At 34.0% G+C, this 72,089-nt stretch overlaps 5 protein-coding genes across 11 annotated transcripts; 2 read left to right on the top strand and 3 right to left on the bottom strand.

Annotated features, from left to right (window-relative positions):
- Nucleotides 1-4,610: 4,610 nt before the first annotated feature.
- LOC125654089 (proprotein convertase subtilisin/kexin type 5-like) lies at nucleotides 4,611-11,185 on the bottom strand. The gene is made up of 3 exons (XM_048883858.2): nucleotides 11,081-11,185; nucleotides 7,277-10,528; nucleotides 4,611-5,638 (listed from the first exon to the last, which is right to left on the bottom strand). The coding sequence occupies exons 1-3, from the start codon at nucleotides 11,150-11,152 to the stop codon at nucleotides 5,561-5,563; spliced, it is 3,402 nt and encodes a 1,133-aa protein (XP_048739815.2). The 5' UTR covers nucleotides 11,153-11,185; the 3' UTR covers nucleotides 4,611-5,560.
- Nucleotides 11,186-11,352: 167 nt separating this feature from the next.
- LOC125654095 (uncharacterized) lies at nucleotides 11,353-18,947 on the top strand. Of its 5 annotated transcripts, XM_048883877.2 has the most exons (9): nucleotides 11,409-11,539; nucleotides 11,826-11,899; nucleotides 12,690-12,731; nucleotides 12,870-13,000; nucleotides 15,525-15,797; nucleotides 16,714-16,806; nucleotides 16,978-17,013; nucleotides 17,580-17,633; nucleotides 17,876-18,947. In XM_048883877.2, the coding sequence occupies exons 2-9, from the start codon at nucleotides 11,893-11,895 to the stop codon at nucleotides 18,026-18,028; spliced, it is 789 nt and encodes a 262-aa protein (XP_048739834.1). In that variant the 5' UTR covers nucleotides 11,409-11,539; nucleotides 11,826-11,892; the 3' UTR covers nucleotides 18,029-18,947. The 5 variants fall into 5 exon arrangements, 3 of the variants coding, with proteins under 3 accessions (XP_048739831.2, XP_048739832.2, XP_048739834.1); XR_007362188.2 differs by lacking the exons at nucleotides 11,826-11,899; nucleotides 17,876-18,947 and adding an exon at nucleotides 17,380-17,470 and having other exon boundaries at nucleotides 11,353-11,782; XM_048883874.2 differs by lacking the exon at nucleotides 11,826-11,899 and having other exon boundaries at nucleotides 11,353-11,782.
- A 4,569-nt stretch (nucleotides 18,948-23,516) lies between these two features.
- On the bottom strand, nucleotides 23,517-30,344 carry LOC125654638 (uncharacterized). Its single transcript, XM_056142763.1, has 5 exons — nucleotides 30,214-30,344; nucleotides 26,838-26,926; nucleotides 26,321-26,420; nucleotides 25,881-25,975; nucleotides 23,517-23,784 (listed from the first exon to the last, which is right to left on the bottom strand). Exons 1-5 carry the CDS (start codon nucleotides 30,314-30,316, stop codon nucleotides 23,596-23,598), a joined length of 576 nt encoding a protein of 191 aa, XP_055998738.1. The 5' UTR covers nucleotides 30,317-30,344; the 3' UTR covers nucleotides 23,517-23,595.
- Nucleotides 30,345-49,187: 18,843 nt separating this feature from the next.
- Nucleotides 49,188-52,615, bottom strand: LOC125654103 (uncharacterized). The gene is made up of 5 exons (XM_048883892.2): nucleotides 52,304-52,615; nucleotides 52,085-52,164; nucleotides 50,686-50,791; nucleotides 50,427-50,530; nucleotides 49,188-49,478 (listed from the first exon to the last, which is right to left on the bottom strand). The coding sequence occupies exons 1-5, from the start codon at nucleotides 52,407-52,409 to the stop codon at nucleotides 49,296-49,298; spliced, it is 579 nt and encodes a 192-aa protein (XP_048739849.2). The 5' UTR covers nucleotides 52,410-52,615; the 3' UTR covers nucleotides 49,188-49,295.
- A 5,909-nt stretch (nucleotides 52,616-58,524) lies between these two features.
- LOC125654096 (uncharacterized) lies at nucleotides 58,525-71,420 on the top strand. Of its 3 annotated transcripts, XM_048883878.2 has the most exons (10): nucleotides 58,532-58,852; nucleotides 60,608-60,700; nucleotides 61,442-61,557; nucleotides 61,659-61,695; nucleotides 67,035-67,150; nucleotides 68,384-68,682; nucleotides 69,319-69,348; nucleotides 69,922-70,028; nucleotides 70,210-70,273; nucleotides 70,646-71,420. In XM_048883878.2, exons 3-10 carry the CDS (start codon nucleotides 61,539-61,541, stop codon nucleotides 71,168-71,170), a joined length of 1,197 nt encoding a protein of 398 aa, XP_048739835.2. In that variant the 5' UTR covers nucleotides 58,532-58,852; nucleotides 60,608-60,700; nucleotides 61,442-61,538; the 3' UTR covers nucleotides 71,171-71,420. The 3 variants fall into 3 exon arrangements, with proteins under 3 accessions (XP_055998737.1, XP_048739835.2, XP_048739836.2); XM_048883879.2 differs by lacking the exon at nucleotides 60,608-60,700; XM_056142762.1 differs by lacking the exons at nucleotides 60,608-60,700; nucleotides 61,442-61,557 and having other exon boundaries at nucleotides 58,525-58,852.
- The last annotated feature ends 669 nt before the right edge of the window (nucleotides 71,421-72,089 follow it).

Raw genomic sequence — 72,089 nt, 5'->3', positions numbered from 1 at the left:
TGTATATTGTCAAGTCATGTATTAAAAAATGATAGTTTAATAGATTTCATACATGGTACTGACATAACATTTCTTGCACATGCATAGTAAGCAAAGCTAATATTGAACTGCAGATAGGGGAGGGGGGGGGGGTAATTCCTCATGAATCAATGATAAATTACAATCTCTATGTATCTTATTTAGTTTATTTAACTTGAACAATTTTTAAGATCAATGATTCAATTTCAATGTCACACTTAATTCGATTGGCAAGGTGAAAAAATGTACATGATAGTTTGAAATAACTGAAATATTCAAATATGCATTTTCTAGATATGGTAGTTATCTTGATGAATTCTTAAGATATACATTTGTAATTTGTGATACATGTACAATACACAAATAGAAATCATGCACATTTGAAGAAAAAAATAATTTAAAAAAAAAACAAAAACTATGCATTGATTTAATTATCTGCTAGTTACAAATTAAGAGTGTTTATGATTGAAGAACATGCATGATGTATAACAAAATGAGATTTACTTGAAAGGAATGTGAACATCAAATTTGCTGTTTTATGATATTTAGTTACCATAGCAACAATGTAATATGAATTATCTATCAGTATCAATATTTTATCAACTATAACATTGACTTCAGTTGAATCTGTCTATAAAAGCAGTTTTTTTTTGGTCTAAAAATTTATTTATTTTGCATGGATTTCGAATTTGGAAAGAAATAGCAATTTTCGTTTCCATGGCAACCAACATGAATTCTCATATTACATTTGTTAAAATTTAAAATCTAACATCAGTAGCAATCGGTTTTTAAGATTATATACTTTGAATACATAGAAAATTGTATTTTGAATTACATTGAAAAATGTATCTCTACTGTCATATCATGACGAAATGCATCATTTTGTTTCCATGGAAACACAGCTTAGATGGTAGATTCCCAAACATGTCTCAATGTTATATGATAGTACTATATCTAATGTATCATGTACAAGCATTTATAGATTTCAAACTGAATGCGGAAATTTTTATCCATCATTCAAATTTGCCTCTAAATTAACTTTTTCAGAATGTATCAAACAACCATCTTTTCCAGACAGAATGAAAATATAACAGAATTATTCAAACCTTTAACTAAATATCAAACTAAATAATAAAAATGCTATATAGTATCATTTGATAATGATTAAATAAGAACTCAAACAGGTTAATCCAGTATAGTTGAATGAAAAATGTCATTTTTCATGCGAAAATTGACTCTTTTGTGACCTGAATGGCATGCACGTGTTACCATGGCAACAGAGTTGCATAGCAACCAAATTATGATGGTTTTACATTACTTATGCCAGATTAAGTCGATGTGCCAAATTTGAAAAAAATCGGTGACAGTGCGTGCCGGACCCCTTATATAAATGTTTAAGTGGTTACAGAGAATGACTCTTAATTTGTCACACTTTGCACAAAATGTTCTCTAATCTGCAACTCCATGATGATACGTCTTCAGTAGGTTTCTGTCGTGCTGAATAAAATTCCGCAAGAATAGCCTCTGCTCTGTCGACAAGTCCATAAACACTGTCTAATCTAGTGAGAATATCAGTTAGCGTTGCTTCAACACCTAAATTCATCACAATCCTGCTCATTTCTCCTTTAAGGGACTGTCGAATAGCTTAAAGTATCATATCAACATGGGATGCTTACTCCTAGGCACCTGATCCCACCTCTGGTGTGTCCAGGGGTCCGTGTTTACCCAACTATCTATTTTGTATTCCTTATAGGAGTTATGAGATTGATCACTGTTTGTTATCTTCACCTTGCATCTGTAGAGTATTCATCCTGTAGTAGACAACGAACTTCATAATGCCAGAGCTGAAATGAAGTCGCACCGCTTCCTGAAAACAATGACAATTTAGAAATATGCATAGGCAAAACAGAACAATGATAATCTGACATTCACTCTATAAAACTTTGCGGTGAATCTACATTTGGTTTCACATCCATTTCTTTAAAAGCATTGACAATGTTTTCAATCTCTTTTGCTGAGAACTCCATAGTACAATGGTATGCAATTACACTGCAAGTACCTATCGAGACATACAAAGTACACAAAATGATATTAGATATCAGAGAGAAATGCATTTGTCAATTATTCCATGTTCGATCAATCTCAAACAACAATGTTCATGACTGTACATGATAGCAATACAAGCATGCATACAGTATATAAGAAATAAAATACTTGCATAGTCAATGTAAACAAACACTACTCATGTAGACAGTTCATGTTTCCAGTATGTAGAGATGCACTTCCGGTTCGCAAATCGTGCAACAATATATTACAACTTCAAATGATAAATTCATCAAATATGTGTGCATTAAAAAAAATAATTGCTGGAAAAGAACAAAGCTGAAAAAACAAGATGTGATTGTGAAACACATATGTTCGTTATCTTCACCTTGAATATGCCCCCGATAATGGCCAATTCCGAAGATGGCCAAAGTCACAAAGACAAATATGGTACCAGTAGAAATATCTTGTCACACAAAATGCTCATGTGCAATATGAAAGCTCTAATATTTACCATTGAGAAGGTATGACAAATGTCATTTTTTTTAAAGTAGGTCAAATGCCAAGGTCAAAAGGTTTAGTACCAACGGAAAGTACTTGTCAGAAGTAATACTCATATGAAATATAGCTCTATCACTTACTGTTCAAAAGTTACTCGCAAAAATGTTTTTAAAAAGTAGGTCAAACTCCAAGGTCAAGGTCACAGGGTAAAAATTGTCACAAGGAATACTCATGTGAAATATCAAAGCTCTATCACTTACTGTTCAAAAGTTATTAGCAAGGTTAAAGTTTCAGACAGAATGACAAAATTACAGATTTACAGTTTGACAGACAGGACAAAAACAATATACCCCCTATTTTCGAATTCGGGGGCAAAGAAACAAATACTGAAACCAAATTTCAATCTCATTCAGTAATTGTTGCCGCCTCAAAACAATCTTGTTTTAGCGATAAGGCCTTTAAATAACAACACAAAACACGTGAAGTTGACATAAGTCTAAACGTCAACAAAATTTGCTAGTTTAATGGGCAAAAATTTATTTACGCAAAGTCAGACGAATGAGTATCATTCCAGTAAGTAAAAATTAACTTTACTGCGTATATAAAACTACTCTCTTTGGTATTGGCGCTGAAGAGCTGCAAAATTAAGCCCTATGCTTGGCGCTTACAGCATTTGAGAAGGGTGGGATCTCTATTATACCACACCTGCTGTGACACGGAGCCTCGATTTTTGTGGTGTTATCAAAAGGACCGCCCCATTTAGTCGCCTTTTACGATAAATAAGGGGTATCGAGGCCGTATTCTAACCCGGATTCCCACGGGACCCACGTAAGGTAATTCCTGAACTATTGCCAACACATCGGAATAAAAACACCAGTAAGAAGTTTACAATCTATTAATGATATATGAAGAGACATTATTCGTCGAAATGCGCATCAAGTGCATCAAAATTGGTACGGTATAAGTTTTACATTATGACCCCTGGGTCGAGGCCTCAGCTGGTGGACTGTTAGTCTCCGGGGGTCTCTACAGTAGCTAAGTACTTCGTTACTAGCTTGAAAATACGGATGTACACATGTATATTTAATTGCTGTTATAAAATTTAGAAATTCATTTCAAAATTAAGGATTATCTCCCTCATGCATAGCTCTTATCCTTAGACGAATTTGACTCCACTTTTTTGGCACGCTGGTTTTGGCTATATTTAGCTCTAAAACTTCATTGTTATTTCGTATTTCAAACATTTCGGTAAAGCATCACTGAAGAGATATTATTTGTCGAAATGTGCATCTGGTGCATCAAAATTGGTACCGTATAAGTTTTACAATAGGAATGATTTATCTTGTAACTGATAACAAATAACAAATTATTCAGAAAAAACAGCAAAGTGTAAAGCAGTGTCAAACTTATATAAATCAACGAAACTTAAATGTGCCAAGTTTTGAGTATGCATTAACTGACTAAATTAACAAAGAGGAGAAGAAACATAAGGGACTGTGGCAGAGTCAAACAAACATATACCAATATTTTGTAAATCGATATGTGACAGCTATATTTGCACAATTGACATCTGCTTGTGAGAAGAATCTTTTTTTAAAGATCAATTTTTGCTCGCATTTGGAAAGTAGTGGGAATATAGCCGATGAGGCAGATTCCGGTGAGTAAACCCTTATAAACACCATTTGAAATGAATGTCATGAATCCCATCAAAAGTGGAACAAGGGTGGTCCCCTAGATACACCAGAAACGCGATCAGGCACGTTTAGAAGAGTTGTAAGCATCCCCTGTTGAGTGGTCATACCCCCCGTATGCCCTTTATCTTGAATATATGTGATTCACCAATTCGAGTAATTGGTTCAAAAATTCTATTTTCTAGATCAATAATACGATTTCACTTTACTGAAATTCCTATATGTTTAGATATGATAAGATATTAATGATAACAAAAGTCCCCATTATTCATTTTGCGATTTCAATAGGATGTTTGAAGATTCTGTATTTTTTGAAATGTATTTTCAAATGATGTACTGATTAAAAGAAACATTTCGTTTAATGATATATTTATTAACACCAATGCAATGGAATTATTACAACAATATTGATAATAGACAAAAGCAAAATATATAAAGATTTACAATACAAGTAAATATATGTATACAGCTCCACGAACAAATCAAATGCACGTTTTCTTATATGCTGATAACAGTGGGGTTTACACGAGTAGGTACAACTACCAAAAGTATAAGAAACATGGGACTGTGAAGGATTTAACAGGTAAAGGGAAATAATAGAAATACAAAAACGACAACCAGAGAATGGCTTTCGAAGGAAGAAGATTTACACTAAAGGAATTCAAAAGGACATATTACACACACACACACACACACACACACTCTCTCTCTCTCTCTCTCTCTCTCTCTCTCTCTCTCTCTCTCTCAAAACTGTAGAAATATTTCGACCGTTTTACCGGTCTTCTTCAGTCGTGTTTATCTCTCATAGCAACGTAACGCAAGACTACGTACACAAAAGTACTTTTGTGTAAGAAGTCTTGTGTTACGTTGCTATGGCATATAAACACGACTGAACACCGGTAAGATGGTCGAAATATTTCTACAAAGTGCTTAGAGTTTTTTAAAATATATTTTACTTCGAAAAAGAGAATCTTACAAAATATTCTTCCTCGGAGTATTACTATCAAAAATGTTGCGCGAATAATCAATTTCTGAATGATTGAAGTCAACATGAATATTGGAAAGAAATGCATAGAGTACTATTAATATCACTTTCTTGAAACTGATTGATCTATGATCTACTTCTTGCAAATGATATAAACTACCTACACGCGTATTTACAAGCCAATTTATTTTGTAATTGGCTTGATACTGAGAATCCTTAACGGTATATACACAGAGAGTAACTTAAAGTATCAATCAGCAAACGGATAGAAAGAAATAGAGACAAATTTAGAGATGTGATGAGGAAATTGAAATGTAGATGTTTAAATGAGGGCGATATCTTCATCGAATTTATCGTTGTTTTCATCTGCTAGCGTTTGATATTTATCTTTATTCTCTACCTGAAATAAAGTATATAAAAGATTATATAAAGGAACTGAAATAATCATTCAAAAGTAGCAACATTTTATTCATATAAATATGTAAAAATATCATATTACTCCTAATTAATATGGATATGCTCGTGCAAGCAATTGCATATTTTAAACTCTCTCTACTTTCGAACTAAGCTGTGTTGAGATTAGACCAAATCAGTCTCCTGAGTATCCTTTACCTCAGATTAATAGAAATAGTTATGAGATTGATCACTGTTCGTTATCTTCACCTTGCATTCTAAATGGGATCCCGCTTTATGCCAGTTTGTGCAGAGTGTAAGTGGAAAAAAAATATCTACATCTAAAACTTATACGGTACCAATTTTGATGCACCAGATGCACATTTCGACAGATAATGTCTCTTCAGTGATGCTCTACCGAAATGTTTGAAATACGAAATAACAATAAACTTGCTAGAGCTTTTGTAGGCAAAACAGAGTGCTAAAAAAGTGGAGTCAAATTCGTCTAAAGATAAGAGCTATGCATGAAGGAGATAATCCTTAGTTTTGAAATGAATTTCTAAATTTTATCACAGCAATTAAATATACATCCGTATTTTCAAGGTAGTAACGAAGTACTTAGCTACTGGGCTGTAGAGACCCCCGGGGACTAACAGTCCACCAGCAGAAGCCTGGACCCAAGAGTCGTAATGTAAAACTTATATGATACCAATTTTGATGCACCAGATACGCATTTCGACAAATAATGTCTCTTCAGTGATGCTCAACCGAAATGTTTGAAATCCGAAATAACAATAAACTTGCTAGAGCTATTATAAGGAAAAACAGATTGTCAAAAAGTGGAGTCAAATTCATCCTTTGAATGAAAGGAGAAGACAAAAAACAGTGATCAATCTTATAACTCCTATAAGGAATGCAAATTAGTGTTAGGCAAACACGTGTACGGACCCCTGGATATACCAGAGGTGGGATCAGTTGTCTAGGAGGAGTAAGCATCCCTTGTCGACCGGTCACACCCGCCCTGAGCCTATATCTTAATCAGGGAAACGGAGACATCCGTAGTCAACATCAGTGTGCGAAAAACTGCCAAACAATCGGTATAAAACACGGCAGACAGCATTTGAGCCAATGATAAATTGTATTGGCAAACTAGATTGTTATAATGACCATATAATTTGCGATACATTGATTTTAAAGGAGACTGTTGAAACCCCTACACCGTCAGCTTTGTCAGTTGCCTTCCTCGATTTAGAATTGATCATACACATAACAATCTCTTGCGTATCGAATCTGTTGAGATATATATACACCATACGTTGGTGATAATGGAATATTGCTACATAAATATGGAAAGTTGAAGAAGGAGAGAATGAACTCATCCCATTTATTACAAAGTCGAGTTGTTTGTTTGCCGTTAGTGTCTATCGTCAATAAAATATCTCAGTAAATCGATTTTACAATAAATGACTATGTCTCATAAACAACATTAATTTAATTACCACCATTCGTAAGTGGTAAAGAATTTAAGATACTTATCTGTGGAAATAATCATTAACTCAAGCTTCATATTTGTAAATAACAACAAAAGCAAAAATACATTCAATTATCATCCACAGGGAAATTAGAAATAATAAGTGTGTCTTACCTGTCGATTATGATAACAGTGACATATAATTCTCATCCCAAAGGCTATGCTGATAATCACTGCCACAGTTAAGATGATGAGGGCAATATAAACGGGTACCAATGGATGACAGTACTTTTTATCCTCAGACCGAAGAATAAAATTGTGCAAATGACATTTGCTTAGACACCACATACCGTCTCTAAAGCCAGAACATTTGTCCTGCAAGATACAACTTTTGTTCTCCGCTGCTAACTCAAACGCGGAACATTTTTTCGTGCATCGTTTTTCGCTTAGAAATGTGAAAGCGTAAAATGGTGAATCATTTGGGCATTCATCTTTACATTCCTTTCCATGTGGAACATAATTTTGTGGACATTTCTTTATGCAAAATAAATTTCCATCATGGTAAAGAGGGCATGCTGCTACACATGATTTTCCATTCATAAAAGCAGCCTCCGGAGGACATTTATTGACACACTTTCCTCGGAAACTGTATTTCCGACTGGGACATTGGTCATAACAGCGGAATCCATCTGTTAAGATTGTACAGGACTGTACGCATTTTTTTTCTTCAATATATGGAGCACGTTTGGGACACTTTTCGATACATTTCCGTTGATATTCATACTTTCCACCTGGACAAGAATCGTAACATGTTGTTTTGATTACAATTGTGTCATTTGGACACTTACATAGGCATTCACCGTTATGATAAAACATTGCTTCTTTTGGACATTCCAGGATGCACTTTTTCTTATATCCTATTAATCCAGCAGGGCATTGATCATAACAATTCATGTTTATTGTATAATTGTGACAGGTCTGAACACATTCTCCTTGATATTTGTACGGGACTCCAAGTGGACAACTCAAAACGCACCTATCTTCAAATCGATAATTTCCTGAAGGGCATTTATCATAGCAATTCATTCCTAGCTTTAAGGACCAACATGTACTGACACACGATTTATTGTACATATAAGGGGCGTCCTGTGGACAGGTTTGAACACACTTACTTTTATATACATAATATCCATCTGGACATCGTTCTAAACACGTAAAACCATGTTGGTAATGATTTTGTTTGCAACGTTTCAAGCATTCTAGCGTTACACCACCTAATTTCTGTGTGAATGGGGCATTTCGGGGACATTTCTGTACGCAAGTGTTGTTTGATAGAACATTACTTCCATATGGGCAAGAAGACACACACCTGTCATTGTAAATATATAAACCCTCTGAGCAATGTGTAACACAATACGTTATGTAATTCCGATCTGTTGTGAAAGGTGCACTGGTTGGGCAATCCCGCACACATGTATTTTTGTAAACCTTTAAATCTGGGCAACTATATACGCAGTGAAAGTTTTGATGTAACTCGGGGCATACATCTACACATTTAGATCCATCATCATATTTTCCAATGTCCTGACAGGACATACATCTATTATTCATTGGAAATCTTTTGTTTTGGGGGCAACTGGATACGCAGTGGTTTCCAAAAATAAACTTATCTTTCGGACAGCCGTGGACACATACTGAAACTATATGTCCTTTATGTACCTGTTCATCTACCATGGGTAGACTTACGGGGCAAGATCTGGAACAAGTTCCATTGAAAACAAATTGCACTTCTTGGGGACAAACATAATAGCATCGATCGTCGTAATGAAGAAACTCGCATGCTTCCACACACGTGTTGCCATCTTCGTACAATCCTTTTTCTTTGCAGTTGACACATTCCTTATTAAGCAGAAATCTATGCGGTTCTGGACATTTATTCACACAATGCATTTGAAAATGTTGTTTGTCACATTCACTGACACAAGTTTTCCTGGTACCGTTTGAAACGATGAAGGGATGATGGAAAGGACACTCGCTAAAACACGTTTCATTATATACCATGATTTTTGATGAATTTGGACAGTCAGCAAAGCATTCATTATTATCCAACACAAAATTAAATGGACATTCCTCAGCACACATCACTAGCGCAGATATTGGTTTTTGAATGTCATATGATGTTGTGAAATCTATATGATATCTGTCTGTTGCTGGTACATGGACAGGGTAAGGGTCCGACAAAGGACATTGTGATTGACATATATTACGGAATAATACTTCACCCAGGGAACAAGAATCAATGCACATGTTGCTTACCAAAGAGACGTATTTTGGACAACTTTCTGTGCATCTGAAAAATAACTTATCGAGTGGACCTATATTTCTTAAAACATATCTAGATGAATTCGGACATTTAGTAAGACATGATTCTGCATGTAGGAATGGTCGACTTCTTGGGCAACTATTCACGCAAGTTTGATTCCTTCGAGCTGTTCCTTCAGGACATTTTTGTAAACAAAACGCCATGCTGTTGTTATAAAATGTAAAACCATCGCATGTTTTTGTACATATGCTTTCAGATCCATAGACGAAATGTCCAGATGGACATGCTGCTACACATTTTGAATCCGAAACAAGAAGCCCGTTAGAACAATTGTAAACACATGTTTGGTTCTCCAATAATACATTGTTGGGACAAGATGCAACACAACCATGTTTGTGTTCATAGAGTCCAGAGGGGCATCGTTTAAAGCAAACTCTCCCAGCAAGGAAACGATCATGAGAACAACTTTTTACACATCTGTTATCTTGAATCTTTTTAAAATGTGGGCATTCTGAAAGGCAACGTTCGCCATCGATATAGGGTTGGTTTTCTGGACATTTATCAACACAATATCTGCCAGACAAAAAGTGATCGATCGAACAGTTCTTGCGACAAACTCCGTTTTCAATCACGTCCTGCTCCCGACACTGCCGTACACAGTTGTTATGAAGAATGAACGGTTTATCATTGAAACACTCAATTACGCAACTATTATTGTAGGCAACAGTAAAGGCTGGACATTTTCTAAAACATTGCATATAATAGCATTTGTATTTGGGGAGTGGACAGTTGTTGACGTCACAGAAGCCATCATTCAGACCTTCTTCTTTGCAGTATTTTGTATTCCCGGTCTGACTCGATTTTCCTGGACAGTTTGATACACACTGTCTTCTGGATATGAACGGTTTCTCCTGAGAACATGTTCTAACACAATTGTGATTGGAATGGAAAGTTAAATGTGTTACCGGTTGATACCAATATTGAGGCAAATATTTGTATCCCAAATTCCATGTCAATTCATATAATGTTTCTGCTGGACAGAAAACACACACTCCATTGAAAATTCCTTTTGGAAACTTACATTTAAATGTACTAGACGAGACCTTTAAAAGAAATAACAATACGTTACCTTAAATATAGGATATTGATACCTTTAAATTTGCAAAGGTCATGTTTATGTATGAATATGTTAGAATAGAGAGTAAAATTTTGTATCATTTGGTTTATTGTTTGTACATCCGCTAACCTGGATACCCTGTATTTTGAGTTCTATATCTTTAAGATGTAATAGTACATTCGAATCTACATGTAAGAGTGGGCTAAATAACCAGATATTCATATATGTACATGTATGCATACCCGTGAACTTCTTGTTAATTCAAAAGCGCTAATTTTAGATTTAAAAATTATTTGGAATCTGATATTTAAATTTAGAATGGTACATGCAATTATAAAGACAAGTATTTTTAGATATGAAATGCGTAAAAAAACAAACTACAAAAACGATTGTTATCTCTAAGCAATGAAATGATCGCAGTATGTCATCTTTTCTAAATCCTATTATTTATGATAAAGACCATGCAATATGAAAAAAAATAATTAGTGAATGCATGTTTAACATACAAATTAATCGACTTTAAGTTTAGGTTACATACCTCACAATTTCCAGTATAGAAGAAAGCAAATATTCCAAACATTAAGGTGTGGATAACTTTCAGGACTAACATATTCAAATCTCCGTTTTAGTTTTATAAAATTCCCAGTCACAATAGGAAGGTATACGGAATTAGAACTTGGAAATTCCAGATACCCAACACTTCTATTTATAATTCCACGTAATATATTGGATTTATTCCATAAGGTAATGTGTGTACCTTAAACATTGTTTAGAAGAGGGGTCCTAGGTAAACCTGAACCAGTATTTACCATGGATATAACACCAATTCCACTTCCATACGGAAAAAACTATCAGATATTTTTATCGTTTTGTCATGAGGATGAGGAAGTTGCACTCTCGTTGTTAAATGAGTTAGAAGAAAAATATCAACTGAAATGTCTATGTCACGTGAGAGACTTCACTCCTGGGGTTACAGTGATGGACAATATTCTAAATGGTATCGAAAAAAGCATGAAAATTGTCTATCTTGTATCCGAAAGTTTTAAACAAAATCAGTGGTGCAGTTCTGAAATTTTATATGGAATCACGGCTTCACATAAACAGTGCGAGAATAGCATGATTCCAGTTTTACTTGAGAAAACAGAAATGCCGAGAGAATTACAAACCATTAACTATGTTGATGCAACAATTGATGGAACAGATATCGCCAGTAAAATACACGAAGCCTGTGTTTTTGGAGGTAGAGTATACTATCATACCTTAACTTTCACTTTTGGTTCTAGATCAATGCACGGAGTACCTCCGGCGCGTGGCCCGTACCTGCGCAATTAGAAACATCTCATCCCACTAATGCAAGGTAAAGATAACGAACAGTGATCAATCTCATAACTCCTACAAGCAATACAAAATAGATTGTTCGGCAAACACGGGCCCCTGGACACACCAGAGGTGGGATCAGGTGCCTAGGAGGAGTAAGCATCCCCTGTTGACCGGTCACACCCGCCGTGAGCCCTATATCCTGATCAGGTAAATGTAGTTATCCGCAGGTAAACTCAGTGTGCCAAGAACGGCTTAACAATTGGTATGAAACACGTCAGACTAATATGTGATGTAATATATGATTGGATACGCAAGAGTGTGTTCTGTATATGTCAGTATTTTAAATGGAGGAAGGCTACTAACCCATAAGTTGATGTTATGTACAGTGGTTTCAACATTCTCGTTTAAATTCAGAATTTTGCAAATTTTATAGACGTCATAACGATCGGATTTACCAATACAACCTGTCATTTAGTCAAATACTCTCTGATATGTTTCATACTAATTGAGACCGTACTGTGCACACTGATTGTGACTACGGATTGCTCTGTTTGTCCGATCAAGACATAGATCTTACGATGGGTGTGACTAGATGACAGGGTATGCTTAATCCTTCTATTATATACTTGATCCAACCTCTGGGATGATCAGGTATTCGTGTTAGCCCTACTCTGAATTTTGTAGACTGTATAGGATTCACGATATTGATAACTGTTTGGTATCTTTATCTTATCATCCTTGACTAGCAGTCTAAACTTAAAAGTTGTTTTAAAATATTCAAAAATAGTTTACAGATCAAAATTTAACGAAGTTTCTCTCTTTTTCAGCGTCTGACACATGCATTTTACCAAACGTAATCTCCTTTCAAGGTTAGACTTTAATTATATCTCTTATTTTCCCAGTCGTGTTGGTGTCTTTGTAATGTAGAGTATACCGTTGTTATCTGTATATAGTTACATGTATTATCTTACATACACAAATGATGTTTCTCTCCGTATTTTCTATAGGATTACGTAACGGATCCGTATTACGTGTTATACGGAGGATTAAAGTGTGGGACTATGGTATTCCAAAAATCACTTTTTCAGAAGACACAGATAAGCGTTCGAATATATCAGATCAACTTAGATCCCAAAAGGTTGTTATATACATGCATGATATGATTGCATTTATTTCTGATGTAATGCAGTTACATATTTGATTAATTAATGCTATGTAGGATGTCGCAAATTCCTAAATATACACGAATAATTTATTATCGCGTAATTTTGCGAGAATATTCACTCGCGAATTAAAATTACTAGTTTTCATATTCATATACCTAAATTATATGTAAACACTTGCTCAACTGTTATTCTCATGATTCGACGTTCACGAGTCATTTCGCCATAGCTTTGCTCCTCACGAAAATGTTAACAGCTGTGAAGGAGAAACTTCAAACTTACTGTGCGACTACATATGCCAGAAGTGGTGTTAATCAAATGTGCATTCTAAAAAGTTCTAAAGAACTTTTAGTAAACTTGAAATCACAGAATTTTTCCCAAATCAATAGCATTATAGCTTATATGTGTAAGAATTATTCGTTGTGTATTCTATGGTTTTTCTTTTAATTATCAATTGTAAATTTTAGTATGTTGTACAGCGCTTTAGAGTATTTTTAGATAAGGCGCTATATAAGTGTACTTTTATTATTATATTATTATTATTATTAAAACCTTTGACTTTTCAACACTATACACGACCATTCCTCACGATAAATTAAAGACTAGACTTTTTGACATCATAGACAGTTGCTCCTTCAACAAAAACGGAAAACGGAAATATTCATATCTAGTGATCAGTCATTCAAAAACTTACTTTGTTAAACACCACTCTGATTCCACGCACAAGTACTCTGAAGTTGAAATAAAAAATATGCTAGAGTTCCTCATTGACAATATCTTCGTGGTCTTTGGTGATCAGGTCTTCCAACAGTCTGTTGGAATTCCCATGGGCACGAATTGTGCTCCTTTGTTAGCTGACCTGTTTTTATATTCATATGAAACAGAATTTATTCAAAAACTTCTACGTGAGAAGAAAAAATCTCTCGCTGTGACCTTCAATTCGACTTTTAGATATATCGATGACGTTTTGTCTATTAACAATGATAGCTTTCATTCATATGTCGATTTGATATATCCCTGTGAGCTCGAAATAAAGGACACCACAGAGTCGTCCACTTCTGCTTCATACTTAAATATTTTATTGAAAGTAGAAATTAACGGCAAACTGACAACTCAACTGTATGACAAACGGGATGATTTCAGCTTCTCCATCGTCAACTTCCCATATTTATGTAACAATATTCCATCATCACCTGCATATGGTGTTTATATATCTCAATTGATTCGATATGCAAGAGCTTGTTCTAGGTATAGTCAGTTTTTAAATCGAGTTGATGGTACAGGGATTCAACAGTCTCGATTGAAGTCAGCATTTCGCAAATTCTATGGTCGTTATAACGATCTAGTTCGTCAATACAACCTCACATTGGGTCAAATGCTGTCTGACGTGTTTCATACAGATTGTTAAGCCGTTCTTGGCACACTGATTTTGACTGCGGATAAATCCGTTTCCTGATCAGGATATAGGGCTCACGGCGGGTGTGACCGGTCAACAGGGGATGCTTACTCCTCCTAGGCACCTGATCCCACCTCTGATGTGTCCAGGGGTCTGTGTTTGCCCAACTATCTATTTTGTATTGCTTGTAGGAGTTATGAAATTGATCACTGTTCGTTATCTTCACCTTGCATTAAGTTCTCGTGTAAGATAAGGTATCTCCAGTACCATCCTTAATGGATTCTCGTGTTGGCATCAACATTCTGGATTGATTATTAAAGTGTCATTGCACATAATTTCAGCTATTAGTAACGTTTATCACTGCTGTGAATAGCACAGTATTTCTTATATTCAACAGCACGAAGACAATAGCTGATGATTTCGTTGGTGACTGAATGTATTCCAGTATTCTTATCAACTAAATATACTTCAACTAAATAAAATTAATGTGATGTCCGGGCAAAAGTATTGTTCATTGATTTCTCTGATCACTTTTTCTTTTCATCATATTCTTACTCCTCCTAGGCACCTGATCCCACCTCTGGTGTGTCCAGGGGTCCGTGTTTTCCCAACTATCTATTTTGTATTGCTTGTAGGAGTTATGAGATTGATCATTGTTCGTTATCTTCACCTTGCATCTATTTGTCTGAAAATTTAGTAAGCTAATAGTAGCGAAAACTCTGTCTATTTTAGCTCTGGATAAATTGGTTCAACTAGAATTAGTTTCCCCTAACCAATCTAGACCTTTCGAACATAAAGTTACATAAGAAATCAACATTACTAAAACAAAATTTGACTTCTTGTTGAAATGAATTTATTATTTGATAAGTCAATGTCTATAAATATGAATTCATCTGAAATTTAACAATGGCTTGAGATATACATCACTGGTAGACATGGGATGCTTACACCTGATCCCACCGCTGGTATATTGAGGGGTCCGTGTTTTCCCAACTCTATACTTTATCTTGCTTATAGGAGTTATAAGATTGATCACTGTTCGTTATGTTCACCTTTCATGTATTTTCTTAACAAAACTATTTGATAAAATTTTCGTTTTACAGATTGACACATTGTGCTGTAAAATCTTAGATGAAGTGAATTCCAGCAAATTCAAGAGATGGTATTTTCTCCACGATCCTATATTCTTTCGCCTTCTGTGGTGTTTTGCCGTTCTGGGAGCGTCATCTATGTCTTTGATTCCATTGCTGTTATATCTTGTCATTGAGGGTGATATCACAGAGGGAAGTTTGGGGGGATTGTGTACGGTGCTTATTGTTGTTCCCATTATCACAGTAACTATCATTATTGGATGTTACGCTAAGTATAACAAAAAGGTAAGTTTAATACTTAGATATTTTATTGAAAATAGATATCAACGGCAGACTAACAACTCAACAGTATGACAAACGTAATGATTTCAGCTTCTCCATCTTCAGTTTCCTAAATCTATGTAGCAATGTTCCATTATCACCTGTATATGGTGTTTATATCTCTCAACTGCTCGATACACAAAAGCTTGTTCTGCGTATGATCAGTTTTTAGATTTAAGCAGGCTACTGACAAACACGTTGACGTTATAGAGGTTTCGACAGTATCGTTTAAAGTCAGTATTATGTAAATTCTATGGTCGTTATATCGATCCAGCCAACACAACCTATCATTGGATCAAATGCTGTCTGACGTATTTTATAACGATTGTTAGACCCTTCTTGGCACACTGATTTTGACTACGGATTACTCTGTTAACCTGAACAAGATATAGGGCTCACAACGGTTGTGGCCGGTCGACAGGGGATAATCATTCCTCCTAAGAACCTGATCCCACCTGCCGCATATCCAGGAGTCCGTGTTTTTTCAAATCGTTTTTGTATTCCTTATAGGAGTTATGAGATTGATCACTGTTCATTATTTTCACCTGTTTATAGAGGTTATGATTTGTCTGATAGGTGAGTAGGGAATGTTACTCTTCCTAGACTCCTGAACCCATCTTTGATGTGAGTCTGAGTTTGTCGTACGGTCAATTTTGCTTTTTCATATTGGATTTATGAGATTAATCACTGTTCGTTTATCATCCAATTGCGCTGAATTTTGACTTCGCGAAAATAAGTACACAAAATTCATAAATGTTCTGTAAGCGTTTATGCTAGTGTTTATTTAGTTGATCAAATCGAGCTAGGTTACTTTTTGCAATTATGTAATTTTGTATTCAATCAGTTTTCCTTCTACCTTCTTTGATTTGACATATTGCAGGGAGAGAAAGAAATAGACGATATTGTTTGGCAATATTTGATTCAATACTTCCAAACACTGAACGTCCTGCCAGTTATGAATATTGCAGGAGAAGTATGAACAATACATTTTGTTGTCAAATGAAGTTTAGATACATAATAGAATAAAACCGCATTGTGGGGAAATTAGTATTTCAATATTGCGATAGTTCATTGATCAACTATTGAAAATATTCTGAAATAGAAAAAGATCCCACATGTGCTAATATGTCTTTGTCTACGACAGATCGGTCTACGAAATTATGATACAGATCCATGCAAGGTAAGACTAATTTTGGTCGACACTGTATTGACTAACATTAGGAGTGAAATCCATTTCTGTTTTGTTGGGTACATGATAAACTGAAATGCTCTGAAGGGAATAAAATCTTAAATAACAAGAAGTTGCCAACTTTGCTGTCAGGCTTTGTTTCCACAGGTCCCAGGTAAAGTCTTAAGTGGGTATCAATATATATAGTGCATTTCTCTATTCTTTATATTGAATATGCCTTCACTTAAAACGGTTATGTTTATCTAGTTCATATCAATCTCTGATTTTGTTTTATATAATAGCTTAAATATAGTGTGTATCTTGCTCTATCCTTTAACATTTAAGTATATTTTATTTCCATTATTGATCATCTTGTAGACTGTGACATCGTGATGACAATCCCATTATTTTCAAACAGTACTTTGATTTGCCTGGATGGTCGAGCGCTCTAGCTCGCTGGTCACACGCTGTTAGGTTTTGGTTTTACTGGTCGTGAGTTTAACCTCGGGTGGGGGACGAAAGTTGTTGTCCTTTTATAGTTTCCTTCTGCTTTATATATCTATATACTATTTTTTCAGAAATTTTGTATATTCGCCCTGAAGCGGCATTATGATGATGAGGAAACGATTAAGGTAATGTTAAAAGAGAATGCTGTTTTCAGGTTTTCGATGAAACATGTTGGAAACCTAATTTCAATGTTTTGACCACATTTACGAAATGTGATTAACGTACTTAACATTTCCTCGTTAATTCTTGTGTTGGGTCACGGAAGTTAATGAAGGCATTCTATCGGATATTGTAATATAATTATCCATTCCCATTTTTGCCAACTGACGGTAGTTGTTAAAGTGTTCTTTTTTTTTTTACTTTTTAGAAAAAAGCACATGACCTCATCATCAACTTTATAAATAGGAATCGGACAGCACTGGCTTCTTGGATAACCCTGGAAGAGTTTAAGTACAATCGACATAATACATATCTTCATAGAAAGTGCATTTGTCAATATCTAGAGCCATCCATTGTATAAGGATCCACTGATTGCAAACAGTAGTTCATACTTCTGAAAGAAAACAGGATTACACAGAAGACACATGTACACTGATTTTGCCTTCTTGTTGTTGTTATATTGTATGATGAATTAATTATTCCCCAATCATGATATAGTGTAGTGTATGAGATTGATCTGCAGTTGGGTTGATAAAAATACACTATATGAAAGTTGTGACCTAGTCTTTGAATGGTATCTGGATTTTTTCTGAAATCTTATGTGTCTCTTTATGGTGATATATTATTGCAGCATTCTCAATAAACGAATTTTGTTTTTGGCAACTTAAATCGTCTTATCAACGTCTACAAAACGAATAAAATATAATGTTACAGTTAGAATGATAAATTTTGCAAATCACTTCAAATGCTCATAATGTAAAACTTATACGGTACCAATTTTGATGCACCAGATGTGCATTTCGACAAATAATGTCTCTTCAGTGATGCTCAACCGAAATGCGTGTATTTACGTATTAATGTAGAAAAGTACCAAACACAGTACTTTGAAAATAATATATGATGAGACATATATGGCTGTGTATATCACTATGTATGTTTTGGACTTTGTTATTCGAACTTTTCAGTTTCAGTTTCACTTATCACTCCGTGTAGTATACTATGTTGGTTTTTTTATATATATTACGGCATATACAGTGTATTCCGATCACGTTACCATTTGTAGTACAGAAGTAGACAGTAGATTTTAATTTAATTTATTCCCCAGTGTGCTTTTCATAACATGTACTTTATATTGACATATTCTGGACAAAGGTTACCTCCCTACAATGATATAATAGACAAGTGTTGTAGCGTATTTTACAACAATGATTAAACGAATACATGTATATAGCCATGGTTTGAAATGTGTTTGATACAGGATAAAATTGTCTATACTTGTGTGCGATTTTATTTTCATTTTATTATCATATTTTTTTTATTAATATTATTTCATTTACTTCTTATTTTCTTATCCTTAGAATATCATTTGCTTAGGGTCATATTGATGGAAACTTGACTCACTTGAGCAGATCGATGCATGGCATTTAGAATTCTATAAAATGTAGATCTTTTATGTTATTTCTTATATCATCCAACCCCCCCCCCCCCCACACACACACACACACACTTGTAACTGAGTTACATGAAGTCAATAAAATTATTCTTTCAATTGTTTTAACACTCTAGGGATTCTTCTTTACGTTACACTGGAGATCGAGCTCAACATCTCCACTACTTTTGTTGACAACATCCATGAGTTACTGCAGATTATTGGGATAATCATGTTTAAAACCATGAGGAAATAATGAATGAATATTTCTTTCCATGGAAGGATTAATTTTAGATTTATCTCCATAGAGAAAGGAGTTCTAAAATGTCAGACTTAAATCGCAATGGTAAGTGTCAAGTCTACGATAGGTTTCGTGAAACGCTCCTATACGTGCGCGTCAAAGTGATCACAAACGTAATCGTACGTTTACGATCTACGATCGGTTAATGAATCGGCCGCAAGGTCTTCCAACATGCATACTGTTTGAATTTCCATGGACACGATTTGTGCTCCTTTATTAAAAAACATCTATTATTATTCTTACAAGGCAACATTTATTCAAAAACTTCTACACGAGAAGAAAAAATCTCTAGTTGTGGCCTTCAACTACATATGTAGATACTAGTATATTGACGACGTTCTATCTATCAAATTAATTGATATTATGTTGAATCCATATACACCAGTGAACTCGGAACAAAAGTTTATCATATCGTTCATATTTGCCCAACTATCTATTTTGCATTGCTTCCAGTAGTTATGAGACTGATCACTGTTCGTACATTCTAAATATTTTTCGAGTATGCTTTGGAGTTTGCTTAGAGTTGTACTCAAACCAAAAATGGCCGAGTTTGAGCATGAGTACGGTGAAAGTTTTAAAATATCCAGGCCAGATCTCAAAGCATTAGCAAAAAAGCAGATTTCAAACCAGTTGCATTAGAATAATGTATGCCTTTAGGTGTGACGTCATGTACGGCAAATACCCCGATTGAGGAACGTCAAGATTGATTGATTGTATCTTGTTTAACGTCCCTCTCGAGAATTGAAACGTTAAGATGTATTGCGTACCCATGCATTGCGTCAATTGCTGTCTGAGTTTTTCACAGCTGGTAGGCTGAATTTGATCGCAAATAAACTTGTTTACCTGATCAAGATATAAAGCTCACCTGATCCCACCTTTGTTACATCCAGGTGTTTGCCCAACTCTTAATTTTGTATCCCTTATGGGAGTTATGTGATTGACCACTGTTCGATTATCTTTGAGGTTTCCATACACATTTTTCATAACAGATTAATCTACTCCACTTCGCTAAATGATTGTATTTTTTCAAAATGTCTTATGAATTAATATTCTCTGTTTTCAACAATTACCACCACCCCATCATCCCTACGGAAACACTAAACATGATGAAGTCCCTTACATTCTGTAATTTGAAGTCAATTCAAATGACTGAGTAGATTGGTCTTTCCCGCATTAAAACCAACGGAATATGTATAATTAGAATATTTCCATACAATTTTCCCTCAGCATTAGCGACGAATACACACGCCTATCCAATTAGTGTTTCCGATTTTCAACTAACCATCTGTAAATCATTTTAGTAAGTTGTGGTAGAACGTTTGGAAACTTTAGAAAAAGAAACATAAAAATAAATCACCTAATGAAATGTATGAGATTGGTTGTCTATTTATCATCTAAATTATGCTACATACATACATGTATGTAGAAATATTCATAATCCATTATCACCTACATTTGGTGTTCATGTCCCAAATCATTCTATATGTAAGATCATGTTCTACGTATGATCAGTTTATAAATCGAGGTAGGTTACTGACATATAAGTCAATGATACATTGGATCTCAACAATCTCGTTTAATGTCTGCATCCCTGAGATTATATGGTCCTTAGAAAGGCGAAGATAACGAACAGTCCAATTCACAATATGTCCAATGGTCTCTGACGGGTTCATACCAATTTTATAGGCAGATCTTTATCTAGTAACATTGAATGCATATTACATCGTTTATCTGATTAAGATATAGCACGGATGAGACCGGCCAACAGAGGATGCTTACTCCTCCTAGGCACTCGCGCCAACAGCCATAGTGTGTTCTGGGGTTTGTGATTGCCCTAATCATCTATTGAAATTATTACTCTTCGTTATTTTCATTTTGAAAAGTTGATTATCAATTTAATAACTTCCATAAAGTATACAAAATCAAGAGTAGGACCGACACGGATCCCAGAATATTCCAGAGACAGAATCATGTATTAATGATTAGGAGATGTCGATCAGCTTAGAGACGACAAACAAATGCTCTCGTCATAAAATGAGTCTTGAATTTTTTAAACATTTTGTATTGCTGATTCCAATACAGTATATAGCCAGGACTGGACATAGTTTAGCCTCATGTATAGCACAATGCAAATGCCAGATACGTAAATAACATTTGAACATTAATTTGTGTACAGATGATCGAAATGTGGAAACAAATTGTTTTTTGTCATAAAAAATCCATTACAATTATACATATTATGATATAAAGCAAACTGAATATACACATTTTTGCAAACCAAATTAAAATAAAGTCACAAAGAACGACACAGTCTTAATCGTGCACTGGTAGAGAACTGGTGGCTACTGAACTTATAATTGTAGACTTAACAGCTTTATGGCATTAATGGCTTTCGCGGAATAACATGTACACTTTTAAAGTGCGTTCTTTGAACTTCATCGCGGTGAACTCAAAATAACTTCACGTAGTATACAATATATAAATGTCCAAAGTGCATACGTCAAAATCTAGAATAATTCGGTCGCTTGATCGACAATTTTGATGATCTTCGCAAAATAAAAGAGAGATAACCTACTGTTAAATTCTATGTATGTATAAACATCTTTCTTGTAAGTATTATTAAAGTATGTGGGGAAATGAATGAAACAAAGAATAAATGTTTAAATACATAGAATGGGGAGTGACATTACATTCAATGGAAGATCGACGAAAAAGCTAATCTGAGTTCAGAGATGAACAACTTAATCATTATCATGCATATATGGCAAGAATTTGATAAAAATTGAAACTTTGATATTTCTCTTTATAACACATCTAATTGAACAGATAATATTATGATTTATATAGTGATACATCTGATTGAACATTTAACTCTAAAATTTGTGTAATGATATTCTCTTGATCTAAAACAGATAAAAGAATCATTCGGTTTGAAAAGTATATGTATATATGAAACATCCTCTGTATTATTGCAAAGATATGATGGAACTGATATTTTGTTTAACTATTTGAATTACGTCAATGGGAGCATATCAAACGTAGAACTAACATATAATCTAAATTGTATTGTAAGAAATTGCTACTGGCGAACAAGAATGGTTCTTTGTTCTAGAAACCCGAAGTCGGTGTTAAACGATCAAGCTGATTATCCGAAACAATGAATCATGTTACATTATTCCCTGTAAGTTTTTCTTCATGAATTGAGTTTTAAAAAATCGTTTGGTTAATGAATCATGGGGCTTCTAGCATGAAGGAGTCAAAAGGTACACGTTTTTTGTGTACATATATGTGACATTGAAGTGTGTTTACTTCTTCACACCTTGCACTAAGTTGTGATGAAAACCACAACTTCTCTCAGGGCGTTTTGAAAATCTAAATATATCTCTATATTTGAAACCTTTAATCAAAGTTACACAGGTGATCTATCAAAAGGTCGATAATCTGGAAGTGAATAATACTGAATCCATAGAAAGTGCAACTTAGTACATAGAGATATAAAAGTACATGCATTTTCATTAATGAAAGAAGTTACGATACTGCAAGGGACTTCATTTACTCCTGATTTTTACACTAGACATTTTGATAAATATTACTAACGTTACAAAATACATGTAAACAAAGGACGATTTTGAGTAATGATGATATATTTAAGCAATATGAAATGCAATATTTGCAAGTTGAGTAAAAAAAATATGCATTATTGAAAAATAATACATTTCTATAAACTCTAGCTGAAACAGGTTCATGAAATCAAGAAACAAATTCAAAATTAAGTCAAATGTCATTCGTATAAACGGTGTTTGATAACGTTAGATTCATAAATAATTTTGGTGATGAAAGGAAAAAGAAGAGCACGCACCGAACACACCTGTTTCTTCTGACTGGCGATCGACTTGATTAATACAACATTTTAACGCAAAATGCATATTCTGACTAAAGCGTAAAATGTTTCATGAATCTTGTGCCTGTGTCCTTGGCAAGGACCAACATTTAAATAATTGAACTATATACCATTTAGAGTTGAAATGTCCTTGACTTTCTGGTATTTTCACAGAATAAATATATGGGATGTATATTCATTCTATGAAATACTAATTATAATAAAGGAAGAGGGCATGGTGAGATGTGTGTATGATATATTTCCATTGTCATTAATAAAATGTTTAAGAATAACATGTAAGCAGTAAATAACGCATTTTCACACGTTCTGGACACAGTTCGTTCTGTGGTATGCACGAGGAAAAAGTTCCCATGAACAAAGGTTATTTGTTTTCTTGCAGTAGCCATTCCTGAATTGGCAGTCCCGGCCATGCGTGGTTATAATACATTTATCCAATGAATCTTCATACCTCAATGTATTGGACATATTAGGTTTGTGAATTTCGATCTGTTGAAGCAAATAAAAAGAAAATAAGAGTTTTCTAGTAAATCACAAGCAATCACAATATACAGACAATTCACTATATAAACGTTTGTGTTTTCTCGGGGGTGGGGGTAGCATTTCAGGAAATGAAGTAGTTGTCACAAAGGAAACGATGAGACAGATTTATACACCAACTACTCTTGACTGTTAGAGCTACGACTGGGAACAACTGAACTAAAGATGTACTTAACGTTATCACGGTGGTCCCCTCTTTTGATTTCGAATAGATGATTACTGTCTGCACAGTCTCACCGACATGTTTCCGTGTCATTTGACTTTCTGACACTTTGATTAAATCATGTTTTAAGTATTCCTCATACATTTCAATTATCAACTTTTAAAGCGATACTTTAAGTAGCAATTAGTGTTTTCCGCAAAATATATCTTTGATTTATTTTACTTCATTCAATCTTTCAAAATTATATCTAGGATGTGCGATCAACGTCATTGATCACAACATCTCAGATGCTTATCATTGTTGTATCAATCATCGAGATAGTTTGAAGGAAATGCTAATGACCCCTTTAAATCATAGCCTTAAAAGTGTCAGAAGAGGCATCTTCAGCAAAAAAAAATTCAGGACTTTTTAATTTTGAGGATAGAGAAACCACTGGGATGTAAATTAATGCACTTATTAGACGGACACAAGATATGAGAGTCATGGAGATTCCTCTGCATAATCAGCCGTACATATATGAAATAATTTAGAGAAGACGAATCAACCACTAACGCAAGTGGATTGTAATTTATGTAGAATGCAACGTTTAGTAATATTTTGGTCTTCATTAGGCGATAAAACCTTATCATTATCGGAATATAATATACGGCAAGGAAATGAGAAAATTATTATTTTTGGTACAGTGGGGAGTACAAAAGAAGAATTATTTCTTTCGTAAATGTTAGGAATGCAAAGAAAAAATAATTTGCTTTATATGTCACGTGACAGGGATCTATCGCTATTGTTTTGCGTCCGTCGTAGTGCGTCGTCAGCTGTTCGTCATGCGTTAATAATTGAACACTTTTAACTTCTCAATAACTGCCCATTCAGTTGTTTCCAAATTCTCGTTCCAAACATCTTTGAGACAATGGGGCATATGTTATAGAATACAAGATACCTGCCCCCAAGGTGTTAAGGGTGGGGTAAGAACTGTAAAAAAAAAAAGATCAATTTTTCAAATATGATAATGCAAAGTCATGTAGAGCAGGAACGCCTATACCAAAAGCTGCAAATTTCATGACCCCAGGTACTGGTGCTGATTCGAGGGCGGGGTAAAGCTTATATGCAAGGTGAATATAACGAACAGTGATCAATATTTTGATAATATTTTGTTAAATGAAATTAATGCTAAATTTAATTTAAATAGATATTTAGAAGAAGCAGGTAGCCCTTTTCCGTAATTGTAAGTTTCATGATGTCAGGACCAAGGGCTTTGGTTCCAAGTTGGAGGAAATTTTTTACAGTGATTTTTGCATCTATAATTTGAAAGATATATTCTTTTTGCAGATACTGTTTAAAAACTAGAAAAAACGGAATGATATGTTCTCAAATTGTGAATTTCGCACCACCAAGGTCCTCACTATTGGGTGAGTCCAAAATGGTGATATATTATTATACAAAGTCTTATGTACTGTTGCTTAATCCTAGAATCTAACATATACATGTACTATAGGAAAATATAGATTTCATAGCTCTTGTGGCTATTTATATTTTTAAACCAATAACTTAATAATCAAACTAAAATTGTAATTAATACCCATCAGGCCTGTGGACCTCTTGCTATGTTTACTGTTGATTTGGATTATAGAAATATGAAAGTCAGTGGTAGACTGGCGTTTCATAAAATATAATAAGCCTTGACCCCATCATGTTCATACAAACCACACATAAATTTCCGAATGGGAATGTATATAGAAGGTTACCGTTTACCACAGTGCTTTACGTAATGAACACATTAAATATTGACTGGCTATTGGTGAAGTTTGTGACGTAAATTTTCGTTATTTGTTCTTGAATCATTGATTCTCTCCTATGTACTCTAAAACCACGTAAGAATTTCTACCTGACAGGAGCAATCGTACATCTTCAGTCGGGCGATGGAGGCCGGAGGAACTTCCTCATGGGTGACAACTTCCAATCGAGGGCCGTACTTTGTTGCTGAATCACAGGGAAGTTCACGGTACATAAATCATTAATCAAATCATTATAGGATTTATGAGATTGATCACTATGCGTTTTCGACACTTTTTCGAATCACACTAGAATTTGCAGAGATATCAATTGCTTGATGAAATGGTTAAAGAAGTATCCTCTGATACTTCTACAAAATTTCACAAATTATTATATTAGATTTCTTTTCAAGACAAACACCTATAAAATAAAGTATGTATCATTTACAAATGATAAACCCTGCAGCATCTAAAAAGCTGCTTGGTATACTGCATCTAGAAACATGGAATAGTATGTTGATGGTAATATTTGTTGATTCCTATTTGAACTCACCATAAATTGCATACTCCTTCTTTATATCGAGGATTGTTGGACCACAAGAATGTGATCTTCCATACAAGGTAATAGTTGTATTCGGGACAATATCAGAACCCTAAAAATTCAAACAAAACAATATATCTCAAACAATCATCTGTTCGTGGACGGTAAACTCATTAACCCAATTTTAAATCGTATTTTGTTTGCTTCGAAAACAAACACATGCATTAGGTTGCTAATTTCTTAGTTGTGCTAATAAATGACAGATGTGGTGAGAATATATTAAATTTATTTTATTTGAAAACACCTATATTTCACACCATGTCCAAATTAAGTATTCACTCAGTGCACTAAAATTTCTTAAAATACTTAACAGCACTAATTCATTTTAACCGCATTGCTATCAAGCGAAAACAGAAATTTGACTATTATCAAATTAAACGAAATAATTCACGTGCATCATAATTTGCACCTCCTTCCTTTATGTTGTGCGGAGAAAAAGTCATTTGAAATAATATTTCAAAGCCCTTACCCTATATATGTTTTTAACAGTCACTCTATATGTTCTGTCGAAGGGGTCTCCCGCTGGTCCCCATACCCCGTCAACCACCGCTGTAAACGCTGTAAAATAAGAATCGAATTACCATCCATCATTCATAGTCATCATCTGCAGTCATCAGTTAAAGATACATCAATTCGGATAACATATTTTTCTGATAAAAACTCAAAAGAAATGCATTGATCATAATTGGTAATTCTAAAAACAAAAACAGCTGTGTGTAAAAGGTATAAAATATTGAAGTTCAAATCGTTAAAATACGACGGTGTATAGAATAAAAACATAGGCAAATGAATTTTTCTTGCATAAAATGATTCACTTTGTCATGTAAAATACCCATGGACTAATTAAGAGCTAAAACATTATTTTTGTAAGGGTGTAGTTTTACTGTTTTCAAATGAATAATACTTTTAAACACCTATCGAAAATTCAACACAACCTTGATAAAATATGCATGTCGGGCACATGTTTTGTTTAGCCTTTTTCGTGTTTAAATGTTTATGTATCTAAGATGAATATGGAAAATATGATTAATATATGACGACGAATTTTCCAATATTGGGCGACCTGAGTGTATCTGTAGTTTATAATCTATAAAAAAAAAGTCATAAGGTATTGTATTACAGTCATCAGAGATTGAGATGGTGCACATAAAATGAACTGTATCTTGTACACATCAAACAAAGTCAACGTTGTTCATATAAAAGAACAATACAAAAATGTTAATCAATTGATAAGGTATAACGTGTATACTCTAGTACATTCCGATTACAATTTAAAATCTCACAATATTCGTCCGAATTTTCTTTGTCACGTTTCCTACGTGTAACTCTCAATCTCATCTAGTGACAGGAATTTGTTCTCGGTGATGGAGATATATATTTTTCAAAAACATTTCAATGCATACACGTGTTTTAAGGCATACTTTCTATGCAAGGTGAAGATAACGAACAGTGATCAATCTCATAACTCCTACAAGCAATACAAATTAGATGTTACAAAATTCAGGTCAGCTGATTGAAAGCAAAAACACAACCTCAAATGTTGAATTTTGTAAACATATATTTTTATGTATTTCATGAACAAATAATACTGATTAATTTCAATGTCACATATCTAGGCAGTTCCTTTCCTACCTTTGAGTCCCATATGTAACCCTAAAAGCTTTCAAATAAGTTAAATTATAGATATAAAAATTAGAATTAATTAGTTTCAGTAACACATTTTAAGCGTTTATCATATTGATTCTGGAAGTTTGACTTCTTAAAAAGGGTGTGTGTTCTGAACATTTAAATTCAGAGAAATATTCACAATTCCAGGATTCACTGTATATTCAGCTCAGAATATGTTCCTTAGATATTAGAAATTTTCAAGAGGCACAAACCCTCTCACATTGAACCATGTTACCACTTTTGGTTGCTCCCAAACAGTGTACTAATCACTATAGATGACTATTATTCTATTACAAATCACCATAACATGATTTGATAACCATGTGCTGCGTCGAATAAAGAGGCAAATATACGAATTGTATGCAAGGTGAAGATAACGAACAGTGATCAATCTCATTACTCCTATAAGCAATACAAAATAGATAGTTGGGCAAACACGGACCCCTGGACACACTAGAGGTGGGATCTTATTTTTAACATTAAATCAGTTAAAGTGAAAATAAACGATCTGGTCTGTATTAGAGTATATCACACTGTAATTGATTTGGTTTTAAACGCAAATAAATGAAGTATTCACTTACAGAATAGAACCCCCAAATCTTCAACTTACTCTGATCTAGCAGTAAATCGCGTTCTACTATAATTTACAGCAGCTTCCTAGAAAAATATTCTGCTTTTCTTGAAATAAAGTTTAATGATAAAATCAATGGCTAAACGTTGCAATAATAATTTGTATATGATTTCACTTTTATTTTTCTTTTGTTTGTAGTGTAATTTAAGAAGAAACGTCTCCTTGTCGTGTTGAATAGTGTACATGACATGTACATCTCCATCTTTCATGTTACATATGCAAGGTGAAGATAACGAACAGTGATCAATCTCATAACTCCTACAAGCAATACAAAATAGATAGTTGGGCAAACCAAATGCGCTTTGTGGTAATTCTTGTCAAAATATTATCATAAGCATAACCCGATAGAATGATGAAATATCAGCCAAAAGTATTTCTTTCTTTTCTGTAACTCATTATGGCATTTGGATTTCTGTTTCATTTGCTTTAAAAAATAAAATCATATCAAATGTTGAAAATACACAGGATATGATCTGCAATTTGAGCTAGAAAATAATTTTAGTTTGAACCATTTGAAATATAGATACCCTGATGGCGAGTAAAATATCTTATCACAGAACATTAGCTGAGAATTTAAAAAAATATATTTGGAATTATTTTCACGCACTGATTTATGTCATAAGAAATATTTTTGATTAAAATTTTCTAACATTTTCCTAAAAATAAATTATTAAATCCTTACGTTGTATTGCATAGACAGCTGTGAAACGAAGTAATTTAAAATGAAATATAAATTAAAGTTAAACAACTAATGGATAACGCTATTGAATATTGACATTTGTTATTTCAAGTTCCTGATATCTGTGATTCTTTAGGAAACACAGTGTGTATTTTCCTAATGCTTATAATTATATACAATGATAATCAAATTACTTATCATTACATTCTTTCTTTGTGATAAATGTTGATCATAAAATCATAAATTATGCAACACGGCGTATTAGGAAGACAATGGTTAGAACTGGAAAATGTTTCTGGTGCACTTCGCAAATGAAGATTTATGAAATCCTAATATCGCATCAAGGTATGTTTTTAAACCCAGGAATGAAAGGAGAATAAAACCGTGAATGTCACTTTGCTGTGTTATAATTTGACTGCATTTGAATGACAGGTTGCCTTTAGGAATGCCTGACTCTTGTTATCGTACGATATAAAAATAATCAAATACTGCTATACTCTCAATCGTATCATTAACTTTTTCTTCGATTTTGGTGTTTTCACCAAAGTGAGGTTTGTTAAATGGAATAAAATGCTTTTGTACAATATTATTCTGTATGCATTCTTTAAAATGATAATATTCATAAATTCGTATTATATGGGGAGCTTTCAAATAAAAACTTTTTTCTTGATAAATTAAATTCAGGTACATTTTTGGCATAGCAAAACGTTTTCCCAATTACTCATTTGAACATGTGAAAAAATATAGCAAGCCACACTTTCAGTTATGGAATATGGTTATCAATAGTGATCATATTTTCAATTATCACTTTAATTAATCAAAACTGCATTACAAATATATTGTAATGTTTAAGAATTAAATACTTGCCATTTTGTGCTCCACAAAATTGTTGCTGATCATGACGAGGATCTGTACAGGAAGCATTGATTTCACAAGTAAATATTAAAAAAATCAAAATATGTATCGACATCGTCTTCCGGATTAAGAGCTCACGACGATCTGTGACAGGCACGGTACGGTTCAGCTTTTTATACACTGTCTGTCACTTCCTACACGTTATTAATCGTCATTACTTCAGTTCTGCAAAAAATAAATCATTTAATTCTACACGTGTTTGGTGTCAAATCTCGAAAGGTCATTTTTTGAATGTAAAACATGACTTGATGGGAATCGTGACCTTGATCTACATTTTGTTTAGAGTATACTCGTTATTTAGATGTAAAACATGTATTCGGGGTTTGTTTTAAAGTCGCAATTTGTTTAAGGAACTGTATTCTTAAAAATCATTTAATGGAGAAAAAACAAAGACTCGAGATATTTCGGTATTTACAAATAAAATAGAAATCCTTATTTGTTATCAAATACTTGTAAATCTAATTCATTCCCCGAACATTTTCATTACTTTTTTTTCTTGAAATGAACACTTCAGTCAGATGTTCCAGAAAACGTTATGCATTTATTTATAAAACTTCAAGTGTTGCACAGGTGTAACGATCATTATTTTTCTATAAGGATCATTAGACTATCTTTAGATTTAAAGGATGTTGTTGAATTATAAAGCCATTATTCTGACATAAAAATCTATACCTGGATATGCTGATAGGCGTAAACAATTATGAACATGATAAAGATAATGATACTGATTCCTAGTTAGCGACCACTCATGATAAAACAAAGAGTTAGTTGAAAAACAACGTCTTTAAAATGAATGAGAAAATTTGATATTTGATGACATATATTGTGCATCCACTAAACATGCACCTTTCTAGGACTAATACGGCACAGCAGAACTTTTTTTCAGACTACATTTATCGTTTCGTGTTGTATTGGGGTGTGGGGTGTTACTGTTTTCAGACTACATTTATCGCTTCGTGTTGTATTGGGGTGTGGTGTGTTACTATTTTCAGACTACATTTATCGCTTCGTGTTGTATTGGGGTGTGGGGTGTTACTATTTTCAGACTACATTTATCGTTTCGTGTTGTTTATGGGGTGTGGGGGTGTTACTATTTTCAGACTACATTTATCGCTTCGTGTTGTTTTCGGGTGTGGGGGTGTTTGGGTGCGGGGGTGTTACGGTTTGATACTATTTGTGATTATTGATTCAGCATTACACAAACCGATGAACTATGTTATATATGGTTTCCTTTATATGTTACATTAAGACTGTAAAACTATTCAGTATTCATAATTTCTACTTTACACTTAAAGATGCATAACATTCAAGGTGCATATTCTTTGTTAGTACATTATACCCCACATCCCCGTATATAATATAACTCATGCAGAGTCATCAGCTATCCTACCATATTCTGGAATTTCATTTTCAAAAAATACTTGTCTATGTATAGTCTTTGCATTCGAAGAAACTTTTTTGCTGATGTTAAAGTTTACGAATAATTGAAATATTGTTTGCATACGTCTATCATTCCTAATCATGTATGTTTCGCTTACTTTGACATGCCAATTCATCTTCACCTTAGGAATCGTGCTGCACATTTTTATGCATATTCCGTTTTCTTTCAAAAGCATATAGTTTTTAAGTAATGCTATTTAAGAATGAAACGGATATATATCTCTAGTACACGTATTTTGCCAAATTGTGAATTAATGATTTAAAAAAAAATATTCGTGACCATTTATCATGTATTGTTAGTTTCTTCTATTACTTATTTAGTTGCGCTGTGTATGTCTTAAACGAAAGCCACTTTGAAAAGGAAAATGTTATTTGTCCTTTATCATAGATTGGAGAAAAAAAGAAGAAAAATAAACATGTGAAGATAGCTAAAGTGATCGATGGCATACATCCTATCACAAAATTTAAAAGTAGGACAAACACGGACCTCCTGACGTCTCAGTAGTGAGATCAAGTGCATATAGGAAGTAAGCATTCCCTGCCCACCGGTCACACTGGCCATGAGCCCTCTAGCGAAACTCAGCTTGTAACGTTGATATGAAACACGTCAGATAGCATTCGGAGTAGTAATGACAAATTAGATCATTCGGAGGACCACAGACTTTACGAAAAGCTTAATATAAACTAGGTTATTAAAACACATATAGCATAGACATATTGCTCAGTAGCATGTCTTCATTTGGACATTGATCATACGCAGATCATGTGTTGTCTGTCTTTGATCATAGATTGAATATCATCACTTGTTCTATGCTTTGGTTCGTGATGCGTTTTCACTGTTCGTTATCTTTCTTACTTTTTCTCTTTACCATAGATTAATTAACAAGTCGTGATATTTAACATTAGTGTTCGTTTGAAAAGCAAGATGTATTAACTATCCTTTATCATAGATTGAAAGCAAAATATGTTATCTATCTTTTATAATATGCAAGGTGAAGATAACGAACAATGATCAATCTCATAACTCCTACAAGCAATACAAAATAGATAGTTGGGAAAACACGGACCCATGGACACACCATTCGGAATATATGTGAAAATATATGTGAAAGTGAAGATATCAAAACGTGATCAATGCCATCTGTTTTAGATCTAAATATTTGATTCAATAAAGATGTGAACCACATCAAGACAAATCAACGTTGTGTCGAATAGGATGAATTCATTTTCCCCATCTTCAATTTCCAATATTTGGGTATGCACACTGATTTTGAATACGGACAACTCCGTTTAGCTGATCAGGATATAGGGCTTACGGCGAGTATGACACCTGATTCCACCTCTGGTGTGTCCAAGGGTCCGTGTTTGCCCCACTATCTATTTTGTATTGCTTGTAGGAGTTATGAGATTGATCACTGTTCGTTATCTTCACCTTCCATTCTCTTCTAGCTTTTGTTTATGTTTCTCAATTGATGAGGTAGACGAGAAGATGTTGTGCATATGGTTAATTTTGAAATCGGTACCGATTAATTGATTGTTTAATGGTTTTACATGTACGCCGTTTAGGCAATATTTCAGCTATGTTACGGCGGTAAATCAGTACAGGCTTCTGTCAACTAAATTGATAATTTCAACACGCTCGTTTAAGGAGAGCATTTAAAAAATCCTAAGGTCTTGATAATGGTAGAATTTGGGCACACCATCTATCATTATGTTGAATGCTATCTGTCATGTTTCATACCAATTATTAGGAAGTTATTTACGTATTGACCTTGACTACAGATTACATCGTTTACTTGATCAAGATATAAGATTTAAGGCAGGTATGAACGGTCATCAGGGGATAATTACCCCCCATATGCACCTGATCCCATCTGTGGTGTGTCCAGTGATCTGTGTTTGCCCTACTTTAAATTTTGTATGCTTTATAGGAATTATGAGATTGATTATTGCTCCTTAATGTCACTTTTTCATTGAATGGCAAGTTGCATTATCTGACCTGTATCATAAATTGAATAGCAAGACTTGCCCAAAGTTATAAGGATACATGGTCCGTCATTCGACAAATGTGGCCCACCTTGTACAACACTGTTACAATAGTCACTCGGTCATTTCTAATACTTATTCAGAAGAAACCTCAGGTGGCAGTCATGTGTCCAGTCCATATTTTCAGAGGCAAGATCATCGATGATCTTATCAGTTTAAAGCTGTAAGTTTTTAATAGTACAGCAGCTTGCCACAAGTGTTCAATGTTAAAATATAAAGTATGCCTTAGTTGTTCCTATATCGTCGTTGTCTATGCTCTTTCAAATTTAAATTTAGACAGTTGTGTCCGTGTAATGTACCTTATGTTGGAATTTCCCACATAAGTTTGGCGCTATTTACAGATGCATTACAGACAGGACTTCAAATGATAAAAAATGACACCAGTCCTGAAAGAACCATACGTTTGGACAAGGAAGGTAGAAAAGGGTTCAGATAGCAGAATTTACTGGATGACAGTAATCAATCTCATAACTCCTATAAGCGATACAAAATAAAGAGTTGGGCAAACACGGACCCCTGGATACACTGGAGGTGGGGCCAGATGCCTAGGAGGATATCATCCATCTATATACTGGACTCTATGCTTTACTATTGGATTACAATATGCAACACATGTACATGCGTTCCCAACACGGACGGCAAATATATATATCGGTTCCCTCTATATTTTCTTTTGAAATAATATTATCACTGTTTTCTTTTACAAGCAAATTCTTTCAAACATATAAGTAAGAGAAAGTCAAGAATTCTAGTTTTGAGTAACGTAATGCTGTGCACTTTGAAAAACTAAAACAATAACAGGTGAACACTGGACCATGCAGCGTTAGAGTTATAATGAAGTATGTAACCTGGAAAAGGTTTTCCTTAAAAGGTATACCAGGACCTTAAACTTCCATAATCCAAAAAAAATTAATATTATGACAGGAATGATAATCGACCTGATCATAGATAAAATGCCATCTCTTACTCATAATGTTTTAACTTAAAAAGTATATTTGCAATGCCATTCTTTATTAATATTTCCATACAAATCTTGGATATGTCCTTACTTACAATGCAAGATCAGTTAGCACGATTGAATCAACAGGATGACTCTGCTTTGAATAAATTAATATCCTTTGACAGAACTAAATAAAATATACATATTAGATTTCATTTATTTGAACTGCGAATGAAGGATTTCATTTTAAAATGCACTTGCGTTTCAATGTAACGCAAAGTAAAACACAAATGTCATTGCACTTTCAGCGAAATTAGATGTTGAAAGTGGCATTTACGCGTTCTATCTTGAACTGTAATTGCAATGGCCAAGACAATAAATTGACTTAGAAGTCAAGTATAATAGTTGAGGATAGGAAATTCAGTTTTGAATTATCTCAAAAATTCATAATATCAAAAGAAATAAATCACAACTCTTCACAACAAAAACTAAGAACGTCGCTAGATATTTTATCACTGATATTGTTTTGCTTTTATTTGATGCAATTTGAGTTTACTGAAGTAAGAAATATTTGAAGGGTAACGCAACTGAAATTTGGATATTGTTAATGAAATGTTGAATATGAGAATATTTACATACTCGTTTTCTATAACTAAATAAGGTATATAATTACTCTTCTTTTTCCTTGTTCTACTGTGTTCGTATTTGTTTACACAGATTGTTGATTATGATATAGAGCTATGCTTTCACTTATATCACATCTTCTGAGATTTCTTACTACGTAGATCACTTATAGATATAGGTATATTTGAGCTTTATAAGGATATGTAGACAAGTTATCGGAAACTTCCAATTCTACGAAAGTTTGAGACATTCTGTTTCAACCTTGGGAAAATCCAGGGTGAGAATGCAAGAAAAGTATGAATAAGTATAAGTTTGCACCCCAGCTTCTTAATTACAAAAAATATTTTTATTGCATTTTGGAATGCTTGTTAAAATTTGTTTTGGGGTTTTGGAATCCAATATACCCATGATAATTCAAGCTCATTTTCCTATTGATTGAAAATATCAAATGTGTTTAGAGCTGATGCGTGATTTTGAGTAATTTCGCCTACTTATTATATAAAACAAACGGAATTGATGAGTAACATGGGATCTTAGGCACTTGATCCCACCTCTGGTATATCCAGGGGTCCGTCTTTGCCCAACTCTCTATTTTTTATTGCTTATAGGAGTTATGAGATTGATCACTGTTCGTTATATTCACCTTTATAGGAGTATGAGATTTATCACTGTTCGTTATTTGCACCTTTCATACTTATATTGTACATTTTTCTACGTTAATCAAGACGTACTTGTACATAAAATTACATGTACGTGGTACAATTTTAATTAAATCTCAATATTATATTTGAGTAATAGCGGAAAAACAAAGCTGATATCCTCGACATTTTGGTGTACTAAGTATTTGGAAAATTTGTTCTTTAGAACAAAATGCTTGATTCGGCTATCAAAACATAAAATGTGTCGCTTTTTACCAGATGACAACACATTGACCCGTCAATCGCGATCAGTCACATACGTACATTCAATTGTCTCGGATTTAAATAGAGTTAATAGCAGTGGTAAGAGTTTATGTAATTTAAAACATGATATAAATTAAAAACCACACATTATTGCATTTTCTGGTTTTTGAAGACTCGTTGGCGGGATGTCAAGAATAAACATGTCCCGTACTTTCGTCGGAGCGACCTCAAAGCTGATCTTAAAAGTGCTATGAAATAGTAATTATGTGTTTAGGTTACACATTCTTTTTGTTATCAGGATACACATATCTAACATAACGTATATCTTAAAAGGTGTCTAGCATGTAGATGAAGATAAACACAGTGGCTTTCTCGATGTTCATATACATTTTAACATAAAAGATATTGCTTAACTCAATTCAAAGAAAACAACGACAATGTCTCCAAGAGACATATATCTAAGGCGGAGTCCAAAATGCCTTTCTTCGTGATTATTATGTATCGCTTCAAATTTTATCTGGTCTCTGTAGCCATCAGTTAAATTTATCCTTTGTAAAAAGGAGATGAAGTCCATGTTGCGGTTTTATGTAATTATAAATGTATCTGTAGATTAACACACAAACACACAATTCGTGTAAAGGAGCGGAATACATTTTATGCAACCATGATTACCGAAAAGTTCGTGCTTAGCTTTTGTGCACTTCAATTTATCCATAGTCATGACTGGATTAAAAAAATTTCAATTTACAATATATCATGCATGCAAACCATTCCGTATTAATTCTGTATATTGCACTCTGACACCAGATGTGCAGATCTGGCGTGAAAATAGAAAAATGTTCAGGGCGTAAAAGGAAAAGGATCTATTTCATCCAATGGCCTTTTCCCTTACCTTGGGCCACTTATTTAACCTAAATATTACCTAACTGTCCGATATTGTTTATCCGACTTGACCTTTTGGACTGACGTGTAAAAGAATACATTATAATAAACAAATGTGTCACCTATCAAAGTTGATTCCGATACAGATGTTCATGAGAAGTTTATTGGACATCTCACATTCTTTTTCACTGTTTTCAGTTATATGGTTTTCATATGACGGCGGAAAGGCAACAACCCTTAACATGATGAAATTAATATACATGTACTGAACTAAGTACTGATAAAGGTTCTAAATTATAATTATGCTTCAACTCAAATTATTGATTGCAGGCGCTTTTGACTTTTGATGTTTATTCTCCTAATATGCTGTTGAAGAATTGAAGAAACTAGTCAAATAAACTCAATCGGCTTTGTGATATATTTATTATACCACTACTTGTGAAAATGTAAAGTTATCTTCACGTTTCATGCATGTGTATATAGATAGATAAATGTAGAAAACACATTTCATTAACAAAATTATTGATAAATTATATTTGGATGAATCACAATGATTTTAAACTAAATGGAATGCAGAATTGTTCGTTTGTACTTTAATTTTCTTTAATGTTTTTTTTTATCATGGTTATCAGTTAATTTTTCTTACTATTAAGAAATTAAGAATCCGATTTCAATATACACATTTACATCCATGGATGAAAAGTGAAGATACCATCATCATAAATCATATCAAGAAAACAAAACAGAATTGGGACATACGCGGACCAGTGGAAACACTAGATGTGGGATTCAGTGCTTAGGAGGAGTATGTATCCCCTATTGACTGATCGCAACCACTGTGTACATTTGATCTTAAGCATTTAAATGGAGTTATCCGTAGTCAAAATCAGTCCGTAAAGAAACAGCGTCACATTCGATATCAAACACCTCTAAGAGTATTCGACCTAATAATAGCTTGTATTCGCTAATAATGTAATTATAATGACCATATACTTTACAAAATGCTAATCTAGTTGCTATATGCAGATACCCTGTGTATTTTATTGTGGATTCCCATATCTCTCCGCAGTTAGATGCATTCAATCATTTGAAAGCTATGGAAAATTCACCCAAAAATGTGTTGAGAATAACGTTTTAGAAAATGAATGAACAATAATTTTAAACCATGTCCACAGGGGATGCTTACTCCTCCTCGGCACCTGACCCCATCTCTTGTACATCCAGGGGCCTGCGCCTGCCCAATTCTTTACTTTGTATCTCGGGAAATCATCAACTCCGTGGATTTTTCTAAGTACGTGTTTGGAAGATGTCGATGGAATGTTGTTATTGTCCTGAATATGTATTTGAAGATTCAATTTTAAGTCCAAATTCATCAGTAATTATGAATGCGAAGGAACGTAATTGTCATAATGGGAAAGTACAGTCCTTACGATGCTATATTTTCTTAAAAAAATCACGGAATTTTCACCTTACAAAGATGGCTGATTCTAATGATAAAGAAATTTACCGATCATAAAAATATCTGTAATGGGTCCAAAGCGATTTAAGAATATCGGATATACAAGTTTTCAAAACAGAGAAGTACAAAGCAAATTATAAGATATTTAGATATAAAAAAAAAAAATACTAAAACAAAATGAAAAAAAAATATGAAAGAAATCGAGGTAGAAATTTGGGATAAAAAGTTATACATGAATTAATCAGATTGAGACTAATTCTGAATTCTGAAATATAAATGCATCAAATGAGTTTTACATGTGTTTTAATAATTTGTAATAATTTTTTGTATTCCTGATAAAAAACTTTCACAGAGTTTGCTGTTGTCCTGTTAGAATGAGTGAACACTTAAGGCCTTTGTTACAAAATCTTATTTACTTTTATTGAAGATTTCCAAATTCCTATCTATCTAAAGTTAACACAAATTTAATGATGTGGTATTTTATTTTGTCTGTGTGATGTAGTTTTGTTCATGGATATGGTTTCCCTAATTATGGAAGTTGTTACGGCACCTATTCTAAAGTTATTTCATTGATATTGCCACGGAATTAACAACTTTCAAGACACCAGAAATTATCATTTCTAAGTATTAGATAAAAAGAGAAAATAATACCGTCCAGTGGTTATTTTGATGCAAATACTACATGTAATATATGTTCCAGTATTTTCTTTTAAAAGGCAAACATATTTAATTAATCGTCTATCAATAATTAATTCATCATAGATAAGGATTTGTTAAGGAACAGTATACGACAGGGTTATCACTTTAGTAACGATGATTACTGTAAAAATTCCGTTAAGTAAAAACAATATATATTTTAGGAATGGGCTGTTTTCTATTCAGCTAATTTTCAAAATATTATTAAACTATTTTCCCCACAAGAAGAAAATCAAAAGAAAACGTCATGGGTTTGGAGTGTTAAATATAAAATGAATAATATTAAATCTATATCCTAGAGGTGTGGTGGATCTCTAAAGATCGCCTCCCATTGATGTTGTTTATTGGATAATTTAGGTAAATTATTCTTCATAATGCATATAACTCTGACACCAATCCAGAAAGAGGATGATTTTGGTTACCACCGCCTGACCTTTAATAAGATTCGCTTGACACCTGGCGCCTCAATACTGTCAGATTTGCTATTTGTCTTATCTGATTTTTGACATCGCATGAAATACATACTTTACCGACTTTGCGTTTTTATGATTTGAAAATCATGATATTCTTATGTAATATATTAAAAATGTATAGATTATTGGTATGAATTTTGATATGACAAGAAAAGTTATGTGTGTGAGTTAAAATAAACATTGTCTAACTTATACAATTTGCAATTGACGTTAAATTTTATCGCCCCCCTCTTAAAGGAGAGCGAAATTTAGGATAAAACCAAGATATAAAATTTCCAAATATTCTTGCAGGTAAACAGCATTTACAATCATTCTAAAGAAAATCATAGATTTTATCAGAAACGATGCACTAATATTGTAACCCATTTAAAGTATTATTCGAATATCTGCAGGTCATAGTTACACTACAAGTACATCAAGCATGTAATGGATGCTTTTCAAATATACAATGTTATCCGTGTATATGTACCTCGAATTGATGTATTTTGCTCGCCCTGGTTTCTCCAAACATTGCTGATAGCATGTCCAAGATCAAAATAATTGTGTGATATATGTATTTTATATTTGCATTTTTATGTATATCGGTATCAAACAAATAATGAAATATAAATCAAGTTCGAGGAATATCGCGCAAAAAAAAAAGAAAGTAAAACAAGATGGAACATAATTTTCTGCATTATTTTTTTAATTTGAAAACAGCTGTATAATTTAGAGTATTTTACAAACAAACATTAGGCAGACAAATTAGAAAGCTTCTGAAAACCGTGAAATTACTCGTAACTCGAGCGAAAATAATGGGAATTAAATTCAGTGTATTGAAAACTATTATATTTAGGTTTAATATTTTGAAAAGTGCAAAATTTAAATTTTCTATTTTGAAAAAATTATTAAATCGTAATCTACTATTGTGAAAACTACAAAACAAATATTATTGTGAAAAATAAGAAAATTTAAACTACAATTTTTTTTAATTATAATTGTGAAAAGTATGAAACTTCTTTTGAAAGCTATGAAATTCTACTTTATTATTATAAAACGTGCTGAATTTTAATTTCCTATTGTGAAAATTTTGAAATTACTATTGTGAAATGCATGAAATTTTAAGTTACTGTTTTGAAAACAATTAATTTCTGTTAACTATTGTGAAAACTAAAAACAATTGTTATTCTCTATTATAAAAATTATGGAATTTTAACCTATAATAGAAAACTTAATGAGAGTTTAATTTACTATAGTGAAAACGATTGATGAAGCGAACATTTAACAATCTCATAAATCCTATATAAAGAATAGAAAAATGAGAGCAGGGCAAACACATATCCCTGAAAACAACAGAGATGAGGCGAGGTGCCTAGGATCAGTAAGTATCCCCTAATGGAACATTATTTTACAATTATGAAAACTATGAAAACTTCATTCACTACAGTAAAATGCGAAACGTTAATCATTACAGTAAAAAGTATGAAACTTTATTTTACTATCGTGAACAATGTATATTTTTTTTATTTTCTACAGTGTAGAAATTGTACCATAGTGAAAACTATTGACATTTTGATATGCAATAGTGAAAAAATTGAAATCTTAATATACTATAGTGAAAACTATGGCCTTTTCATTTGCTTTGGAAAACTTTCAGCGCTTCATTTCGTACAGTGATGGTTACGGAACATTAACGTATCATAGAAAAAAACAATTAAACATTGATTGATCATAATCACAACAATTAAACATTAATTTACCATAGTTTAATTGATTGTATATTGTTTAACGTCCTTTTCTAGAATTTTTCACTCATATGGAGATGACAACATTTCCGGTGAAGGGCTGCTAAATTTAAGCCTATGCTTGGCGGTTACAGCCTTTGAGCAGGGAGGGATCTTTATCGTGCCACACCTGTTGTGACACGGGGCCTCGATTTTTGCGATCTCATCTTAAGGACCGCCCCATGTAGTCGCCTCCTACGACAAGCAAGTACAGAGGGCCAATTCTAACCTAGATCCCCATTACAGAATTTACCACAGTAATTACAATTAATTATTAATTTACCATAGAAAGTAGAATTAAACATTAATTTACAATAGAAAATAGAATTGAACTTCAATTTACCGTAGTAACTACAATTAAGCATTAATTTACCACATTAGCAACACTTAAACATTATTTTAGAAAAATTGAAGCATACATTTATTAGGGTAACAACTATGGCATATCGATTACTATTTTATGGCAAAGACTAAGATGTCTTCACTTAACGCTTTGGGGGAGGGGGCTTGTTGGTGGATTCTTTGATCTTTTTTAATTATTGATTTCTTGTTTTGGTGCTTTTTTAGAATTTTGTTTGCTATTTGTTGTATTAGTTGGAAACCGTAATTTAAATATTTTTTTTTCATTTACAATTTAATTCTTCTGACTCAAACACCAGACTCATTTCGAGTAATTTCAACTATGATAAAACCATGAATTTACACTCACAATACATATAATTGTAAGACATCGATATACCATATTGAAAAATGCGAGGTTTCGATCTGATGAGGTAAGACATAATGTATCTATCTGTTATAGACATATAAATGACCCTATAATTTTGTAAAAACAAACCACACTGACACAGTTTACATATTCTAAAAAAGACATGCAGGATTTAGTACGCACGAATATATAATGATGAAGCTGAAGAGGATGTCAAATTGATTAACATATTCTGTATTCTGAAAACCGATTCGCTTGTAGATCTACTAACATTTTCCAATCAATATGAACGTTTTCGATGAAATTATTTAAGTACCTTCAGTTTCAGCTTCAGAATAAACAAGCGAAGATAACGACTATGATCAGTCCCATAAATCCCATCAAGAAAAAACAATCAGTTATCTTGAAAAACGAATGATTCAATACACCAATGCAATTAAACAATAAATTCACTTCATACAATGTATGATAAAAAAAATTGATTGACTGTGGTTGTACCTATGGAACTTTAATTTCCTACAAAGAAACCTTGATTTCAAAATTAATTGCGTTACTTTAATTGACCATTATAGAAATAAAGCTTTATTTCATCGTAGTTCACATTATTTAATGATAATAACATGGTGTTGTTAAATCTGAAGTTCAGCTTTTAAAGAATATCTTTGATAAACTAAAGATCGAGTATTTATATTTCCTTGAAGAGTTTAATGTAGAACACATTTTGTTCTTTTCGTTAAAGGCGAGAAAGGGCAGCCAATTTCCTTGAAGAAATTATAATTCACGTTAAAAAATATCGAGACCTGGGGATCAAGGTGGGTGTGATCGGTCGACAGGAGATGCTTACTCCTCCTAGGCACCTGATCCCACCAATGGTATCTCCAGGGGTCCGTGTTTGCCCACTTCTCTATTTTGTATTGCTTATATGAGTTATGAAATTGATCACTGTTCGTTATTTCCACCTTTCATGACACAATTCTATACAATTTTCATGATTTGTAATATCAAACTGGATATAACTATATTGCATTACCGTGCACAGTGGCTCTGTTTAATTCTAAAGAACGTGTTTCCTTAGTTCCGGGTATAATCATTAATTTGAATTGAGGCATACTGCTGACAACCAAGTTGATGTCACAGGGGGTTTCAACAGTCTCGTTTAAAGAGAACATTTTATAAATTACACTGTCCATATAAATGTGCCCTGTCATTAGGGTGAACGTTGCCTGGCATGTTTCACATCAGTAGGTAGGACATTCATTATATACTGATTTGACTGCGGGTGGCTTTCTTTGTATAATCAATATATAGGGCTCACAGCAAGGTGACCAGTCCACATGTTATGCTTACTCATCTTAGACATCTGATTCTTCCGCTGGTGATTCCTAGGATTTGTTCCCCCTTCTCTAGAATTGACGAGGTGGATCAGTGTTTGTTTTCTTCACATTTTCATAACTTTAAGGTATATTTGCTTTTTAGTCATTGATAAAAGTGTCATCAAAATAATTGATCAACAGATTTCTTCGATGAATATAGAATTATTCACAATACACTGTAGATATATCTATACACTAATGTCGGTATAGTTTACGATGCAATACATTTCAATGTAAAACTTATACGGTACCAATTTTGATGCACCAGATGCACATTTCGACAAATAATGTCTCTTCAGTGATGCTCAACCGAAATGTTGGAAATCCGAAATAACAATGAAGTTTTAGAGCTTTACATAGCCAAAAACAGCGTGCCAAATTAAAGGTGGACTCAAATTCGTGTAAGGATAAGAGCTATGCATGAGGGAAATAATCCTTAATTTTGAAATGAATTTTTAAATTTTATAACAGCAATTAAATATACATCCGTATTTTCAAGCTAGTAACGAAGTACTTAGCTACTGGGCTGTAGAAAACCTCGGGGACTAACAGTCCAACAGCAGAGGCCTCGACCCAGGAGTCATAATGTAAAACTTATACGGTACCAATTTTGATGTCATATCAAGTTATTTTAGTATACGATACAATTGAAATTAAACCGTGATCAATCTCATAATCTCTTAGAGGATAAAACAATTAAGAGTAAGGCAAACACGGAGCCCAAAGATGGTCAAGTGCCTAGGAGGAGTAAGCATCCACTGTTGACCGTTCACACCCACCTTGAGCCCTCTATCTTGATATGGTGAACGGGATAATTCATAGTTAAAATTGGTGTGTAAAGAATGACCCAACAATTAGTATGAATCACATCGGACAGTATTCGATCTAACGGTATACACTGTACCTATATTCACCATACAATTTAGTTCAATGCCATACCATATACACTGTAATATAGAATCATATATATCGGTACTCCCTGCAGCGAGTTTACATTTGATTCCTTCTTACAGTTTCGTTAATTATCACACTTCTCTTTACCCTAAACTTGACAATTCCTGTCTCAATTGTATGATGAATAACGACACAACATTTTAAAGCTTGAATGCATACCGTCTAACGGATATTTCCTGATATTGTCCACAATGTGTAGATAAGAAAAATATTGAAAAAAGTTATTACAATAGCAAACTATTCTTTAAAAGTACAATTAAGATATTTTCTATAAGTATAGTTATAATGCAACGCAGAATTTTTGAAAAGTGGAATATAATTTTCCAGTTTTTAAACCTCAAATCACAAACGCTTTCAAACTGTTCTACGGATCCGCTTAGAAAAAAAGAATACAAATTTCTAAGACCCTTCAAAATAAGTATATAGGATTCATTTTTTTTATTTCTTGTTTTCATGCTTACGGCTGTCGATTATGTTGATTAATTACGTATATCAATTTAACACAGTTTCCCTGGAAGGGAAAAAAACCATATCTAGTGTGATGGGAAATGTCTTCATTCACTGTCGGGCAAAGGAAGATAAGCGGTGTTTGCAATCACAATGTAAGTCTTTTTTAAATTTTTGTTAAGAGTGATTTCTTCAAAGCTTCCAGACAATTTACCCTACCGTTATTTTCTCTTGTTAACAAATAACGTGTAAACGTCAACGAAAACGTTATATATCTTAATACTTACCACATTTTGCATCTGGGATTGTAGCATAAATTTAAAATTCCGAAATTCATTTTGTAGTTAAATTTGAACGTCATATCCTTCTGTATAAGAGTTCTCTTAATGATCAGCGATATCAGATCTCCAAAAGCGAAACAAAGAAATGATACTGATTGCATTTAACATTTGTTTTACATACTATGGAATGTTGCATTGTAATGGTACTGATATTATGAATTCATCAATCCAGACGGAATTTCGGGACGCGGAATGAGTCACTTTTCTTGCTGTATTTCATTGTATTATTAAATACAGTCTAGTACCACTATGTTACATGACTTTTTTCTTCTTCTAAAAAGAAAAGCGAATTTTTACATAACGATGAATTCACTTGTAAAACATCAGAGGTTAATGTTGGCGCCACCACCAAATATTTAACTTTACTCATTAACGTGTCTAGCTTCCTTCACAGACATTTCAGTAAGAACTTCTTTTGTATTATACAGCAATTTTGTAGACTCTTATTTCATATCATCGTCGTTGCAATGAATTTTATGTCCCAAATATCATCAACGTGTAGTATCACAGTGCTTATCCCTTTGGACGGATTTTTCATGCAGCCGTCTAATTCATATTTCATAACAATATTTTACAACAACAAAAAACGTGGGGAATAAATCATTCAAAAACTATATCATTTTAAGTTTAAAGTAATCCGAAAACATACTTTTTTTAAATTGTCAAAGGCTATCTATTGACAGGAATGCGTCAAAATAAAATGTTTTTGTTTAGTAGCCATTTAATAGCTTACCTCTTCGTCGTTTATTAACGTCATGTTAAAGCTGTCTAATAATTAATCAAGAAGGTGAACGTCCTTCCTCTACTGGTCAGCGAGAGGAAACACGATCGTCAGTTTGAAGTGTCTCCCATTGATAGGGATTGTGTTTTATTGCATTCTCATCAATCCTGCATCAATGTTTACTAAACTACTTTTTTTTACAGAGTGAAATCGATTAATTCCAAAATTGTCAATTTTTACGCCAATCAAGTCGTAACATTTAAAAGATGAATATGTTGGAGAGTTGTATATATTGTATGCTAAGGAGGTGTGCTCTTCTTATTCCCAGTCAAGTTTACGTTCACCGCTGCAGGATACAGATGACCTTCTAAATCTGCAGATTCCACAGCAGCCTATACAGACAATTTCGCTTGCCTCACAGCAGAGCTCACAATGGGTACATCAGCAGGCAGAAGGTAATGATATTGTACCTATGCAATCAGTGCATAATTTAGGTATGCATGTTAGCGAGTCAGTTGGCCACAATATAATACAAAGCAAATTTATCGAACTTCAATCTCTCATGGTGGGGGTCATGGTGCTATTACAAGTCAAAGAAACTTATACTCGCTAGTACATGGGATAAAATCACCAAAGAGGCTATAAAAACCATTGACTCCATTGATAAATGGACTGACGCAATGGTAATAATTTGCATCAATATATCTGGCCTCAAACCCTGCTAAATCATCTGGGTTACTAAAGTACACCCTTACAGTACGGCTAGGGGCAGTAAGTTTGTTTGATTATGACGCCCAGTGCAGGTTTCGTAAAGCCATTAATCCAGTCAGCTCCTGGGGGAAGTTGATACAGAATTATGGTCACTTTCAGTATACCCAAGTCCTACATTCCATCACAAGCAACACAAAAGTGCTTCGACTACAACTTTAAGGGCATTTGAACAAAAATGCAATGCCATTATTCTCTTTCGAGCACTCCTTGTAGTGACCTACATCCGCAACTTAATTGCAATTCAAATAAGTCTCAGTTCTATACAACTTATGGACAAAATTCAGCTCACCCAAGTCCCTCATACACCTCATCCAATCATCATGCAGGGTTTCAAAACCAAAATCAATATTGGAGCATTCACCACAACCACATGAATCAGTAATGGAGGTTCCCATATAGAAACTAGGGAAAACTCCAATCAATAAATCAATGCTAAAACGTACCCACCAATATATCTATAGCAAACAAATTATTGTCCGGATTGTTCTTTGGATTCCAGTTACATTATTCAGGCCCAAGAACCCATTTAGAAAATAGTAATTTAGTCTCAGCATAGCAACATCCCCACGAAATTATCGAACAAAAAATAAACATTGAAGTCAAACTAGGGAGGATTGGGGGACCATTTAAGAAACTGCCTATATATAATCTGCGTGTATCTCCTATTGGAATGGTTCCGAAATGTGATAATTCAGGGTGGCACCTTATTACGCATTTGTGATTTCCTCTGGATAATAACGTGAACCTGTGTATTGACCCTTTAGAATCCATTGTGAATTATACATGTTTTGCTTGTTTTCCAAATATTAGCTAAAGTAGGTAGGACCCTTTATCGCCAAATAAAATTTATATATAAACAAGTATTGCTTGTGTCTGTTTGCACTTTCTGAGATAAATGAATATATATATATATATATATATATATATATATATATATATATATAGTCTCTTTTTGGAAGTAAAAACATAGAATAAACTCTAAACACTTTGTACAAATATTTCGACCGTGGATGCCATCACGCTGGAATTTCTTTTGTTGGACCTTTTCCAGATCGGAAGTCAAGGCCGTATTATAGGTGGTTATAATTATAGAAGCCTCCTGAAATTCAGTTGGAGTGATATCCATGATAGAAACAATGACGCTCGAACATACTGAACGATCTTCATCAAGAAGACTCACTCTAGACGTTTCAAACGGATGAAAACCATCACTATTAACGACAAAAACTCTAAGTTTGCGGATTAAAATACGTAATCTACTGTCAATTCACTTTGTATCGTACAAAATGAATAGGCATTATTGTCATTCTTTAAATAGTGATCTTGATGTTACCAATACATTCAAGGATTTTATGGCCACTCCATGCTTGTTATAACCCACACTCACGGAGTTCTAAAATAGGATATAGCATTGCAAAAACACCTTCATACAATGTTTGTTTGTTTTGTCCATATGTTGTGCTACTGATAAGCAACAGCGTGCAATTAAATTTTGATAACGCCAATCAATTGATCTACCAGCCATTGATAAATATGTACATTTCCAATGTTTTTAACTTTGATATCTTCACAAATTGTAAGAATAGCCATTTTTAATAAAATGCGCTGCTGATGTGAACAACGTGATTATGAATTTTGATGAATACCGAACGTTTATTTTAACGACTAGGAATCCCCACAAAAATGAAAAATAAACATAAAAAGATTGTAATTATTTTTTTTAATAATACATTAGGGCATGAACTGCATCGCTTCATGCCGGAATACTTTTCAATTTGAATTTTGAAAATGAATTTTATTTCTGAATTATCAGTGTAATGGACGTGAAAATAAACAATGAGTCCAGAAAAACTGAAGATAACGAACAGTGATCAATTTCATCAATCCTATAAAGGTGAAGGTAATGAACAGTGTTCAATCTCATAACTCCTATAAAGATGAAGATAACGGACAATAATTAATCTTATACCTCCTGTAAGGATTACAAAATTAAGAAATGGGCAAACACGGACCCCTGGACATACCAGAAGTTGGATCAGGTCCCTAGAAGAAGTGAGCAATCCCTGCTGATCTGTCATACCCAGCATGAGCCCTATAAATCGTACGTTGAATTTAATTTACCACTGAATTAGATTTTAATGAATCACTGTTAAGAAATACAAAATTACATACAAGACTCCGAAACAATACAAACTGATATGATTTGAAAACTCAAGACCGAAACGAAGTTAAAGGAGTTGTGGTTGAATTCCTGTTTTAAAAGACAGAAATACGGGAGAGAACTCAACAATGGTACGATTAGAAACACAGGGTCCACCTATTTACGATACATACCGTTAACTTTCAAATTTCAAATAACTGTTCAAAAAGAAAGTAAATACCTTATGGCTTAGGTGTAATTTGAGCAGGTCATGAATCAAAGTTCGATTTATTAAACATAATTCATACAATTATATACATAGATATTATGCTAAGACTGTTATTCAGATATTTTCAGGGAGGACAAACATTATTAGGTGCGATCCATTGACACACTTGCGATCCGTAGATTCCGTTTCTTCGACCACAGTACCCCTTGAAGAAGTTACAGTTGTATTCTCTTTCAGTGATCACGCACTTATCTTCAGCGGGAGTCATGCTGTTTGGAAATGGTTGTCGTGGAAGATCAATCTCAATCTAGAAAAAAAGTTATATTATGCACAGATATGAAAAGTAAAGAATTGAATCGTGTGTCACGCAACTATTGTTTTTTCTTTTATGCAAAGATAAAATAATCCTCCAAAGATATGTTTGCACATACGATATTTATTGCACTAATACACATCTTTATTTACTAGATGAATTTAAGGATGGTTTTCGTAACTGTAGTAGATTATTACTTATCAGGTTTGTAACTGACTGTCTTCGAATAAATATATTGGGTTGTTCAATTCCATTGCCTATGGGATTGATTAACCCAATATTAATCTGTAGATAGTCAGTTACAATCCTAATAAGGAATTTATTTTTCTCGATAACCATTATATGAAAAGAAGTCTGAATATACACAAGAACTGACTATCACGATATGGAATGTAATGACACGTATTGAATTGTTAACACGAATTATCTATCAACATTATTGATATCAATATTGAATGTGTTTAATTCTACTAACACTCTCCCTCTTGGTATCTGTGTCTTCGAACAGTTCGAAAAACTGAAATTTTATTATCGCAGAGGTAATAATAGCAAGGTGGAAGTATCCGTGTCTGATATAAACGGGTGAAGACCCCCTTTCCCCTATTCTTCAGATGAAAACAGCCTTGAAATATGTTGTCTTACTGCCAGTACACGAATTCTCTTTCCCGTTATCAAATACTCTGTTGAAAGATATGTTTATGTCAAAGGGAATTGTCTCCAGCTACTTTGTTCGGAATGCGGTCCATCGTCTGTACATTACATAATTTTGTGTTCGTAAAAGTCAAAATGTCCTGGGCAACATTTTGTTCAATTTCACAGTCAATATTTCTTGAAAATAAGATCGAATTTCATATACATGAATGCTGTTATAATAATACATTTCTAGTGTCCTACGAATTATGTTAATTCCAATACATATTCAAGACATTCGTGTTAACTTACTTCACATGAACAGTCATATCTCTTGATTCTGTTCAGATTGGTGAAGTTTGGATCGTGCTGTACAAATATCTCCGGTCTATTAGTGGAGGGATCGTATGTAGAAGCTGTAAATAAATGACAAATTGATATCTGTAATAAAATGTAAAATAAAAGAAGGAAGTATATATTTGTAACACCTGTGACGCATAAGAAACATTTCCTTCAAAAATTATTTCCCTTGACATGTAAGCTATTTTGTGTATGTATTTTTCAAACTTACTATATAAGATATATTCTTGGTTGCGATTGAGCCTTGTGGGTCCACATGAGTTTAGTTTCCCCCTTCCGTAAACAGTAGTCATGCTCCCTGGGAATCCTATCCGTCCCTGTAAATTGTATAAAGTAGACCATTTTTAATGCCTTTTGTTTCTTCCAGGTGTCATCATGAACAAATATGAGGATACAAGCGATAATCAATCTCATAATTCCTATAAAAAATACAAATTCAAGAGCAGGACCAACACGGACTCCTAGACACCAAAGGTAGGATTAGGTGCCTAGGAGGAGTAACCATCCCCTGTTTACTGGTCACTCCCGCCGTGGGCCCCATATCTTCATGAGGTGAACTGAGTAATGCGTAGTTAAAATCAATGTGTAAACAACGGTCTATTAATTGGTACGAAACAAGCCCCACAGCATTCGACACAGTGCTAGATTATTCCATCATTAAAGCGACTATAGAGATCACGAAATGCTGATTGTAAACGCGACTATTAAAATTCCCGTAATATCAACTTGTTTGCCAGTATCTGGTTCCGATCTAACAATTGATGATACATGCATGCAGAATATGCTCTCGTGTATGGAATCAGATCAGAGACCTGAATACCATATACAGGTGATGATAAAATATTGCTACATAAATTTAGGAAGTTGACGATGGATGGTCGTGAAATATAATGTGTTTGATTGACACATGTGGCTTAGACAATATTCTAGACGTTATTTTATTAGATTATAGTTTTACACGGTTTTTACAATATTTCAGCCTGTTTACTGCGGTTTTAGTACGTTGTTTGTCAGAATTCAATGTAAAGATGATGTTGTATCTGTTCATTTCTGTTTTTAAAGGAAGGTTCTGGAAGCTTCATCTTAGTATAAGTAGACTGTCAATTATGCACTCTATAAGAACTCTTCAGAATTATAATTGGATGTTTTACATCTGGGAATTGAATTTGGCTTTATCGCCAATTTTCCCATTTGTGAATACAGTTCGGTGGTAAATCAGAATCGAACACTTCTGTGAACGTTCCTTTTACCTACTGTAAGGTAATAATTTCTTATTGATATATTTTCCTATAAAAAAAAATGTAAATAAATTGATAAACATTTGGATTGTTTGTGATTGATTTCGCTGGTCACGATAACGGTTATTCTGACCCATAAAAATCACCTCATTTACCAAGAAACCTTGTCTTGAATCATTTACTGATTTTCGTTGTCAATATGTGTCTATAATTACACTCGAAGTTTTACACCTGATGTTAGAAGTGGACTTAACGGTCGATTTTTCTCGTATGTGAATTGAGATTTGTGATGTTTTACAATCATGATTTCTAATCATCACATCTCAATATCCAGGACGTACCGGTAAAATATGTATATGAAATAAAACTCACCTTGATAGTTGATGTTAGTTGAATTTGAAAAACTGCCTCACTGTCTGTTTCTCGAGAAGATCGAACAACACCAGTAAATACTAAAATCAAAGAAAAACATGAAAATCAGATGTTCAGCAAACTCACGTTAATTTTTGTTTCTTCATTTATGACAGTAGATAATTAAGATTTGCTTTGAAAGAGAATATCCGATCAAAGAAATATTTGAACATCACTCACCATACTGAGCACTACAGTATTGTGACTGGTCGTGGTTTATAATTGGATAACATCCAAAAACGAAATTGATGAAATTTAAAATGCATAAAGCAATGACGACCCCCATGATTGTTTCACTGATTCAAATCCGGAATCAGGTCTGATGAGAAAAACTCTCAGCGCCTTTTTATACACATATGATGACTTGTACGTTGCGAAATTTTCCAAAATTATGTTTTAAAAGTAGGGTCAGGTCCCCCAACAAGGAAAGGTCATGTTAAACAGGCAATCATCTTTATGACGTAGGTAATGCATGCACATTTAAGACGGAACGTGTACGGTAAGCCATAACAATATGAAACAAACAACTTGTAAAGATTCTGTTCATATGTATTGGCAGCATGGAGATGTGATATTTTGAATGCACAAAATTTAGAATTTTATAATTATTTTTAACTCCAACGTATAGATTGTGTCATTGTACTTCTTTTAGAATTAGTTTCTGTTCACAATGTTTTCATGCCAGAGAAATTTGAAATTCTTATTCTCTTAGAATGACATGATACAGTGACTGAATGGAAAACTCTATACAAGAATCCTTCATAGAGTGATAATAAGAGGAATGGAGGAATGATCGTGTAAGTTAAAATTTCAAAGACTTGTGTAGCGAGATGAAACGAATATTTATGTAAGGGCAGTCCCCATAGAATGCTAATACATAGAATGGGTGAATACCATTACACAAGGAAAGTAATCATAGAATGATGGATTATTATGGTTGAATTCTTTTTTTTTTCAACAGTAGCTGAATTTCTTTGACAAAAAATACTTTAATACTGTTTTAGCATTTGTACCATTGGCTATTTTTTGTTTCAATCAAATGTAAAACTTATACGGTACCAATTTTGATGCACCAGATGCGCATTTTGACAAATAATGTCTCTTCAGTGATGCTCAACCGAAATGTTTGAAATCCGAAATAACAATGAAGTGTTAGAACTAAATATAGCCAAAAACAGCGTGCCAAAAAAGTGGAGCCAAATTCATCCAAGGATAAGAGTATGCATGAGGAAGATAATCCTTAATTTTGAAATGAATTTCTAAATTTTATAACACCAATTAAATATACATCCGTATTTTCAAGCTAGTAACGAAGTACTTAGCTACTGGGCTGTAGAGACCCTCGGGGACTAACAGTCCACCAGCAGAGGCCTCAACCCAGGAGTCATAATGTAAAACTTATACGGTACCAATTTTGATACACCAGATGCGCATTTCAAATGTGAAGATAACGAACATTAATCAATCTCATAACTCCTATAAGCAATACAAAATAAAGAGTTGTGCAAACACGGACCCCTGGATATACCAGAGGTAGGATCAGGTGATTAGGAGCAGTAAGCATATATATATATATATATATATATATATATATATATATATATATATATAACTTTAAACACTTTGTAGAAATATTTCGACCGTGTTACAGGTCTTCTTCAGTATTTTATTTATATTTTACTTCCAAAAAAGAAACTTTTATATATATTCAATGTATATTCACGAAAATGCATATACACCACTTGGAAATCAATTAATGTGATGTATACACTGATAGAAAGTAATAAAAGATAAACAGATCGAGAGATTACCAGATACACGTATATATGACAGGATAGACAGACAGCTGGGGAGACGGAAAAAGATCAGATGTGATCAGTCTACATGAGATGTCTACTGCTCCTAGACACCTGACCCCAATATTGAAGTATGTTTGGGGTTGCGATATTGAACACAGTTTGAAACCTTCACGTGTTCATGCTCATGCTTGGTAAACATTTCTTGATTGAAGCGAAACATGTACTTAACAATATAACTCTGTTACTCAATGTATTGTCATGATATGAACACTGTTCATTTCCTTCACCTTTATTGTGACTAGACAACGCTCCCATAGAATACAAAACAGACAATTGTTGGATAGATGTGCAAATTAAAAAAAAAAACTAATGTAATTATTTAAACCTGAAGTGGTTGGGCATGTTAAAGAGAAATAAAGGTGCAATGTTTTTAAATTCATCGGACGTTCCTTGATTTAAATATTTGAAGACAAAACACATTAAATTTTGAAGGATTATTTCACTTTTGTGCAGTTTATATCTGATTTATATGGGTTTTGCTCAAAAAGTATTACCTTTGAATAATTAACATTAAATATGAATCAATAAACATGGATAATTAATTGTTTAACCTGAGATGACTATTTCAGTATATGAATGACATGAGAAATTTGCATTGGTTTCCTTAAACATCTCTAAATTTTCAGATCATATGTACTTTTAAGAATTGTGTATACATAATATTAGAAAAGCATCGCCCGAAGGTTGGATCTATCAACATACGCGTTGTTTTCATACAATGACAAAAAAGTACTAATCATATTTATCCACTTAAGTCGTTCTTTACATACTGATTGCAGATTACCCCGTGTACATGAGCAAGATATATGACACACAGTGGACGTGACTGATAAACAGGAAATGTATCCTTACATTTACCTTAAGCAACTCACCCCATCCCGCTGTGTCTAGGGGTTCGTGTTTGTCATACGAGTAATTCTGTATTCTTTATAGAAATCTTTAGATACATGGAAACATATACTAGTATACATGTATCATACAGTAAGACTACTCAATGAAATAATAACACTAGAAAAGGAAATGCCAAGCGATAAAAACAAATGTGCATAACTTTTTTTACTGTTCTGTAGCTTAAAAATTGTGCTTTTGGACACACGGACATAAATAGAGTATCATAATCAGCGTTGAATACTGTTGAATTGTATTGTATATACCAATGACAAGACTCATGAATAACCAAGGAAAGATTTCATTCCCCTATATCTGTGTACTGGAGGTTTCAAAATGAGGGTAAGGTTTGTTTGTATAATGTTTTACGTCCAATTCGAGATTTTCCAATCGTAAACAGATGTCAGCAGATTGAGGTGAATTGCCGGCTGTGTTGACCTATACAGGACATCTTTCCCAGGATGTGAGATACCAAACAGTTAGTTACCGTGTTAACTTGTACCATGGGAAGGAGATCAAAAGTTGTGAGTATTATGGTAATTGAACTCCTGGAGCCAGAGAGTTGGGATCACGTGTTAACTCCTACCGTGACAATTCCGTGAGGTTCCGGGTTAGAATAGATCCTCAGTACCCCTTGCTTGTCGTAAAAGGCGAATAAATGGGGTGGTTCTTCGATGATTTATAAGACCGCAAAAACCGAGGTCCCGTGTCACATCAGGTGTGGCACGATAAAGACCCCTCCCTGCTCAACGCGCTGCGCATTTATGCCTAACTTTTGCGGCCTTTCATCGTCATTGTTGACATCTCCACATGAGTGAAATATTCTCTACAAGAACGTTAAACAATATATAATCAATTAATTCTACCATGATACAAATCCTCGATTTCAAGGTCATTTTCAAATAGACCCGTGACTTCCACCGCTACCGCCGGACGCTTAGGGAAGTAACAGTCATTTCCAATGTCAAATGGTTTAGAATATAACGCGGGGTAACAGTCACTTACGTTAAATGTCAACATAGGTAACATGTTAGAATAGAACGTGGGCCTCGCGGTTCAAAAGCGGGCATCATAACCAATAGGCTACAGACATCGGTTTGAGGTCAAAAATTTACATTGAATTGAACAACACATATATGGAATTTCTGGCTTGGATCTGATGATTTCCATTGTAAAAGGACGTTGACTCTTGTTTAAAAAGATGATTTCTGTTCAGAAACCTTGCGTGTACTCAAAATGCGTTTGTTGTGGTGATTTATCAAGCAAGTAAACAAGTTTTGTATTACATAGTGTGTCATTATGAATCATAATCAATACCGAATATATTGCATGATGCATATTGCACTTTTTTGACATATCCTATATACTGCGGTTTTGTAATCTTGTGTAGTGAAGGCAGTATTAACCAACAACTCTGTAACAATAAGCCCGACGAATATATTTCACTTTGGTGTCCGGGACTTTTACTTTTTTCTTAATAAACTAAAATATGATCCTAATCATGATATATATGAATGAATAGAAATTAAGAATAACTTAAAATGAATCCTATAGTAAATTTGCTTAAACTAGAAATAAATTCGCATTCAAATTTGCATGTAATTTATTGTTTAAAACCGCAGACTTCCTTTTCATTGGTGTGTCACCAAAATCCATGTATAACAATTGTTTGTGTTAGCGCACTGTGAATTTTCCCTACATGTAAATACTACTTTTACCATCGCATACTGGTCACAAAATTAAGGCAATGTATCCGTTTTATTCATTAGTCGAATGTAATTGACTCTCAAAGCAACGGTTTCAATGATCAGTAGTGAACAGATATAGATACAGTTGACAAATCAGCGACCTTCCTCCGAATGAAGTCATACTGCATAGTAACTAGTCTACCTTCAAAATAATATCAGAAACCACGTACATCCAACTTCTATTACGTAAAAAAAGAAGAGTGTTTCTGTAATTTTGATTGGTAAATTGTAAGAAAGGCGAAGATAAGGCACAGTGATCAATCTCATAATTCTCATAAGCAATACAAAATAGAGAATTGGCAAACACGAGCCCATGGATATACCAGAGGTGGGGGAGTAAGGTGCCTACGAGGAGTAAACATCCCCTGTCGACTGGTCACACTGCCGTAAGCCCTATAACTTGATCAGATAAATGGAGTTATTCGTAGTCAAAATCAGTGTGAGAAGAACAGCCTTACAATCGGTATGAAACACGTCAGACAGCATTTCCCTAATGATAGGTTGTTTTGGCAAACTAGATCATTATGCTGTTTTACTACGAATTTCTCTCAGAAATTGTACGAAACCCTCTTGACTCCTGTGCAAGACCTGTCAAAATATTTCCCAAGACTACAATCTCCGTACGATTAATTTTTTTGTGCAATCAAAAACATATCTTGCGTTTGCTGTTCGATCACGGTTTTGCGATTTTAAAGATGTATAACTTTAAAAGAGACAATATCGTAGAGGCTATGGAGTCCTTGAAAATCCCAGTAACCACCAGTCATCGCACGGAAGCAACACGGCCCGTTGGAGCTTCACAGGCTAAATGTACATATCGCTTGAATTTGGGAAGTTGACAATGGAGAAGCCGGATCCATTCCCCCTGCCACGAACCAGCGCCATCAGCTTGCGACCAACATCCATGTTCAACACAATATCCAAATACGAAGCAGACATGAAAGACCTTTTGATGCTCCCTCTCGACCTCGTGGCCACTGGAATATATCGAATCAAGATATGAATGAAGATAAATAACAGTGATAAATCTCACGATTCCTATAAAGAATACATCCATGGGTAGGGCAACCACGAACCCCTGGGAAGACCAGTAGCCATTTTCACAAACAATCTTACGACTAAGATCGAAATGTTGTCTCTGTCCTATACTCAATTGAGTGCAACTACATGTATGCCCTGAGAATGAATGCCAGATTTTCACCTGTGTATGAGGAATAAGCATTCCCTGTCGACCGGTCACGCCCACCGTGAACCCTATATCGCTATCATGTAAACGGATTAACCCGTAGTCAGAACCATTGTGTAAAGAACGGTCTGATAACTAGTATAAAACACACCAGACAGCATTTAACGCAATGACAGCTTGTATTCTCAAATATATAGTTATAAAGACCCTAGAATTTGCAATATGCTGACTTTAAATGCAACTGTTAAAATCCCCATGACCTCAATTTATTTGTCAGAAGTCTACCTCCATTCAGAAACTGACCATACGCAGAACAACCTATTGCGTACATAATCTGTTGAGAGACAACACCATATCCAGGTGAAGATAGAGTATTGTTACATAGATATGGGATGTTGACGACGGAAAAGAGAAGTTATCCCGCTTGTCACAAAGTTGAGTTGTTCGTTTGCCGTTAACATCTATGTTTGATAAGATAACCTAGCGTGAAGCAGCTGTAGAAGACTGATGTCCTTTATCTAGATTTCACTGGGGTATATCGAATACACATATGAGTGTCATTAAAATATAAGACGTACTTTATCAGGAATAGACGGAGGAATTAGCTGCTCTTTTCTGATACATGCGATTACACGTAGTTTTAAATAGTTGAAAATAACACGTTTAGATAAAGTAAAGACTTCCGTGTTGTGTTCTTTAGTCATCAAGTCGAGAGACTATTTGAAGAATGACTTACTGTATATGATGAACTTAAAGTGCACAAAAGGCATATTAAGATTTATTCAAATCATGTTTACACTATATATTGTTATACATGTAGCGTCATTTTCATCCAGTTGTACCGAAGGCATTCACAAGGAGTCCAGAAATGGTAATCGAAATACTGTGTGCCTTGTAGGACAGAACTTCCGGGGTAATATCCTGTTTCATCGTTGAAACAAATGTTTCCCGTGCTGAACAAGGAAGCTGATTGAAACTTTTTGTGTTGGACGCAAACAGAATTAACCGTGCATTTGTTATAGCATGAACGGCAATTTGATATTTCCAGGTGAGTGTGTAGAACGTTATTGCTTACTGTCAAAGGCATCAATTGCTAACTTCATGTTAAACGGTGATTAACAAGACACTAGTAAATAAAACAACTTTATATTACACAAAATCACCACTGAATTATTGTTAATATTGAAGCATTATTGCATACAAGTAAACGTATCATTATGAGGCAATTGTTTCACGAATTTCGACCAAAAAAGCGCATTTCTTCAACTCTGAAATTTATGCAAAAGTGATCATAACAAACAGCGATATTTTCTACATTTCAAGTAAATTTTCAATCATTTGAACGATATTTTAAAAAATTAAATTTTCCACAGCTGATGCCTATTAACGTAGAGTGTAATATAATAGTATAAATAACACGATTATTGAGTTTTTTTCACTGCATTCTCTAACCAGTCAATGTCTCTGTAGATGTTGGCATCAAGATTAGTGTAAGTGTTCCTTTTCTCAGCATCACACTTAGTATCGTTACTGATAATTAGGTATGTGTCTAATGATTACAATAATCTTACATGTTTTTCGAACAACCCGTACTCTGAAAAAAAGTATTTTTCCAATAACTATTTATGACTATTGTGAACAAGATCTGTTTATATACCATGTTTGTATATATATCCACATAAATAAGACACAAATACCCAGGGGAACAATTCTACTTCGTTTAAAATGATTGAAATCTCGGTCTGATAATTTACTTTCAGTATCTTCGTACTCTATTTTATATCGATTGTAATAATACTCCCTCTGGTGATCTTGGTGAGATATTTAAACATATACAAACCAGTATTCCTAGGCGTTGCAGGAGAGTTTCTTTCAATTATATATTTAATACATTGCACGGTGGAAGTGATGCTTAAGAATCACAGGAAATATACTCTTAACATATACTGACGGACTATAATACCTATACTGACGGACTATAAAACCTATACTGGTGGACTATAAAACACTTCCCTGGGAATCCGGGTTAGAATGGGTCCTCGGTACACCTTGTTTGTCGTAAGAGGCGACTAAATGGGGCGTTCCTTCGGATAAGACCGTAAAAAACCGAGGTCCCGAGTCACAGCAGGTGTGGCACGATAAAGATCCCTCCCTGCTCAATGGTCATAAGCACCGACAATAGGCCTAAATTTTGCAGCCCTTCACCGGTATTAGTGACGTCTCCATATGAGTGAAAAATGCTCGAGAGGGACGTTAAACAATATACAATCAATCTATAAAGCATATACTCACATACTATAAAACCTCTAGAGCTCCGCGCCATATATCTATGATCAAACGTAAATAATGGCATGACTGTCTAGAATTTATACACAATCTAAGAAGTGATTTGTTTTGAATTTAGATTGTTTCGATTACCTCAGTACTTAGAAATATAACTCTTGCTAAGAAAGACTTTGACTAAACACCTTGTAATTGAAGAATACAAGTTTCTGATAAACATGACAGGAATGCTCCAGGTCACTGACGTTATTGATATACAGAGTTCATGATTTTAAATTGTTTTGTTTTTAAAGCAACCAAACATTTTCTATAATATTCTCATATTGTGATTGTGCAGGCCACAGCATCGAGCTTATATTGTTCTGTTCTTCCCACTCGGTGACTAAACGTGCCCGATGGACGGGGACATTGTCATCATGGAAAATAAAGCTGTTTAGAGAAAAATACATATACCTTGCTACAACGGGCCACAATTCTGAATCCAACATCTCAATATAATTTTGAGCATTTATATTTCCAGTTACAACAGTCAAGGTACCCACACCATTCCACGTTATACACGCCCATATCATCAAACTGACCTTGACCTGAGCACCAGGACATATGCACTGAGGTAATCAAACTTTGCCAAGCTGTCTCCACACATAAACACGACGATTGCCTCCAATTAAGACTTTACACTCGTCCGAAAATATCACTCGATTCCAGCGTCTTTCCAATGTCCAAATTAATCCCCCCCCCCCCTATCCCAGGAAACACGATTTTTCCGGTTCACTGCAGATATTCTTACAACTTCCTAACGACCCTTCTGTTTGTATTCGTTTTGTACAATCGGCGCTGAAAAGTCCTTGATGAAACAGCTGAGTACCTACCCTGAGTGAATAAATATGTAATATCTTTTAACAGAAGCACAGGGTTCTGATTTGTCACACACAGAAGTTGTCGCACATCTCGATATCCAGCTTTTTCTTCCTACCAGACCTTGAAGGTGTTTCCCACCGATTCCCTGGCTAAATAACGTTTTATCACAGTATATACAATATTCCTGGGAATAAAATTATGAATTAGTGGGATACGACATTTTTTTGAAAACGTGGATAAATTAGTGTTCTGTGATAATTACACGTGTATCTAAGCTTCTTCAAACATGGAAAATTTATAAAGAACACCATAAATCGGAGAGAAATATGTATCTGAAATTCAAATTTCCTCCATAAATTACGTATAGGTTATAGTGCAATATCCTTGACCCAGATGCCTACGTATGAAACCTATACAAAATAAAGCCTTACAAATTAAATCAATATATTAGAATATCTTATTCAGTTATTATTATTATTATTATCATAACCAGGAAGTCGTCATATCCATTGTCGCTCCACAGCTAAAACAAGACAAAGATATTTCTTTCCATCACAGTGAAGTACACCCTCGTGTTGAACACTTTACTGATGGGCGTAAATAGGTTCTGTAAGTACGATTTGTTGTGTCTTTAATGGTGGTGTAGATCAAGTTGACATGCTTGTATTTGTTCAAGATCATAATTATTCTTATTTTTCGTCATCCCACAGGTTTTTCTCTGTGCGTATGTTCCTTCTTGGTGCACAGGTAACTTTCTTTTAATATATCTTATATCAATATTTATCTGATTTATTTTACTTGAACATTAACAGACCATGCACAATTACAATTTTTTGAAAATCTCAGTTGTATACCGATCTCACCGTTAGCAACCTTAGCCATATCACCTAGCAATGAATGACAACATTTGTCTTAGTATATAAAACTTGCACTTTTGTATTCATTAAGCAACGTTTAGTTTACAATTTGGTTAGGGATTTGGACAAGAACGAAAATATGAAAGCACCAACGAGACACAATATCTGCAACATATAACATGCACATTGATTTTTACACAACATTCCCATAGCCAAACACATCTCATTTACCATCATTTCAACATCTTACATTTTGTAGACTGTCTTAAATATAAATCAGAGAAGAATGTCTTAAGATTATAAGAGATTATATTTAAATTCGTAACATATCTGACATAGTCATTACACTGAACAAAATCTTAGGTGGTATTTACACAGTGCAATACCTGACTTCATACAGAAGTAGCAATAAGACTTCGTTTTCACACTCGGAATAACTCATGTAATCTTCACAGAACAATACCTGAAGTAATATTCACAAAGAACAATATCTGACGTAGTTTTCACAAAGAACAATATTTTACGTACTTTTCACCAAGAACAATATCTTACTTAGTTTTCACAAAGAACAATATCTGATGTAGTCATTACGTAGAACACTATCTGATGTAGTCTTCAAACAGAAACATATCTCATGTAGTCTTCACACAGAACAATATGTGACGTAGTCATTACGCAGAACAATGATGTAGTCTTCATAGAAAACAATACCTGACGTAGTCTTCATACAAATTAACGATCTAGTTCGTCAATACAACCTCGCATTGGGTCAAATGCTGTCTGACGTGTTTCATACCGATTGTTAAGCCGTTCTTGGCACACTGATTTGACTGCGGATAACTCCGTTTACCTGATCAGGATATGGGGCTCACGGCGGGTGTGACCGGTCAACAGGGGATGCTTACTCCTCCTAGGCACCTGATCCCACCTCTGGTGTGTCCAGGGGTCCGTGTTTGCCCAACTATCTATTTTGTATTGCTTGTAGGAGTTATGAGATTGATCACTGTTCGTTATCTTCACCTTGCATATGACGTGATCTTCACATAGAACAATACCTGAGGTAGTCTTCACATAGAACAATATTTGACGTAGTTTTCACAAAGAACAATATTTGACGTAGTTTTCACAAAGAACAATATATGACGTAGTCTTCATACAGAACAGCATCTGATGTAGTCATTATGCAGAACAATATCTGACGTGGTCTTCATACATAACAATATCTGAGGTAGTCTTCACAATTAAGAATATCTGGCGTAGTATTCACAGAAAAAAATATGACATAGTTTTCACAAAGAACAATATCTGACGTAGTCTTCACACATAACAATATTTGACTTAATTTTCACAAAGAACAATATCTGACGTAATTTTCACAAAGAACAATATCTGACGTAGTCTTCACAGAGAACAATATCTGACGTAGTATTCACATAAAACAATGACATAGTCTTCACACATGACAATGACGTATTCTTCACACAGAATAATATCTGACGTAGTCTTAACACATAACAATATCTGACATAGTATTCACACATAACAATATTTGACGTAGTGTTCACAAAGAACAATATTTGACGTAGTTTTCACAAATAACAATATTTGACGTAGTTTTCACAAAGAACAATATTTGACGTAGTTTTCACAAATAACAATATTTGACGTAGTTTTCACAAAGAACAATAGATGATATAGTCTTCACAAAGAACAATTCCTGACTAAGTATTCACACAAAACAATATATGACGTAGTTATCACAAAGAACAATATCTGACGTAGTCTTCACACATAACAATATTTGACTTAATTTTCACAAAGAACAATATCTGATGTAATTTTCACAAAGAACGATATCTGACGTAGTCTTCACAGAGAACAATATCTGACGTAGTATTCACATAAAACAATGACATAGTCTTCACACATGACAATGACGTATTCTTCACACAGAATAATATCTGACGTAGTCTTTACACATAACAATATCTGACATAGTATTCACACATAACAATATTTGACGTAGTGTTCACAAAGAACAATATTTGACGTAGTGTTCACAAAGAACAATATTTGACGTAGTTTTCACAAAGAACAACATTTGACGTAGTTTTCACAAAGAACAATATTTGACGTAGTTTTCACAAATAACAATATTTGACGTAGTTTTCACAAAGAACAATATATGATGTAGTCTTCACACAGAACAAAATCTGACGTAGTCTTCACAAAAAACACTATCTGAAATAGTTTTCACAAAGAACAATATTTGACGTAGTTTTCAAAAAGAACAATATCTGACGTGGTCTTCACACAGAACAATATCTTACGTAGTCATTACGCAGAACAATACCTTATGTAGTCCGCGGGTATGTTAAGGCAGGTCATGCTTCATTTATGCACGTAAACTGCATAATTTTTAAAATCTGTCTTACATAGAGAGAGGGAGCTACTAACTCTTAAAACCTATTTTGGTTGTTTACATGAGAACATTTTGTATCATAACAACATGACAAACATACGCTTCCGTATGACGTCATTGCATGACTGTTATCAGTAGATCATGGAGGTACCTTAATAGAAAATGTAAAAGTAACACATTATCCCAAGATTCAAATATTGGTCTAACTGGCGATAAGGACGGTAAAATACCCATAGTATATCAGAATTACTGATAGAATCCTACCACTTTCAACAAGAAATAATTATTGAACATTTAAACACGAAACCATCTAGCTCATGTTTTACATTTTGCATGATCCTATGTAGTTTTCTTTAAAAGTTTTCTCAACAGAGGATTATATCAGTAATTGCCGTGTACATTAGTTTATGACCTTTCAAACGGTGTATATAAAGTCTCTAAAAGTTTGCGGCCTAATGTGCTACTTTTGCAGTTTTATTTCAGTGTGTGACAGAGGAAAATCGGATCGACATGCTAAATGGAATGTTTTCTCCATTAAACAAAATTGTCAATGAATGATATCAACATACCTTCTTAATATCAATAAATTCTCAGCGTTTCACATATATATTCCATATATCCCATGTCATATATTTCAAATACTCCACATTTTGTCGATGTTTGCATGGCACACATAAACAAATTCCTTGCATGTGTCAACGTCACTCGATGTATAGTCATGACGTCATCAGTTTACTTTCATATCGATCAGACAGAAATTACACAACAGCAGTATAGCATTTCGAATTTCGTTGGATCTTAGTAGCTGCATGGTTTATTTTATGCATAAATAAAACTTAAATAAAAAATAAAATTGGAACTTAATATATACTTAGTAATATACTTATTTCAATTATGACGTCACATTGTTTCGCGGATTTTATCCCAGTAAAAATTTTCATAACGTGCCTTAACGCGCCCGCGTCTTCAAACAGAACAACACCTCATGCAGTCTTCATACAGAACAATATCTGATGTAGTCATTATGCAGAACAATACCTGACGTAGTCTTCAAAGATAACAATATATGACGTAGTTTTCACATAAAGCAATGACGTAGTATTCACAGAGAACAATATCTGATGTAGTCTTCACAAAGAACAATATCTGACGTAGTCTTCACACAAAACAATACCTGACGTAGTCTTCACGCAAAACAATATCTGACGTAGTCTTCACACAGAACAATATCTGGCGTAGTCTTCACACAAACCAATGACGTAGTCTTCACACAGGACAATGACGTATTCTTTACACAGAATGATATCTGACGTAGTCCTCACACATAACAATATCTGACGTAGTCTTCACACATAATAATATCTGACGTAGTCTTCACACAAAACAATACCTGACGTAGTCTTCACACATAATAATATATGACGTAGTCTTCACACAAAACAATACCTGACGTAGTCTTCACACATAACAATATTTGACGTAGTTTTCACAAAGAACAATATTTGACGTAGTTTTCACAAAGAACAATATCTGACGTAGTCTTCACACAAAACAATATCTGACGTAGTCTTCACACAAAACAATAAATGGAGTAGTTTTTACACAGAACAATAGTTGACGTAGTCTTCACACAGAGTAATAACTGATGTCATTATTCCTCATCTAACGAATCACTAGTATAACATTGGCCGAGAAGGTCACGTGACCGTTTTGGTTGCCTTGCAACAAAACGTCGTGTTCCACTCCTTCGGATATCTCTTGTTTCACTTTCGTGTCCAATTAAATGAACAAACCTGAGTGTTCCGAATGCCACAGACAACAACAAATACGTAGCCTCGTGTATTTCTTTAAATTCAACGTCAAAGTAGAAAAAGTGTATTGTGACATCACAATGAATCTGAGTCATTGTACTTTCCAAGTTCGTAAGGCACAAAATATGCGTGTTTATGATACAGTTAAATCGCCTGTTGTGGGTGGATAGAAAACAAACAAGCAAGTAAATTAGGATTCATTGAGATAGGAAATACAAAAACTGGTTACCATATCACTGTGATTCAGTGTTTATACAAATGTACTTTCTAATACGTGGACGGCGCGGTGCTACTGTTAAGGCAATCTCAGCTACATTTATATATATAATGTATAGAGAGAAGGACTCCAATATCAAATACATGTTTGTAGTCTTGCCTTGTTTCGGTTCAATAAACAATTTATTGCATGATAGTGAGGGAGAAATAAAGATTTATTCACCCAAGAAAAATCATTTTTCCCCGGGCGTTGCCTTTGGGGAATATGATTTTTCTTGGGTAAATATATCTTCATATCTCCTTCACTATCATGCAATAAATATGTTTAGTCTTCACAGAGAACAATATCTGACGTAGTCTTCACAAAGAACAATTCATGACGTAGTCTTCACACAAAACATTGACGTAGTCTTCACACAAAACATTGACGTAGTCTTCACACAGAACAATGATGTAGTCTTCACACAAAACAATGACGTAGTCTTTACACAAAACAGTATATGACGTTGTCTTTACACAGAACAATGACGTAGTCTGCACACAGAACACTATATGGCGTAATATTCACACAGAACAAAAACTAACAAAGCCAATGCACAGAAAAAATCCATTTAATGATTGTAACTGGTTCAATATATATTAAGATGAGAACAGTAGACAAAATATTGATAGATGTTGAGGATTTCGAATTTGGGATTATTGTTTAAATTATGATGTACAATGATTGATAGGATATTTTTGAAAAATGACATATCTAAGATTTTTCTACAACCGATATAGATCATCAGAAAATGAAATCACCAAGGTTTTGGAAAAAGTCAACGGAAATATTACACAGATCCTAACCATCTGGGGGGAGACACTATCTTCTCATGAAATACAGAATTGCCGACATGGTAAATATGTGTGGATTTTCATTTAAAAACGATAATTTGTTTTAGGGAATACATGTACATTTCATTTTACAGCTTCGTCGACTTTCAATTCAAAAACGTTCCATGGAAGGCTCTGATATATTTAGTTTTACATTAGAATTTTTCATAACGAGAATCATTTGATTAAATGCTGCACATTGACGTTTATGTTTTATCCAATGAAAATCAACCGAAATGCAAGAATTTGAACGAAATATCACGACTGACATATGGATTAAGATTCACAGCATTGCTAAAAGCTTCCGAGAAAAATCCCAAAGCTGTGGAGAAATGTACCTCAGAGTACTTCATACAATATGACGTTACAATAAGAAAGTACGTTGTGACATATGTGTCTATAGTTGTATTGCGAGTAAAATGTCATAATATTGTGTCATAATTCACCACCGTTCTCAAGAAAGTTAATTGATTGCAAACAATGGCTTGGATGAAGTAAATGATGGGGGTCTTTAGATATTGTGTGGAATACGAGGAAAGGAAACATCTGTTCTGGTGTTTCAATAATAGATCATTGGGTTTTTTTTAAACAAAATCCATCCAATTTGACGATGTTCGACACTTTTTGTAAAATGTTAACGACACTAGGAATACTAATAGATTTATAAGCATTTTTCAACTTGATTGTACAGCGCTTTACCTTTTTGATCACTTTATGTTTCAAACTATGTAATATTCCAATTGTGCTGAACTGATTTATTGGAAGAACTTTAGAATGCATAAATATCAGGTCACGTGACTGATACAATAAAAAGGGGATCCTCTCTGGTACATGGAATTTTCCTATTTCCGTATAAGTAACACACCTTTAAGTAGCGACATGGATTTTGGCGACAGGACAGTTTTCTCAAATGTCATTTTTGCTACCTTCATAAAGCTTGGGTAATGTTTACAATACTGCTTTGTAAGAATAATATTCAATGAAGAAAAATATAAGTCATCATACAGTTGTTTTAAATGACCTTTAAATGACCTTTTCTTCAATTTTAAACATGGAATATAACTTGTGTGTTAAGACCGATCACTGTCATGATCTTTGGAATTCCACAAATAATTCACATTGTTCACGAAACATCCAATCTGAGTTTAATGATTTGATGCTTTTATCTTCCTCTAAAACTAAACCCATAGTGATGACACAGTATACAGTATGCACTGGTTATAATGTCCTATGTTAAAAGCATTTCTTTTTTCCAGATTTTGTAATGCATTTTCGGGAATATAACCTAAATGCGAGTTCGTATTCCTTAACCATGGAGAGTTTCAAGGAACACCAATACTTCAATGTCTGCTTCCATGTGGAAAATGACAATATTGGGGCAAACGGCGTAACTAAACTGTGCATCACAAAAACTCCTCTTGCAAATCTTCATAAAGAAGGGAACAAAGCTGCCAAAGTCCTAGGTATAACGGAGAACACCCAGGGATATTTAATGAAATGTACAGTAACAGAGTCACTCAAAACATCAACGTCTTCGAAAAATCAAACTAAAAAGGTATTTTGTAGAAAGCATTCTATCCCTGCATATATCACATTAAACTACTGTAGAAGTACTTTTTCCGCGCGGTATTAATTTACGCTATATACCGGGTCCCAAATTTTCCGCAGAAATTTATCCCAGCGTACTTAAAGTAAATGAAAGACATTAAGTGACAATCTAAGAAATCCGCCCAATTTTCTACCGGCGGAATAAACAGAAATTGTGATTCTGTGGACTTATGAACCCGTGGGAAAAAGTACGTTTACAGTATTCAATTTAAAATACATTTGAGATTTAAAAAAATATTTTATAGTAATGACGGTTAAATACTTACTGCAAGGTAGAGGATTTAAAGCTTGTGAATGCCGCCTATAGCATTCCGCCTACATCAGTCATTTAAGAGAGACAACTGGGAAAACATCATAACAATGTCACTGTTGTTTGTACTTTTTAAAACACTGCTTTTCAAAATGAAATATAAAACCTGTGGGGAAAAAATCAGTAGTTATATTGACATCTACATCTACAGTAGGTGTCCTTCACTTGTTTTTGTTTGTTTTGTTGGGGGGGGGGGTGGTGGTGGGGGGGTGTTGTTGTATTTTTATATATATATTTGCTATGACAATACTAAATGTTTATGTATCTTTTTAGTTTGCATATGGATCCTCTGGTATAAAACTTGTAAGTAATGAAATTAATGGCGAAGCTTTAAGATTTGTAAGGATATCTCAATTACTAATGAGGTGGTAAATGTCAATTTTCCTCTATGCAAGGTGAAGTTAACGAACAGTGATCAATCTCATAACTCCTACAAGCAATACAAAATAGATAGTTGGGCAAACACGGACCCCTGAACACACTCTATACATTTTGTATCGCCACCTTTTGAGATCAATCTGTCATTGCAATGATGTAAAAAAAAAAAAAAACATGATTTACTCCCATGCATCCGAAACATGTGTTTATGTAAACGAAAAACGAAGCTCTCTAGTGATACATCAAGTTCCATATCAGATCAAACACAATTTAAACATAGCGTAAGAAATACAATGATGCAATAAATATTAATTCATTTCAAACCATAATGGGAAAAAAAATGCATCTAATATTGCAGCAATGTACTTGTAACCTATACTATAATATGTGAGTGTTTGACTTTATAATCAAATGAATCTAATATTACAGCCATGTACGTGTAACATATAGTATGATATATGGGCATTTGACTTTACAATCTGTTTTGTTGGTGCCCAGAAAGCATTTCCTGATAGTGGATGGTTTATTTGTGGTATGGCAGTTGGTATTATAACATCGTCGATAGTTTTCTGTGCCATTTGGAACTACAACCTTTTGAAACACAGGTGAATATTGCCGAGTATCTGTAAAAAATGGGGTGTGGTCTTTCTAATCCAGATGTCAAATGCGCTTAATATTTGTGAAAGGAATTAACATTTTCATTCCAATATATTGAATTCTAGGCAAAAAAATAGATTTACAATATATAAGTATATTCGATACAGATACGAACTGGAATTTTTTAAGGAAAATGGAAAAAATAAAGAAAAAGCACGAGGTGGAGGATGAGCCTATATACCATGAGCTGAAGGTAATGTTCAAACTGCAGTTGATTGTGTGATGCGATAATGCAATTTGCATTTTGAAATTCATAATTTGGTCATACAATTCCTCTTGTATTTAAAAGAAACTTTAAGTCATTTCCATTAAACAAGTGAATATTATCAAGTTACTACCATTTCTCTCTTGCAAGAACTATCATGGAATTCTTATTTTTCTAACGCATTTCCGTGTGCATCAACATCGCATGCTTCGATTCAAACTGATTGAGCAATGGCACTTTGTTCATATTATGCTCACATAATACTCGGCATCCAAAACAGATGCATTTATATTGTAAAATATACTTATAGGATTATGAGATTAATCACTGTTCGTTATCTTAACATGTTGCATCTTTCAGCCCATCTACAGAGACCCTGCTGTTAGTGGACATGTTAACGAGGCTACTACATTCGCGGTTACTGTGCCATTCATTGGGGTATACAAGGGGAGAAAACCGAGCGGTGTTAACTACCCAGAACATCACCGAGAGACTCCAAATACCGAATATACTGATATCACTGAAGACATCACTGGAGAAAGTCTCCGTGATGAGCATATCGCAAATGATAGTCTGCAAGAACTAAAACCGACAGACGAGATACCCGAGAGCGACACGGATAATTCGTCTCCCTACTTTGTTCTGGCAAATAACGCGAACCACACTGTCACTGATAAACCAAAAGCTGCTATTTATTATCATACTGGTACACTAAGTGATGTAACAAATGGGGAGAAATCCGCAGTGCAGTGGAGAGATGATGACATCGTCCTCAGAGAAACCAATGCGAGAATGTCTATGGCGGAATCAATGACCATAAACAATGATGCCAACGATGATTCCGAGACGTATTTCGTTTTGTCGACTCCTCGACATGAGCAGTGACGTCTTATAATACAGAATATACAAAATAGATGCAAAAGTACTAGTACATATTCAGTTCTTTGATGTAAATATATTTATCTCTGGTATGTCTAGGGTTCCGTGTGTTTCCATGTTTTAATTTTGTATTCTTTATATAAGAGATTGATCACTGTTCGTTATCTTCACATTTCGCGGTAAATCGGGACCCGTCATGAAGTGAATTGTGTACACGCCTAAACTTGTGTAAATACAATTTATGATATATAATGAATTTGTGAGGATTTGGTATTTTTATTTGATATGTCATATCCATGATTTCAATTAATGGGTGAGAAATCTCATTGACCCTCAGCTCTTCAATCAACAGCACGTGGTGGATTGTATAACATGTGAACAATGACATGACTTTCACAGAAACATTAAGTAATTCATAATGCAAATCAGTAACTTCATTGCATATACGTGTAGATGTAGGACGTTACATGTTACACATGATAAATTATTTTTTCTCGACTCGCACACTCCAAGCATATACATTAAGAAAGTTGAAATCCTTTCTCTATCGGTTGTAATGCAGGAAACAGAAAATTCTAACTATTCTATGATATACGATAATGTAAAATATACTTCTTGAATGAATAATGTAAACCACGGTACAAAAATAATTAATTACAGCTGAATTTTACTTCAATTAAGCTACAAATGAAATTATGAACTGTGCAATGTTGTATTTTCCACAAATGTGAACATTTTTTTTAATGAAGAAGTTGTATTATTCCTCCCCTATTAGTAAGTTATCACGAGTAGTTTTTGGTATAACTCGCTCCGACTCTTGCAATCCTCGAGCATGTGGTTAGGTTCAATATTTGTTTTTTTTTCAAAAGTCTTTTTTTCTCTATGTTTTCTGATTTTTCTATTCTCCTTTCCTTCCTTAGAGGTA

Source organism: Ostrea edulis, chromosome 7 (assembly GCF_947568905.1).
Source record: "Ostrea edulis chromosome 7, xbOstEdul1.1, whole genome shotgun sequence".
In the NCBI taxonomy this organism is placed as follows: Eukaryota; Metazoa; Mollusca; class Bivalvia; order Ostreida; family Ostreidae; genus Ostrea; species Ostrea edulis.
The sequence above is the reverse complement of the archived record's forward strand: the minus strand, read 5'-3'. Positions and strand labels throughout refer to the sequence as shown.

What these genes read in the sequence shown, in the direction of transcription:
- LOC125654089 (XM_048883858.2), bottom strand. Translation starts at nt 11,152, where the DNA reads ATGTTAGTCCTGAAAGTTATCCACACCTTAATGTTTGGAATATTTGCT. An exon ending in TCTATACTGGAAATTGTGAG is followed by an intron (nt 10,529 to 11,080) that starts GTATGTAACCTA and finishes TTTCTTTTAAAG; the next exon opens with GTCTCGTCTAGTACATTTAA. An exon ending in ACTGTTATCATAATCGACAG is followed by an intron (nt 5,639 to 7,276) that starts GTAAGACACACT and finishes ACTTTATTTCAG; the next exon opens with GTAGAGAATAAAGATAAATA.
- LOC125654095 (XM_048883874.2), top strand. Translation starts at nt 11,353, where the DNA reads ATGGATATAACACCAATTCCACTTCCATACGGAAAAAACTATCAGATA. An exon ending in AAACGTAATCTCCTTTCAAG is followed by an intron (nt 12,732 to 12,869) that starts GTTAGACTTTAA and finishes TATTTTCTATAG; the next exon opens with GATTACGTAACGGATCCGTA. An exon ending in ATGATACAGATCCATGCAAG is followed by an intron (nt 17,014 to 17,579) that starts GTAAGACTAATT and finishes CTATTTTTTCAG; the next exon opens with AAATTTTGTATATTCGCCCT.
- LOC125654638 (XM_056142763.1), bottom strand. Translation starts at nt 30,316, where the DNA reads ATGTCGATACATATTTTGATTTTTTTAATATTTACTTGTGAAATCAAT. An exon ending in ATTTTGTGGAGCACAAAATG is followed by an intron (nt 26,927 to 30,213) that starts GCAAGTATTTAA and finishes CTTATTTTACAG; the next exon opens with CGTTTACAGCGGTGGTTGAC. An exon ending in TGTACGATTGCTCCTGTCAG is followed by an intron (nt 23,785 to 25,880) that starts GTAGAAATTCTT and finishes TTGCTTCAACAG; the next exon opens with ATCGAAATTCACAAACCTAA.
- LOC125654103 (XM_048883892.2), bottom strand. Translation starts at nt 52,409, where the DNA reads ATGGGGGTCGTCATTGCTTTATGCATTTTAAATTTCATCAATTTCGTT. An exon ending in AACTAACATCAACTATCAAG is followed by an intron (nt 50,792 to 52,084) that starts GTGAGTTTTATT and finishes TACAATTTACAG; the next exon opens with GGACGGATAGGATTCCCAGG. An exon ending in CCAAGAATATATCTTATATA is followed by an intron (nt 50,531 to 50,685) that starts GTAAGTTTGAAA and finishes ATTTATTTACAG; the next exon opens with CTTCTACATACGATCCCTCC.
- LOC125654096 (XM_056142762.1), top strand. Translation starts at nt 58,828, where the DNA reads ATGAACGGCAATTTGATATTTCCAG. An exon ending in CGGCAATTTGATATTTCCAG is followed by an intron (nt 58,853 to 61,658) that starts GTGAGTGTGTAG and finishes GTCATCCCACAG; the next exon opens with GTTTTTCTCTGTGCGTATGT. An exon ending in GATCCTCTGGTATAAAACTT is followed by an intron (nt 69,349 to 69,921) that starts GTAAGTAATGAA and finishes GTTGGTGCCCAG; the next exon opens with AAAGCATTTCCTGATAGTGG.